Source organism: Gymnoscopelus braueri (genome assembly GCF_963280865.1).
Source record: "Gymnoscopelus braueri genome assembly, chromosome: 17".
Taxonomy (NCBI): Eukaryota; Metazoa; Chordata; class Actinopteri; order Myctophiformes; family Myctophidae; genus Gymnoscopelus; species Gymnoscopelus braueri.
Window position 1 is genome coordinate 30217990 of NC_137617.1, and position 71420 is coordinate 30289409.

The following is a 71420-nucleotide window of genomic DNA, read 5'->3' on the forward strand; positions in this document are numbered from 1 at the left end:
TTTTTTGACTATTTTTTAAAGTATAAAATTAAGTTGTTAAAATCAGGAAAAGACACTTTTGCCATATCACTATAATACGATATGCAAAATCCCAGACAATCATCTCGTATCATGGTATTGATATAATATTTATATATTGCTCAACACTACCTAGACTGCCGTATTTTCAGTATCATGCTGGGTGAAATCATGCACCCAGTGCATGCAGTGCAAACATTTCAGCTGAAAATACATTCTTTACATGACCGTAATTATCATGGATGACTGAGTGACCTCTTTCAAAATAACACATTTGTAAATTAACGCAGCTCATTAAAGGACGACAATTTTGGTGCTTTAATAATAATTAATAATAATAAATAATGCCGTGTTGGATAAGGGCATCAGGAAAAAATACAGTGACACCACAACAACACAAATGTGCCCTCTTTCTTTCTCTCTTCACACATTCATTTAGTGGAGTCCTGCTGCTTCCAGAGGTAAAAAATCCTACCGATTGTGGACCACTCTGAAGTTCTTCAACAAGACGTCCCGTGTCTCTCTGGCATATTCACTGAGGTTCTCAATCTCATCCTGCAGGATGTCTGTTACAAACAGCTCACAGTCTGAGGGAGATGAGAAGAGGACACAGTCAGCATGGCAGTACTCAAAGAGACTCAGGGAGACCAGTCTCGCAAAACCCTCTCAGAGTTAAATTAACACTCGGGCATTTGCAGTGTAGTGCGGTGGGGTCTTGATCATCGTGGGTTTTGGAAGTGATTTCAAGGTGTAGTGAAATGATTTAAAGTGTATTGAGGTGGTAAGTTTCTGATGTACACAGATATATTATCATGGTTGCAATCTTTGTGAAATAGTGAAGATTTTAAGCCTCAATATACACTCTTTATTAAGCACTTGAACCCATAGCATCCCGTTTCTGGGCATGTCATAATAGGCAAACATTTGGTGAAAATAGCAGATCTACAAGCTTCAACGCATCGCAATGTGACACGTTGTTAGTGTGTACATTTTCAGTGAAGAGTTTTGGTGTAGAGGGAAAAAAAGAAAGCGGGCCAAGTATATACCCGGTTTATAGGGTTTAAGTGGTAAAACAAAACAATATGTCAACGATTGTGTTGTGGAGTGTGTGTGTGCTCACCCACATATGAGCATGCCTAACAGAATATGTTTTTGTTTATAGGGACCCCAGGTAAAAAGATTGAGGCAACACATACTGTAGGTCAACACTATACATATTATTATTGTCATGTCAACACTCCCACCCGATATAAGACCTTTTTCTATGTGACAACCTGGCAAAACATGTTGGACCTGTTCCACAAATCCCTTATCTGGTTACATCTCTTTATTACATGTACAGTAGGTATGGGGTGCCAGTGTTCTTACAAAGGCCACATTTTGCCAACCTGGCAATACATGCAAATATAGTAGATGCTAGGCAGCCATTGTGATGGCGACTGAGTGAATGAGATGACTATCTATGGAAATCTGGTTTTCCATTGTATTTAAAGGCAACCAGGCACATTAGATTGTGACAACATTTTGCAGAGCTAAAGGCAACTCCGCACCAAACAGACTCGTCCAGACTATTGCAGACTACTCCAGACTGCAACAGACTGGTATTCGGTTGGCAAAAGTTACCATTTAAGTCTGTCAGCCGACTGGCCATTCATGTGCTAATTTGACTTTTAGCGTGCCAGCGTTGCCAGGTCTGCTTATTATAAGCGACTTTGGGCTTGTTTCCCTGCAAAGCCACTTAGGGATGTTCCCAGCGTTTTTTCTTCACTGACGTGCAGTGGTGTAAAGTAACTAGTACATTTACTCAAGTACTGTACTTAAGTACAATTTTGAGGTACTTTTACTTTACTGGAGTATTTCCAATTGTCTATACTTGTACTCCACAACAATTATTTGAAATGTTTAGTTACTAGTTACTTTGCAGATATAAATCATTATGAAACATACATTAACCACTTTAGCCCTATTTTGTACCTATAAGCTATTTGAAAATAGCAGATCTACAAGCTCACAACGTGTTGCGATGCACGCGTTCTGAGCTTGTAGATCTGCTATTTTCAAACATTTTTGTACTTTTACTTTTGGTACTTTAAGTACATTTTTATACCAATACTTTAGTACTTTTACTCAAGTAAATGTTGAATTCCGGACTTTTACTTGTAACAGACTCAGAGTACATCTATTGCATTCAAGCCTGGAATTTCGTCATTTTAGGGGCAAGGCCACTTGGCCTTTGGTGTTGTAATTTTTTGGAGGGCACAAAGGCCCTGCCCGGCCTTCCTGCCAGGGCAGGAAGGCCATCCAAAAAATAATAACGATTTTTAAGTCCAAAAATGATTTTTAAGTCCACGGAAATAATGCATTTAACTTGAAGGTTAAGGATGATTGTATTTTAATATATTATAAGAATAGTATAACTATCTGTGAAATATTACCCATTTATTTCACAAAATAATGTGTTGGCAAATGACCAATATTTAGTTATATAGGTCTCAATATGTCACATTCAGCCCTGGACTTCACTGACTGAAGTAGGGGTCACATTAATCACATTAGATTCACAGAATGTATTTTACCCACAAGTTATTTTCATTCAAATGAAATGTGAATGAACTTGCACTAATAATGACTTTAGTTGATTTTTCACTCTTTAAAATATAGTATTTCTTAATTATTAATAATTACTGCTTGTAGATTGGCTATTTTCACGATTTTAAATTGTTTTTAAATAATAATAAAAAAGGAACATACAAGATTTCCACCCGACAGCCATAATATATAGCCAATATATGGTTCTGTATCAGTATATGAGTCCGTTTTTGAAGATTTCATTCTAATTGGCTACTATGCCTGAATATGAATTTCATGAGCCTGGGTAGGTCACCCTGGCTTGGCGGAGATATGCCCTGTAGCACACTCCGCACAGCAGCAGCAGCAGCAGGTGAAAGCAATTCACTTAATTGCTCGTTCTCTCTCCCTCTTTCCGTCTCCTCAATCTCTCGCTCGCTCTTTCTCTCTCCCTCTCTCTGCCGCTTTTTACCTCTCTCCCTCTCTCTGCCGCTTTTTACCTCTCTCCCTCTCTCTGCCGCTTTTTACCTCTCTCCCTCTCTCTGCCGCTTTTTACCTCTCTCCCTCTCTCTGCCGCTTTCTCTCTCTCTCCCTCTCTCTGCCGCTTTCTCTCTCTCTCGCTCTCTCTCTCTCTCTCTCTCTCCCTCCCTCTCCCTCCCTCTCCCTCCCTCTCCCTCTCCCTCTCCCTCTCTCTCTCTCTCTCTCTCTCTCTCTCTCTCTCTCTCTCTCTCTCTCTCTCTCTCTCTCTCCCCTTTACGAGCCTATTCATGCAATGCTTGAACTCCCACTCAGAAAGACATGTTTACATACTTGCGCATTACATATTTATACATAAACACGGATGCATGTGACTCCGTCACTGGACAAATTTACACACCTGCTCCCAATCACCACAGCGCAAAAGTAGGGCAAATCAATCAATCTCTCTCTCTCTGGGAGCAACAACAAGAAACAGTGAATGTAGGTTTTCATTAGCCTGGTAAACCCTCCCTCCGGAAATCTCTATTCTATTTGATTCCAGGAGTGAGTCTGGGCTGATCGCCCATTCTGCAATATTGGCTGCAGGCTGAGTTGGGCGGAAGTAATACCGTTGACTGACAACCCCTTCAGCCAATGATATTTTTTCCCCTTCAGCCAATCAGCAGTTCACCAGTCTAATGTGACGTCAACGGGACTTTTGAGACAGCCAAGCCCAAAATGGGTTGCCTTATTCGGGTACATGGGTGTCACTGCCCACCCCTACCGGTTCTCTAAATTTTTATTTTTAAATAGGCTTTGTCATGATTAATTGACCACATATATGAAGTTAAACAACTAAATTCTATCCAAACGATATCTTATAAGTAAATTCCGTGCCTCAAAATAGAAGTTAGAGAGCTTTTTGAAGTCAAAAAATCGCGGAGATTATAGCGGACAGAAAAAGATGGCTGCCGTTCGTGTTTTGGGCTCACTCGAACTCGCCACCTGATTGGCCAACTGTCGCTGTCAATCACAGAACGATGTGCGACGACGCTGATAGGCTCGGTTAGCTGGTAATTCCACTAGAAACCCCCACAATGGGCTATCAGGCCAGACTCACTCCTGGAATCAAATAGAATAGAGATTTCCGGAGGGAGGGTTTACCAGGCTAGGTTTTCATAGACATGGTCGCTTGTTTCTCTCACATAATCTGGCAACACCGACAGCCCTCTGTTGTCACTGCCACTGCGCTACCAGTCGGCTAAAAAGCTGAACATGTTCGGTCGGCTCTGGGTCGGCCGAAAAGGTCCCGACGGACCCCTAACCGACTGGCCGACGCTTCCCGAAGCCAATTCGGCCCAAAATCGGGCCGACTCAGATTGGTCTGGAGAGGGCTTAAAAGAAAACCTATCCTCTCTGACTACTCTAGTCTTACCTGAACAAACAAAAATGTAAATGTGAAAACGCTTACATGTTATGTGTGTGTGTGTGTGTGTGTGTGTGTGTACACACCATACGACACACACACACACACACACACACACACACACACACACACACACACACACACACACACACACACACACACACACACACACACACACACACACACACACACACACACACACACACACACACACACGTATGTGGGGCTTAGTTGTTCTGTAGTTACGGCAATAACTATAGCACATTTCAAACATCCTACAACATTGTAGCATTGTAGCATTACAGAGAATTAATTAGAGAAGCAGTTGACGTTACCCTTCAAAAGCCTCCAGATGTCCTCTGAGATTGCCCCCATCCTTAACTGAGCCCCGTACAAAATTAAGAATACTTTTGACTGTCAGACTTGCCAGGCTTTCAAGAACGTCAGTCTCTTCAGCAGTTCTGTGGTAGCCTACTAAACCGCAAAGCTCACCTCACAGGCCTATGGTAAAGATAGCAACGACCTGGAACACATTCTTGCAGATAAACGTACACAGCCCCTGTGCATCTGTGACCTACTGTTCTGAAACAAAAGTGCCAGCGTGCGTGTCTGTAGATTTGCACAAATTGGGGTGGAGCAGGTGCAGACGGTGATGACAACTTCCTCTGTGCTTTGGTCTCAAATGTCAGACAGGCATTTTGATTGACAGAGTTGTCATACTGAAACACCCCTATATCCTTACAACAGCCAGTGCCTGCAGTAGGAATAAGGACATAAGGACATTTTCTGTAAATGGTTGTTACATTTAGATATTTATACATCTTTATTTATTATTATTATTATTATTATTATTATTATGTTGCAATTTTGAACAATAGCCAGGTCTAGGCATATGGTTCTTGAAGAGCTTGAAGAGTACTGTCTGTAATGGATCCAATACCACAGCTAGTTGTTATATAGTTAACATTAATAACATACTCTCCTCAGTGCTCCCAGTGTCAGGTGTTTTGACCATGACAGCTTGTGGTCTATTGTGACTCCCAGGATTTCAAACGTTTGTCGTGGCTTGCTGGCGACCATCAAAGTTACAAGTCCAGCTTTGATGAGATCATCTTTCTTGAGAGTATCATTGTACTTTGATGGTTCAAATGTGGACTTCCATTGGTGTCACCGGTTGGTGTTTATATCGTCTCTGTCGGGTGGAAACCTCATATGTCCAAAACAGTTACTTTTCAGGATAAAAAAGAAATAAAAGAAATAAAGATAGCAGATCGACAAGCTCAAAACACGTTGCTTCGCAGCAAGTTTCAAGCTTGTAGATCTGCTACTTTTAGGGCGTTAATTTACGAGAAAAAAACACAAAAAGTTAAAATATGTAGATAAGAGGTTTCTGCCCGACAGCAACGATATGATCTGTGCCACATTCCCAAACACTACAAACTAGGATGAACAAATATCAAGTATATCAAGAGTCAAATATAGTGTTTTTTTTCCTGTAGGCTAGGTCTACAAATAAACATGACATAGACTTATAATACAATATAAAACAAATCTGTCAGGCAGCAATGGCTGGAGTTCAGTTTCTCAGCCTTGTGGTTAAGAGTCCTTCAAGAGGCCTCCTCCTGAGTCCTGACATGTAAAATGGTGTCCATGGATAACTCATACTGTAATATGATGACATTTCTTTTCATTTTGAAGAGAAAAAGTACTGTCAGCAGTTGTTTGTGTGGTAGAATAGCTACTAATCACAGAGGTAACAGGACAGGTGGGCACCAAGGAAGGAAGAGTAAAACAATAAAATACTTAAAATGTTAGTAAAGTAAAAGTAAACTATACATGATTAGAACATGCTTAAACATTCGACAATGAAGGTCTAATATTTCTACAATTGCTACAAAACCTGTATATCCAGTCATTTTGTGGCATAAACAAGTTGAAGGATAAAATTAAGTCGGATAATGATGTACCGTGCATGTTCACATCATGTATACTTTACTTTAAAACATTTTCCAAGTTTTCTATTTTTAAACATTTTGGAAAAAATTGCCAATTCAACACCGATGTGCCCAACTATCCTCTGTGATTAGTAGCTATTCTACGTAGTATTTTTCAAATATTAACATTTTTTTCAAATTTGTACAAAATAGCCAATTTTACATCGAGGTGCCCAGATGTCCCTAGTGCCCACCCGCCCTCCTGTATCCATCACAGAAGCAACTGGATTTTGTTCTGTTCCAAGTCGATTGCTAGGCTAGACCAGCATACCATGTAAACAATAGCCTAAAACTACCTTGTTCACGGCAGCCACATTGACATTAAATAGCAGGGTAATAATGTTACATCCATAGAGTTGGTTACATCCTTCACAGGTGTGTTATAGTAAAATGATACTAATTAAGGCTCTGTTCCATTTAATGTAGCAGAGCCTTTAGCTTCAAGCATGCATGCAGCAACCTCCCTGTTTGACCTGAATAGAATACTACACATCACTGTTTCCCAAACAGTGGGTCGGGACCCATTTGTGGGTCGCCAACACATTTTTATGGGTCACGAGTAAATTTCAAATCATCAACAAACAAAAATATATATATAATCCCCCAAAAATGAAAATGTTTTCATTAATTAAAACAAATTCAATTATTTTTATAAAAAGAATTATGAATAAATAGAATGTTTAAGAAGTAGTGAAAATAGCCAATCTACAAGCTCACAACCAGCAAGAAGAGTTGTGAGCTTGTAGCTCTGCTTTTTTTTTACTAATTTAGTTTGGGCCCTGGGCAAACGTCTAATTCTGTCTTTTTGGGGCTTGAGCTAAAAGGTTTGGGAACCACTGGACTAACCTCGCGTCACCAGTCTTTCCACCCACTGGACTAGTACACAACCTTAATTAGAATCATTGGTAACACCTGTGTTTACTCCACTTGGCCACCTAGCTGCTAATGGTCTAGATCGGTTACAGGGTCTGGACCACTGTCCCCAACTTCATACTTATTTTCTGTCAAATCTATAACGGCAAGAATTCGGTATGTTTTTTTTATGGTCATTTAAAATATATATCATGATTGTGTAAATAAAGGGCTACAGGTGGTAGCTATGCTTCCAAAACTGTAGGCTAGTAGTAGGCTGGCAATATTAAGCTGTTTAAAATGTCTCATTCTATGTTTCTGTATCTATTTTATAACTATTTTCAGAAAACATACGAACATTAAAGACACCTACCATTCAAATAGGCAAGGATATCCATCCAAAAACTGAATGCGCCTGCGGCCTTCCAGTTGGAGGCAGGTTGCTTAATTGACCACTGCCTTCCTTTAACATTGTTTTCCTTCCCGAAACTCAGTCAAAACAAGTGTCACTTGTATACTAGTAATTTTAGCAAGCAACACGTCGTTCTCTACTTGCAGAGTAAAATCAAGGTTCCATGAATGATAAGCCTGTTGCCAGCAGGGGGCAAACAGCAGTGAGCTGGATTCTGCTTTCTGCCTTCCAACCCTCTACTTCCAACAGTCACACACACAGTAAATGTCTAGTGCAGGGCTGCTGGCCAGCGGTCTTCATAGTTTTTCAGGCCAAGGACCCCTTAGCTGAGAGAAAGATGAAGCAGGGACCCCTACTACATAATGTATAAAATTGTGTTGCAGATTAAACTTTTTCATAGATTTCACAGATAGACTTCTTTGACAGCACAGCTGTAAATTAATGTTTTTGTTTATTTGTTTATACATTATTTTTTCTATTAATATGTTGGATTCATGTTCATGTGTATTTTCAGACATTTAACCACCCTCAATACTTTACCTTTGGCTCTGTCCTTGGTCTGTTTTTTCCCCTCTACACCAAACATCTTTGCTGAAAATAGCAGATCTACAAGCTCACAACACGTCACAGATCTGCCAATCTGGGAACCCATCGTCAAAGAAAAGGGAAAAACAGCGCCTGAGAGATTACAGATCTGCTGTTTTCAGCGAATGTTCCCCTCAGAATAGGGATGCTAGGGTTCAAGTGGTTAACTGTAAAAATTATATAATTTAAAACTTTAAAAATCCCATCACACAGCGATTTGGTCGACTTGAACCACACTACCATTAAAAGACCACATAATGATGTACTGTAGGCTACAGCTCAAAAGCACATGCACAAGACTGTCAAAACCAACCTCATAGAGAAAAATACAGTAAACAATTTTGTTTATTTCTTCACAGGAAGATTTTGACAAAAGAAATGCTATTTTCTGTGCTATATTATTGTCAACCAACAATACAACCAAACAAAAGTTTAGTTCTTACCTTCACTATTACACGTTTACTTATCACTGGTTTTGCAAGTCACATATGACGAGGAGCAACTCTAAAATGCATTGCTGTCATTAAATGTTTATGTTGCTTGGAAACCTACTAATATGTAGTATATGTATTAAAATAGCAAGTGTTTCAAGTAGTTCCACTTGAACACACACACACACACACACACACACACACACACACACACACACACACACACACACACACACACACACACACACACACACACACACACACACACACACACACACAGTTATTAATTGAAAATTTGCAGAACCAAATACCTGGTTATCCTGACAGAAGTGGCTCTTAATTCAACATCTTGTATCTAACCCAGAAGAAAGTGAAAGATTGTTGCAGTAGGCTATGTCATGTCTGTCTTTTGACCCCTGCATTTTCGTCTGCCATTGACCTCACATTATTTGATTAGGACAGGGGTCTGCCGCTTGCTTTTGTGCAGCTAGGCTTACAGGAAATGGGCAATTTGCACTAGTCAGTATAATTGTTGTAATCAGCCAATTCAGAGATTTGTGGAAAAAGTGAAAAACGTCTGCCTGTATGTGTCAGTGATTCACAGAAGATGATTAATATAAATTGGGAACTGCCCATAATGTAAAATATATAGTATATAAGATTTTCATGTTTTTATATTCATGATTTTAAAAAAATCTTGAACAGTGAAGACTAAAGCAGCTCCCAAGAGCGGACTGTAGCGCCACAGTCCATATGATGCACAGTGTTCATTTAATTCATGTCTCATATTTCCTGTATTTCTGTCACTTCCCCATAGGACGCCATGGGGTCAGGCCGAGTTGAATCCCATGTCAGGATTGTCCCCACATTGACCTGCGCCTGACTGCCCTCCCAGCAAAAAGCCCCTGTGAAGGTAAGAGGAACTGGGGTCCCCTCCCCTGGAAAAGAGGGTCCCTCCCTTTGACAGCTTCACAGAGCCCCAGCCACCTGCCTGCTGAGCCCAGTCCCATATGAAAAGGGAAGCCCTTTGTAATCCGGCAGGGATTACACCACCCAACAATACTCTGCTGAAAAAAGCGACAAAAGCCCTGTATCAAACGCCACTCAGGGGGAGCGAGGCTATGATCTCCCACTACTACCAACACTGACTCCTCTGCTAGCCCTCTCATCTCCCCAAGAGGTTTCCCCCCACCTTTTTAGCATTCGTTGCCTCTGTTGTCCTCCTTCTCCCCTCTCATCTCAAGGATCTGGTCTTTTATCAGCACATTCCTTTTCATTTGCATTGCAGTGTGGGGAGGGACGCAAAGGTCTCTGATCTGATAGAGAGAGCACAGAGAGCCTGGAGGAACCTCAGGGCATGGATAGAGTGTGTGTTAAGTCCTGTTCTACACACACACACACACACACACACACACACACACACACACACACACACACACACACACACACACACACACACACACACACACACACACACACACACACACACACACACACACACACACACACACACACACACACACACACACACACACACACACACACATCCACCTTTTGCACCATGCTGCATTCTCAAGATAACCATAGAGACTCTCAGCAGTCCAGAGTGCAGAGTGGTGAAATCAGACGCGTTTTGCCTGTCTTTCAGGCTCTGTAAAACTTGTATTAAGGTGTGGTAATCTATCTGACTAGAAAGTATGGATCTTTATCAAGGTTTGAAAAAGGATGTACGGGAAGGCCTATTAGTTACAGCAACACCCTGTGCTTTTGTTCAAAATGAGGGGTTCCGTTTCTAAATCCCATAAACACATTTTGTAATTATAGCTGCTTTTACCTAACCTCACTCCGTCAAATGGAAGAAGCTTGCGACACACATTTTGTTTCACAGCGTACTTGCATCTGAGACTCCGGGCGTAGAATCGATGACAGACGGAGTTTCATTTTTTCAAGGTACTAGGCAGGTGATTGGATGATCCCGCCCCTAGCAGCCGCTGATTGGTTCGTATGCGCAGCGGTTCGGGCAGCTTTACTCTGTGAGCAATCCCAGACCCTCCTTCCTGAAACCAAATGCAATGCAATGCATGAGATTTCCGGAGGGAGGGGGTGTTTACCAGGCTAGCTTTTACCACTGTCTATGTCTAAAATATCGGCCAAGTCTCAAGTTACCTTCTATCCTTCACTTGTTTTTATTTTGTGCTATCCATCATTTTATAGGAGAATCTCTTTGTTTGTGGATATCTTATTTGGGACCAAAACTCACTGTATTTTTTTAAATACTTTTTACCCTCTTTAAAACCTTGATCAAAAGGTGTTTGACCTGATGCTTAAGAGCCTTGTTGTAAATGTTTGTGTTACTCAAAGAGATACAAAAAAGTGGTAGTTTACCTTTAGGATTTCACCGGAATCATTGTATTCCCTACCCACCCATTGCTCAAACACATGTCAGAATAGGGGTTTGGCCTTGCAAAGGTAAAAAGTGATGATGGATTGAGGACACAAACAACAGGAGAGCAAATGTGTTGCACTAAATCTACAACCTTCAGTCAACCAGACATTGACTTGTATTGGGGGGGGGGGGTACATCAGCTTTGGGCTGTACTCGCATCAATGCGATCCCTGAATGCATAGAATGGAAAATCATTCAAAGCATATTATGTTAGGATGTATGAGCCATTTCAAAATATTAATTCAGCATTATTTGAGGTGTCCGTTAAAGATGACAGTCACAGCTAGAAGGCCGTTGACTCAACTGAGTGATTCCATACCTCTATTACACATGATCTATGAATGTATGAGAGGGACCGATTTTTCATTACCAAGACATTGTCCCTGGAGGCAGTTGTTAAAGAAGAATCTGTGAATTATCCCCCCATGGAACAACTGGCCCTTGTCACGGGCTGAGTAGAGAGGAAAAGAAGAGAAGGGAAGGGAATGCAAGGGAAGAGAAGAGAAGGGAAACATAGCAATGCACCAGAGTATTGATAGTAGTGGTGGGATTGAGAGAGACTGGAAAGACGCCAGAGGAATGTGTCTCCCTGTGCTTGTGATCCTGCCTATTGCCGCCTCTCCCTCTGTCCAGTTAATTGGAATACAAAGCAGAGTGGGGTCGATGAGAGAACGGGTGGAGGAGGGGGTGATGTCTGTCTCCAGCAACACTCAACCTTCACTGCTCGCTGGGAATTGACTGGGGAACCAGCAAGCGAGACCGACACACTGTCACTGGTAAAATGAACTGTCACCTTGCATTTCTCAACCTCCTGGCAGCGTTGAATTGGCCGCTTTGAACCATGTGACGTGACACTGATTGAGTTCTGGCTTGCGCCTCCTGGGTTCTGAGGAACGAGCCCGTTTAATTTTGAGGATACGGCCCCTCCATGCAAAGCACCAAGGCACGGCACAGGAGAGTCGGTGCCGAGGAGCATCTTTAGCCATGTTCTGCACACCAGAAACCACTCATGGCTGCACTTTTCTTACTCACCGCCCTCATTATTTCATTGTGCTGCTTCGTTACTCTGCCTCTCAGCTGCTCTTGTTTTTCTTACGCCATACCGTCATGGCGGTCTGACAGGCACGCGGAGGAGGAAAACTATTAGGGGTAGCCATTTGGATCCTGGAGGCAATCCCAGGGAGTATTAAGACGTTAACCCTGGCCAAGTCACATGTCTCTCTCGGTTACTATGCTGATGGAGTGGGGAACGGATGCAGTTGCAGGAGGACCCAGGAGGCTGGGGCTTCAGGTTGGCCAAGGCTTCCAGATCCAATAGAGCCTGACTTGGAAGGGGGGATGGGTGTCAAGAAACTCTCAGCCTTGGCTAAAAGGAGCCTCACTGCTGTAACAAAGGGAAGGAATAAGGGAGGATGCCATGATCAAGTAGGCAGCATTTGTCAACCAGGCCTCACTGAACAGTGATGGTGGATATGCCATAAACTGGAATTTGCACATGCACATGCATGCACAACTTATACACACACACGCACGCACGAACACCCGCGAGAGCGCGCACACACACACACACACACACACACACACACACACACACACACACACACACACACACACACACACCCTCCCCTCCAAATGATGCTGTTGCCAAATCTTTGTTACAGTATGAGAATGACACACAAGTTTCTCAAGTTACCACGTATGTTTTTTTGTTCTTTTTTTTGTTGTTCTTTATTTACGCCACTTCATAACCTTGAGAGGTGCAGATATAATATTATAGTCATCACAGTATTATTAATATTACTCTACTGTGGAGTAATATTTATTTACTTATTCATTCATGTAATCAGTTGCAACTCTTTGCATCTCATTTTTTAAACATGTTGCACATACAACATTAAAATCCTTGTTAATGTTTAGATGGACCCAAATGGACGCTTACGGGTTAAAACTAAGTATTTCCTTTCCTAGCCACTTGAGCCCTATTTATATTTCATTGTATGACAGTGTATGACAAAATTAGCAAAAATTAGCAGATCTTCAAGCTCACAACGCAACACAACGTGATGTGAATGTGCTGTGAGCTTGAAGATCTGCTATTTTCACAGTTTTTGCCTATGACGTGGCCTAAAAAGGGACAGCAGGTTGAAAGTAGTTAAGCGAATCATAATACCTTTGTTTGATATCTGTCAATAACAGATGAGGCCCTTCTGTGGTATCTCCTAGACTCCCACCGCCCCCTTATCCCATGAATAACATAGCCAGCGCTCCTTTGAAGCCCGGGGACCCTGCAGAGTGACATGCGACAGAGCCACTGGTAGAAAACCGAGGAAGTGAGCCTGGCAATAGACTTGTAAAAGAGCCTGCCACAACTGCAAGCAGCATGGGGTACAAACAGCACTGGTTTGACCTCAAACAAAGTGCAGGAGGAGGAGGAGGAGGAGGACGGCGGTGTGGGGGGGGGGGCGGTTGACTAAAAGATGTATGAAGATATCTGAAGCGAAAGAAGCTGGCTATGCAAAACAATTCTAATCTTAAAAAACAAATGAATTTTAAAACAGCCGATCTGCAAGCTCACAGGGGCGTGTGAGCTTGTACATCATTTCCCTCCCAAAATTCTTTTACGTTTTCGCCTGTCGATGACATGCCCAAAATAGGGACGCCACGCCAGAGTTAAAGTGCTTAATGGCTCCTATTTTTTTTGTTTTATTTGTACCATGGCGTGTTTGATTACCAGGCTCGGCTTGTTTTTCCACCATGCCCGTATATACCGCAGGGTTCATTGCCATCCTCCAGCCCTCTCCTCCTCTCCTTGCCCTACATTCTCCGGCAGAAGGCAGAAGGCTGTGCTGATGTGTGATGGTGAAAAACATCCTCCTCCTCCTCCTCCTGTTCTCTGGCTGAACATCTGTCTCTGAGGTGTTGGTTCTGGTGCCGAGGCTGACACCTCCAGATGGAGAGTCCGCTGGGAGCCCTGAGGTATTACCCACAGAGATGGCAGGGATCGCACCCCCAGAATGAAGTCCCACACTTGCTTTGTGTACGTCCCCAATTATTTTTCTTTTTTGTTGTTGTTGGGTCTGTCAGTATTCACAATATCTATTCTCCCCTCTCCCCAGTTCTTGCCCTTGTGACTCATCCCAAGAAGAAGCATTTGCTTTGAGTAGAAATCCACTGTCTGTGGTAACTAACCGCCTTTGCTAATATACCGTAATGGACATTCTAGTACAGTATTTCATTCTGGAGATGTATTACTATTACTATAGCTGGAGAGAACTTTGAGCTCATGCAAATATTTTTAATGATTGATCTATTTCTTTAACATCATGATTTTTCTGACACCTGGAACCTCTTAATTTTAGGGGATCACAAACGTGAATTAGAACTTAGAAATTACAGAGTAGAATATCCACAGTAGAATATCCTATAGGTCTAAATAAAAATAAGTACAAAACTACCTGCAAAAACTGAGGAGACTGTGCATGGGAGGCCTGGAGTTGACTTCTCTGGGCCATTCTGGTGTCTTGACAGATTGACTCTGAATTCATTTGTGGCTGAACTCTGTGTGAACCTCAGCTTTAGGGAAAGGGCAGGCCAGATCTGTGTGCAAACCTAACACCCAGTGCAAATATTGAAACTGCTGTCCCTATACACCATCCGATGAAACTCGGTGGTCAGGTCTTGCAAACGTTTAGTCGGGGGTGGGACCAAAATCAGGGTATCTTGAACCATCAACTCAGCTCTTCACAATTCACAATTCTGTTCATATAAGTATATATATAATATAAGTTCATATACAGTAAGTACTGTGTGTAAAAAATGTCTTCCATCAATTGTATCCAAATAGAATTTGGGTAACAAATCAAGCGTGAAACCTGGCTCCCTGGAGTTTGTTGTCATGTTTAGAGCCCCCGGAGGTATTTCGAGGTGAAAAGGTCATCAAGAGTCACCCCATGTGTTGTGAAAGATTCCTCTTGTCACATCATGCAAGGATGAGTGAAACTATAACTACAAGCTAATGTGGACATGTTTATGCAATGTGCCAATGTAATGTAATGGAGTCAAAATGTGTTACACATTTTTTTTTTAAACACATACATACAAAAAATAAGCTTTGGTAAGTTTGGTTATGTGGTTAATTGCATCTAACATCACTATTTCCATGTTCGATGAATGCACAACTTCCAAACATTTTGAGACCACAAAGTTTTTCTTAGCTAATATTTATTAAGGTAAATCATCTGGACACATTTTGGAAAATAACCTGCAAATAAATAGTGCAAAACAATAACACTGGTGATAACTCAGCGCTGTAACACAAAAACATAGGTCTATTTATATGGGAAAGGAAATGCAGCAATAGAAAAGTTATCAGAGCATCTCTGCATCCAATTTCAGAAATTAATGCATTAAAGCACAAATATACCCTGTAGTCCACAAGCAATTGCACAGTTCTGTCTCAGTTTTTGTGATTTAACAGTGATGGATGTGGGAAAAGTTCGAATAGGCCCCACAATGTGGAAGTCAATCACATAGTTCAGAATCACTGCGTTTCACCGTCAGATTGCACCTTCGGGGAGGTATCAGGCGCGGGGGCTTTCTCAAAATTTACTGGGACGCTTCCTCCGGTTTTCTCGCGCTTTTTCTGCTTCATCCTGCGGTTCTGGAACCAGATCTTCACTTGCGTTTCGTTGAGCTCCAGGCTAGCGGCGACCTCGACGCGCCGTGCCCGGGTCAGGTACTTGTTGAAGTGGAACTCCTTCTCCAGCTCGGTAAGCTGCTTGGTGGTGAAGTTGGTTCGGATCACGTTGAGTTGGCCCGGGACCCCGTACTCTGACATGATAGCTGTGGGGAAATGGATGAGTGAGTGATGAATGAATGTAGAAAGCATGGATCTAATAAATGGAATTGTGCGTGGTAAATGAAAGTATGGGAATGAAAGTTAATGGGGACAATCATTTTTAATCAGTCAACATTGAGACAATACAAATACAAATACTCTGGGCCTACATGTCAGGACACGGATTAGGCCTACTTGAAGTGGTTTTGATTAATGTTTTACGCACGCCACTCCCAAGATTACGCACAGCTGTACACGTTTGTTAATACACTCAGGATTTTTGCAGTGTACATTCCGGGGTCATGTGGGGTTACTCTATAAATGTTGCCAGTCTGAACAAACCTGTTTTGGGAGGATTCCTCTTCACTTTCATCCAGTCGAAAGTTTGTGATGGTTCGGTGTGATGATTCGAATCGTTTTCGTTATTTTGAGGTGGCAACCTCGAATAAACACTGTCTGAGTATTGTTGCTGCCTCTGTTCTTCGTTGTTGAAATGGAGATAAGGCGCAGCTCCAGGCCCGTAGTTATCCCCGGCGTAAGGAGCCATGTTTGCCCCAGTAGGCGAAACTTGCGAATGAATGAACCCCCGGTCCTGTTCGTGAGCGAGGCCATATTGGTGAAGTCCGTATTCCAAAGTTGAGCCAACTTGCGCTCCATATATCGGGTTCGCTGATGAGGGAAACTGCAGGTCTAAGTTGACGAGAGTCTGGTGTAGAGGGAGGCCCAGAGGCTGGTGTGGAGTAGAAGTTGCACCAACTAAACGCCCGTCGGATCCGTAGCTTTCACTTGTTGCGCACGAACTGGATGATAAAGGCGACATGTATCCGTGGTTCAAATTGTGGTATCCAGCCTTGGCATTTAAGATATTCGCTCCCCTGTTGCACACGGGATAGTCTAAGTAAGAGTTCATTCTGCTGGCCTGTTGTTTAAGCAGAATTGATGAGCACTGAGCAGTCATTAATTGGTGCTCGCCTTGCCCTAACCTCTAGGTAGTATGTCAAAGCTGTAAAAGTGCCTTCCACTCTCATATCACCTTCCTGACAGACCATGTGACTCCCTAAGCGCCAATGGCAAGGGACCTACAGCAGTCTGTCAAGTCTGGAGGATCGTCCATCAAACGGCTCACATTTACATGACAAACGCTTCAATCAAACTCGCCCATCAATCTGATAGGACTACAAACATCAAGCCACATATATAGGCTGCAATGATTCACAGTGGCTTTAAAGCATGGTTTAAAAATAATAATAAAAGTCTGACAAAGACAATCAATTAGGACCAACATTTTGTTGCCTTGTCGTAAATGCTTGTCACGCTGGAGGCCAATTGTTCACATTATTTACTAAAGGTGACAAGTTGCAGCTCATAATAACCCTATCATGGACAAAGTCCTAAATTATTATGACAAATACAAATGCTTATGGGAATGCATTGTTTTAACTTAAACGTTTTGACCCACCTATTGATTTAATAAATTGGCCTCTAGTAATGTGCGGAAAAGTATTATTTTATGTATCTTGCTATATCTTGCTATTAGCCTTTTATTTTTATTTATTTTTATCAAGCATAACTATAGATATCTTCATTGAAATGTGTTGCATGAGAGTTGGACAACGAAAACTAAGATAACTAAGAGATTAAAATATTTTGCCTATAAAAAAAACAGTTTGCTAACTGAAATGGTTTGGCCAGCTAAAAGACAAAAATCTTTGCTCAGCCTTTCACAGAGACTGCTCCCATACATGTCTGAATCAGACAGTATCGCAGAAAAGAGCAGCGCAATTAATTCAGTGATCAATCATGGGCTCTTTTAAAAGATTGACAGCTTCGGTTACCCATTTTGCCAATGAAAGAACAAAGACGCATTTGAGAGCTATACTTCTCAGTCCCCTTTGTGCCTCATGAGTTGGAATACCATAAAAACACAGGGCCTGTTATATCTGGTAAATCACAGTAAATAAACAATCTGAAGTTTATGATATATTACAGGCCCTTATAGTAGCTAATTGGGTTCATGCATGAAACGAGGATTACTCCAATACGTTTAGATAGGCCTAATATCTGAGGGCCAGTTCGAGTGGTAGCCTTAGGTTGAAATTTGAACAAATTGCTTTTATTTATATAAAAGTAGCAGTGGACATTTTCGTTTAAGATGCCAGGCTGCATGATTCCACGTGCTATGTAGTTGAACGAATGTTTTGAGTAGGCCAATTCAACCGACGCACTTTCTATAAGTAAAACATAACAATAAACGTGGTAAACAGTCTATGAACAAATAATTAAATAAATAGGTTACATTTGGAAAGTGGACAATTAAATAAATACACGTTGGAAATAAATAAATATATAAATAATACAAATCAATGAGACGTATGGTATGCCTAATGTGTTTCCCCTCAATGATTTAAACCAAGGCATAATAATGCATGCATTATGCTCAAGCATTAAAGTATTCTCCTTAACACTGGGCTTATAAATCATCGCCTGTAGCCTTGGTAGCCTAATGTAGCCTAACCTGATTTTCAAAGTTTGAAACTGAATTAAAATGTCTGTGCTAAAAAAAAAACGTGTCACCCATGATGAATGTGGCACACAACAAGATATGGAAACATAATGTCCAAGAATTTTCAACTCCAAAAAACGTGGTCTATTAATAGTCTTCTACAATCTACAAATGAGTCAGTTTTGGAGCTCGCATAATTCTCTCCTGAGAGCAGTAGCTCTCTGAGAAATATGACACGTTTTGATCACTTATTCCGTCATCTGGGGTCGATATTTGGGAAATGCTGCATGTGGAATTATTGTAGTTGACGTCGTATTGCGGGCCGTTCGTCAGATGATCCCGGGGGCCAGCTCTGGGTTCACAATGTGAGTATTTCTGTGAGAACGAGTCGTGTGCTTTTAGGACTGGATTCGACGACAGTGACTGATTCTGCTGTTTTGGGGGCTTCAATGGCGGCGGTGAAACGGCCTCGTAGTCGCCGCCCAGATGGACATAACCCAGGCTGGACAGGGTAGGGCTGCCCGGGCTGGAGGAGGGGAACGACGAGGAGGAGATCAGGCCGCTCAATTTGTCATCCTTTTTCTGCTTCATCCTCCTGTTCTGGAACCAGATCTTGATCTGCCTCTCGTGCAGGTTGAGGGAGTTGGCCATCTCCACGCGTCGTGGCCGGCCCAGGTAGCGGTTGAAGTGGAACTCCTTCTCCAGCTCCACCAGCTGCGCGCTCGTGTACGCCGTGCGCGCTCTCTTGGCCGCAGCAGCAGTGGCTGTCTGCGCGTTGGTGGTGGTGCAACACTGGTCTGGCAACACAAAATCAAAACGAGAACCAAATCACTACACAGTGAATTACTGAGATGGTGCTGTCATTCACCATCAGCTGTTGTTGCTTAATTGGTCTGACTTTACTATAGGCCAGTGGTTCTCAAACCTTTAAATGTCCAGGTCTCCCCTTAACTCTGACAGTGTCCATTTGTATACTGTCAGAGTTACAGACTTGTAAGGGTCGATTTAGAACCCCCTAAAGGAACCCAGAGAGTCCCTAGAATCCACTTTGAGAACCACTGCTATAGGTCTATATGTCTCCAGGCCCCTCCTTCATATTTCAGACTATTACTTGAAATATTTCAAGTGAAATAACCAGTATTTATAACAGATTGACATAGACCTATTTTTAAGTTGATTCAGAGTTCAAAGGTGTGACAGTCATCACATCATGTGGCTGAATTGTCATTCAGACCTTGCTCACCACATTAGTGTCAATATTTAACTCTGGTAACATATTATGCAATGAGCTATGCTTCATTTGACCACTGTGGGTAAATTGTTGCACTCTCAGAGTTAAACTAACTGTACACTCCAGATTTTACTATGCATCTTGGTGATGGCCCCCTGCATGAAATCTAAATACCTATTGTCTGATTGTGACTTTTGTGTGTCAGTCAGCCTGATTGGGGCATGCCTGCCTGAGCTTATTCTGTTGTCTGAAACTCTATTTGGGTGATTATTATTCAAGGTCCCTGACAATTACTCTAATTTATTCAGATTCTAGCGCAGTTAAGCATTTGAACTTGAGAGGACCATATAAATAGTAATGTGTTGTTGGGTTAAATATCACAATCACATTATTTATTATAGGGTGGGTTGAAATTTTAAGCTTATATATAGGCTATACGCACCTGGGATTATCTTGCTACATTTCTGATCTGAATGTCTGGACTCTTTCATCCAGGGAAAAATCTTTTTGTTAACGGTTAATTTAGGGCTGTTGTGCTGTTTTGATTTCCTCGACTTGTGGTCAAACGACTGCATTGAGCAGCAGCCAGGTGTCTTTTGCTTGTTGTTGCTCTCCGTTTGTCCCAGTGCTCGGTGCATCGTTGCCTCGCGATTGCACATAAAAGCATCGACATCTCCACAATCGTCCTCAAACTCAGTGGTTATGAAGTTGTGGTGGATGCTGCTGTAGGTGGTGCTGCTCTGCATGTCCGTGGAGGGTCTCTCGGCGCCCTTATAACCTCCTCACAGAACATTGGCAGTTTTCCAAAGACCACTTTGTTGCCGGTCTGAGAGGATATAGAAAAAAATGGGGTAAAAGACAAAATCAGGGAGGAGACCGCATGATCCATCTTATCAATTCAATAGTATGGTGACATGAATAGCGAGCCTCTCTTGTCCACAAAAGCAATGGCAAACTGCTCGTATATTAAAGTCCTAGATGAAAATCTGGGCTCTCTAAAATACAATCTACCAATATCGATCATTGTAAATCTAATTAAAGCTATGTATAGGACTCCATGTTTGGATTGTTTACCATGTTCATAATTGTTTACTTTCATTATAGTGCACGTCCTGGGCCTCCCAGTGCGCATTTTGTTTCATGGATTCAAAATTAACTTTTTTGTTAATTTGTATTAATTCAATCAATAGCACTACGTGACAGATACATAGACATGTCCGTATTATTTAGAAATACCTTTTTATACTTTTTATACTCATCAATGTTTTTGGTTAATTCTGAGAAAGCATAAGAGAACAAAAGACCATAAGCCTAGACCATAATAAACAGCCCAATTAGGCTATATGTGTATGTAACACATCATATATTAACCTTTTGTTAATTTGTTAAAATAAGAACATTATTTTAATAACCTGTTCATTTGTTTATGTACATTTTCTTTTCTATTTTGGCTGGTGGAAATATAAACAAAGAAAATAAACGAAGCAGCTATACACCAGAATACATTTTCCACGGAAAGCAACAAGAATGCAACATCCTGAATACGCAATTTAAAAGTGTTTGCATACAGCTGTGATGCACACTGTATTGTAATAAAACAAAGGGCTCTGCAATATTCTCATTTTCTGCATACAGCCTAACCTCATTTTAATCCCGAGCTTGAACTGTCACATGTACGAAATCACGTTGAACGAAAATGGATGCAATTGATAACGTTCGTTTCTGAGAGCACGAAAGAGAGACAGAGAACGAACGTAGAATAAGTATGGAGGCATGCAGCTTTATGAACTCTGGTTGAACCGTCGCCGGAGTCAGGGTCGTAAATCATAAAGACACATAGCCGAGTCCACAGCACAACCCCGGCTTGCTTACCTTCCGCACGTACAGCAGAGCGTCACATTAATTTCGCATAAAAATCCCCTCTGAAACAAATAACGATCACTCTCACCTTTGGAAAATACCGGGAAATATTCTAATCCAAGTCCTTTGCACTGGCTGGTGGATCATGGATGGGTTGACTGTGCATACCAGTGGTCGAAGAAGCAGAGAGTGGACAGTGTTTCTGCCTGCACAGTAGACCGCCCTACATTCTACCAGACATAGCCTTTCTGCTGATCATGCATGCACAGCCTGCACATCACACCACGGATGATAGGCTTGTGATAACATAATAATAATTTAAGACAGGCTATTGTAATACCTGGCTATTCTGGCTAAAGTATTGCCTTTTCGTCTACATTTTGTTCATGGATTAGGGCAGCAATTTGTCAGTGAGTGGAAATTATGGTAATCTAAGACGCGGAGGAGATGGGTGGACAAGGCTTGTGATTCGTGCCTCAGGGGTTGGTGGGGAAGAAAGGCCAGCCATTGCTCTCATATTTTGGCACTGAATCACAATTTTCCTCTGTCGTTTTAAAAGAAGTTATTTGGTTTTGTCTTTATGGGTCCTATATCTCATATAAGCAGAAACAATGCCGAGTTGAACTAACTTGACTAGTTAATTTATTAGTAGATTTAGATTAATAGTAGCCTATAATATGTTTTATTTTATTTTTTTACTATGTTGCTGATCACGTGGAAGTCAATCTAAATGCATTTCCTCTTCAGCAAATCATGGTTTATAGCCTAGTTTTTGAGAAATTGCAACCCAGTGCTGTGAAATGGAAAACATAAACGGCTACGTCTCTATTTGATTGAAACAGTCCTGATATCTTGCCCATGATAATGAATTCCAACATGGCCGAAGTCCCACTTAGGACTAATGCCAGATATGTCAGAGATAGCTTAGCCAAGGGCTTGAGGTGTTTAGTCTGTAGTTATACAGAATGAGTGAGTCTCATTTTTGTGATACCAACACATTCGTATTCCACAGCATATTCTATACTTGTAATGACATTATATGCTTTCTAATTTCCTTATTACATTTGTCTACCTCGTTCATGATAATCTAGTAGCGCCTGCATTGTCTGTGCAGTCCGAGGCCATTTTCAATTTTGTTGCGACAATTGTTAACATTCATTAAAAGCTGCATGTCTGTCCGCGAAGTTTATAATTAGGCCCATGACAATCAAAATGCCGCTTGATTGGTGCAGCGGGTCGATGCAGCTCATGGCGGTGCTTTGATCTCTCGTGTTCATCTTTCAATTGAGGATACTCAATCACTTTGATTGGTCCGCACAGGGAACGGTGCATAGGTAATATTTAACTAAAGTGACACAGAGTAACACAAGTGAATGTCTTTGATCTTTCAGCCATATGCGACAGACATACGACAGTCATATAGGCTATTTGGTTAGTTGTACAAAAATAAATAAACCAATACTTGTGGTGTGTCCATATGTCCAAAAGCATGCGTGATTAATATGCTTGGTCTAATTAAACTTTTGGGGTGAACCCTGATAGCTCTTTAACTTGATTCAGCCATGAGCGACGATAAGTGCACTTGCTTTACCAGTGCATTATATAGCCTACAATATAAAAAAAACAAAACATAATTGCTTTGCCATAGTTTATATGTATAATGGTATAAGTAAGATCAGATAAAGAAGTAAACATCAAGAGTTCTTCAAATTGCTTTCTTGAGTTGCCAGGCGAAGCCTAAGCTATAGGCATTATACTAGATCTCATAAAAATGCACTCACATCTTATCTAAAACTCCTTCTCAAAACAGGGAGGAATTGGCTTGGGGAAGTGAAAGATCAGTTTATAAACATAATGTACTTATATACGTAATGTCATGTTGTAATGCTTGATCTCTGCAGCCTGTATAGCTGTCACCTAGGTGTCATATGGTTACCAATACCATGCATGCGCTATGACGACATTCCCACTGTGGCCATATACAGCTGCAGTTATGATATAAGTTATATCACATCATCATCACAGTCATACTCCGTCCAGAGCCCGTCCAGGCCCTATACTATTCGGGCCATCCCTGTCTTTATCCTGTGATGGATTCGCTACTTTGTTGGGTTGAGGGATGGTACGTTCTTGACGAATGCACATCACAGTATAGCCTTGCTCACAATTAGCTGCAAGGAATCACTTGTCGACTAGAGCAGTGGTTCTCAAAGTGGGCTCCGGGGACCCCCAGGGGTCCTTGAGGGGGTTCCAGGGGGTCCCCACAATATGAGTTAATATAGCATCAAAATCGTTTTTTACCACTTTAAACCTATATTCATGGGCTATTTGAAAATAGCCAATCGACAAGCTCACTGGGTTGCCATGCAACTACCGTGAGCTTGTAGATCTGCTGTCTGAATGTCTGAAACATTTTAACCTCTGGCACAAAATATTTTCAGATGGGGGTCCGTGGCCAAATAGTATTTTTCAAATACAGATTAATTTGGGTTGGGTAAAAGAACCACTTTGGTTTGAGAACCACTGGAAGGACATACAGTATTATCTTCCATATATGCCAACACATGGCAATTAGTTTAGAAAAAATAACGGGTTAATATGAACAAGTGCAACTCCTATACCTCAACAAACACTGAATGCAGTTTGAAAGTATATAGGCTAATGTCCCCATGCAGAGGGTCAGAGGCCTTTAACCACATGAACCACAATATATTGCCTTGTGAGCTTGATCGGCTTTGGTGTAGAGGGAAAAAAGTGGTCCAAGTACAGTTGCAACTCAGGTCCGTTTTTACTGAGAAAATGGTTTAAGTGCAAGAAGATCAAAGTTATTTTGTTGGCTATAATGTTCAGGCGACATTTGCTGGAAGCTGACATGAAATCTTATAGGCTTTTTGTAAGGATACTATTAATCACAAATGTGATGGGTTTATCTCTCTAGAATAGGCCTGCACACTCATACATAGTTTATTCCCTCAGTAAATCATCACTGTAAATTACCGACGTGCTTTGCCTGTATGCTACTTAGCCGTATCACCACAAAACTGATAAAGAAAAGTCTATAATAAGACAACTTACTTCTTTCGGTCTCATCTTCCTTTTTATATCTGTTTCACAAGACAGTTTTGCCGTCCTCTCAGCGACTCTTGGAAAAGTGTCCCTGCCCTTACCCCTAAACTCCTCCTTGATGATCTTGCATGGCAACGGACAGTGGACTGAGGAGAGGAGTTGATAAATGATTACCCGAACAATGCCCACATTGTAGGCCTCCCTGAAACCCTCCACCAACACGGACGGATGTCATATTCTCAAAGAATGTTAGCAGACGTCAGGATGTGCTCTATAATACACAATCCACTTATTCTGCGGCGGAGGCCCATCTATCTGACTATATAATCAAAAGAAATTCATACATCCCAAAACGTACGTGTGTGTGTGTGTGTGTGTGTGTGTGTGTGTGTGTGTGTGTGTGTGTGTGTGTGTGTGTGTGTGTGTGTGTGTGTGTGTGTGTGTGTGTGTGTGTGTGTGTGTGTGTGTGTGTGTGTGTGTGTGTGTGTGTGTGTGTGTGTGTGTGTGTGTGTGTGTGTGTGTGTGTGTGTGTGTGTGTAATCGTCCAGTGGTGAGGTCGTGACCATCTTCAAGCGGTTTCTTTCATCCTGGCGAAGTGTCATCAACTACATACTCCCTAAGACGCGAATTTGTGGCTGCTTGTTGTTAACACAAATTCGGATCTACAGGGTAAATATAGATGACAGGTGGTCAGCGTCGACTGGCGAGGAAGTCTTGTATGTTCCCCTTGAAATTTGTGAACATTTTACAGCAATCTTTGAATTATGTAAATAATAATTAGTATTATTTAGTCCCCTTTATATGCTCACAGCTCACATGGCTACGGTATACATATGTAATAAGTGGGACCCATGCACACAATTTGTTGTTATTCTTTCTTTTTTAATTGTTGCTCAATGTTGAACGTCCCTGTCTAGTGTACTTGTAGCCTATAAAATAAGGAATAAAATATTGAATCTTGAATGATACACTCTCATGCAGAATGTAGCCCGATCAACCTTCCGTAGCCTAGCACATTTATAATAATCTAATTCAATTAAAAAACTTTCATCCAACTTTATTATGAGCTCTCTTTAAGGGGAGCATCTATCAAAAATGAAATACATATTGTCCTGTATTTCATTGGGAAATTATGCATGTTACACACAGATGGAGCCTAGTCTACACACTGTAATTTCTAATCTCTGATCGATCGCTGAACGGAACCTAATGGCTTTTGATGAACAATCTGACACGTCACGGCTTTGACGTCTCAATATGTGTTGACACTGTGACCCGTGTTTCACCCCCCTGTAGGATCTGCACGTGAACAATTTCTTACGGACTTGTATTGTATTAATAGCAACCTGCTTTCTGAATCAAGTATAGTCTCGGTTCGCAGCATTTGGTTGCCAGGGTCAGGGGAGAGCAGGACCAGGGCAGTGAAAATATTTCCGTCTCAATAAGTGTCTGGTAGGATTAGACAAATGTCCACCACTTCGACCGGAGGAAAAAAAAGGCAGAAGATAAAAATAACAAACATGTTGGAGCAGACATGGGCTTTCTATGTTCTGCCTTAACCTACATGGCCCCTAATGATAACAGCCGTGGTTGAGGAACCATCCATCAAACGCCAAGCCGGTCTGAGGCGCTCTCTGCTGGCGTAGAAGACGCGTTACATCATCTCGCATAACACTGGACTCTGGCGACAAGATGGGCTTATAAACTAAATATATTCTAATAGTCTAATAAACTAAATATAGGATACATGTTAATCCGTTTGTCAAAACGTTCCGGGTGACAACTGGCATTTATTATTAATTAAGAAGGCCTATAAAATGCAATCACCAAATAATTCTACATATAGCCTATTCTACACGTCTATAAATAAGCACAGTAACATCAAATACCAAATTATTTTTGATATATTTACACAAACTTTGTAATGTGTAAATAATGTGGATCTAGGCCTATAAAAAAACATAAAACTAATAGATAATGTTCAAGATATAGCCCCCACAGCCGCTATGTTGGTATAGGGTGGCTATGATTTGAAATCAATATGCATTTATCCTTATAGGCTATTATTTGCCCAGGCCTCCGTTCCAAAGCTTCATATCAGAAGTTAAAGTAAAAATAAATACAGTTTATACATTTATTTTATTTTATCAATTATGTAGCTATTACGTTGTTATGTAGGCCCGAGTGTTGAGCGTGACAGTGCAATGTCTGAGCGAACAGGGTCTTGCTTTCAGATGCAGCTGTGGTAGTAGTCTATCGTCTACTGACCTAGCGATGATCCCGGCCCATGAATTATGCATGAGATCCGGGTACAGATTACCCCTATCAATATGCAATACTCATTACGCTGGTTAAATTGCCACTTAATAGTTATGAATATGTGAAAATGTCTGGACCTTATATAGCCCAGCATTTGGTTTTACTTGAAAGCGAAATGAGTTGTCAGGGTTTTCGAAAATAATTGCAAAAGTCTCGTTGCAGGTGAAGAGTCGCAATGACTTTAGTTTTTCACTCTAATATACAATTCTCCTTTTATTGGTTACAGATAGACTATATAGCTTTAAGTCTGTGATGTATATATTAAAACAACTGAAGCTGCTCTCCAACCCAAAGTTGTCCGATAGTTCACCTCTGGCCGCTCTGTGACTTGATAGATCAGGATAAATCACTGGAGGACCTCGCTCAAGTTCGTTTCATGGCAGCTCCATAAAAGCTCTTCATTGGACTAAAGGTCCAGTGTTGTTGTTTTTTCTCTTGTCAATATAACATATTTCAGAAATAGAAACCCGTTGAATTTCGATTTCAACGACAATAGGATCATAATGCTCAAAAGATGCATATTTCTTCAAGATCTAAACATCAACTGCAAATGTATTTTCGTATATGGCTAGTTTTATACTTTTAATTAAAAAAAAATCAAAAACTGTAAAATAATTTATTGTTGTCCTTTGAATCAAATTTGAAGAGAAAATCTTTGTGTTCCACCATCATAACTAACTACGCTACTCACGGAACTAAAAGGCACATTAACTGTAGGCCCTATTTTTTTTTAAAGGGGAATAAGTGTATACTTTTTAGTTGCAGTTTTGCAATGCGCTGTCTACTATTTTTGTCCACTTTCCCATATGATGTGGACATTTCGAGCACCCTAACTGGACACTACTCCAGGCCACCCTTTCGAATCCCATCGATGCAGTTAAGCCGTCACTTTCATTCAAGGTTGTGAATTATATAGTACATTGTCTACTCCCCAAAACCATAAAACCAACTTTATGGACCTCACGTGACTTTTCAGAGTCTGTAAGTAATATAGGCCTATACAATCTTTGGTAAGGGGGATTTTTACGAAGTTGGTGCTCTGTTCATATACCTGTAAAGACCCATTTTGGATTTTATCAACACAATTATTCTATACACGTCTAGCACCAGAGGTCGAGAGGTAAGTTTGAAATGCTACATCTTACTCATTTTCCCTGTGTGGATATGTGTGTGTGCGTGTGTGTGTGGGTGTGTGTGTGTGCGTGTGTGTTAAAAGTGGCCTAAAAGTAATCATTACCCATTTTGTTTAGGCTAGTAAGTCATATCTGTACCACATGCGAACGTTATTGAAGTTATTGCCATAAGGTTCCCGTGGTGGGTGGAAGTTGTTTCTATGCCCGACATAACTTACTTAACTACTGTATATGGGGCAACAACTTTGTTTTAATATTAGGGTAATTGTCAATATAATATTGGAACACATCGAAAGCAATTGAGAGAAACTTTATTTCAAGCGCTATGAGTTCACTTACAAATACAAAAAGCTTATTGGCGAAAATGCTTACATCACTGTTGCCTATATATCCACATAATAACCCTTTGCACTAAAAAATTATCACATTGACAGGTTGAATACATTTACATTGCTCATAATTAGTTCTAAACAATAGATGCACAAAATGTTCTAGCTACACATTGGCTTGTTTATGAAAATCATGATCTGGCCACAAGATAACCATCAAAATAGCATTGAAACTTACACTAAAGCGCGTTGAATGGCCCCATCATACATTAGGTTTACATTCAATGAAGAGCAGCATATGGTTTGGAAACGTTTAAACTGTACACTGAATTTTTACTCCTGTTAGACCGTCAAGAAGTTACACAATAAACAGCTCAAATGAATCATGGCAACCTTCAAGAGAGCAAAAAGCATGGACATCAATACCCCAATAATATTTACACATCTCTTATTATTTTCAAATGACAACTAAGCTATCATAGTACAACAGTCAACTAAAATAGTGTTTTAAGACCACAGAATACTTCTTTGTCTATCACAATAACATGCTGAAAGGTGCTGCGCTTTCAATAGCATTACAGTACTCATGGATGTCCCCCACCCCCCCCCTCATAGCCATCATCTCTGGCAAGTTATTCAAAACTCAATTGTGGAAGGCGCTCCCTCCTGTCACAAGGCTCATGCTTTTCAGTTTATTGTCCTTCTTCCATTTCATCCTGCGATTCTGGAACCAGATTTTGATCTGTCGTTCCGAGAGACACAGCGTGTGGGCTATCTCTATCCTCCGCCGTCTGGTAAGGTACCTATTGAAGTGAAACTCTTTCTCCAGTTCTAGCGTCTGGTAGCGGGTGTATGCAGTTCGGGCCCTTTTCCCATCAGGTCCAGTCATATCTAAATTTCATAAAAAAGCCAAACATTAGCAACGGCCATCACTTAACAACACATGGGGAAATTGCTGCAATTTTTTGGGGGCTGCACAAGGATGTTAACTAATACTATATTGGGCAAGTGGTCAGCGTCAAATGAGCTTAGGAAACATGCATCCAATATATTCGCACTCATATTCAATTGCTTACTGACTTAGCCTATTATTAAACCCACAGCCAACATGAGCCCTGTCGGCTGTCGATTTCCAGCATTTTTATACAAAATTCCATCAAACATATGTTTCTCAAATTCACCCTCGTAGATCGTTATGGCTAAATTATATTCTACATGAAGGTAAACTCTAACTGACCTGTATACCCTCATCAAAATCCCTATCACACAAAGACTATACAAACATCATCCTCACTGACCTAGGCTTACTCATGCAACACTTGACAGATTTATGACACTTCGCCAATCGACAGCATGACCCTCTAAAACACAATAGTGTAATTATAGCTACCGTGGCTTATGTGCAGTTTCCTCATCCAGGGGAATATCTGTGGCGTTTGGCAATCATTCGATGTTGGAGTTGAGGAGGTGGCGTTGGGTTCCTGGTGCTGCTGCTGCTGCTGCTGCTGCTGCGCTCGAGGTGCCGTGCCGGAGCCGCTGGTATGTGCACCTTCCTCGGTCTCGGAGGCAACGGTGGTATCCTCTATCTCCGTGAAATGAGCGCTGTTGCTTTTGTTGAGATTGTTGCCGGTCGAGGTCGTGCTCCGGTCAGACGGAGGAGAGGGGCTTTTTAGTTCCAGAGACTCGCGGTTGGCCGTGGCGCACGGCACAGACTCTGGAGACGAGAGCGAGCAGTTGGGTTGTCTGTACCGGGCGTCCGGCCCGAAACCGCGGGCATCGTCTCCCACAGCCCCGAAGTGGCTGCTAGTGTTGGTGCGGTTTACGGTTAGGTCCATGCCATTGTAGTTGTAGCCGAAAGACCCGGAGTGCATGGTGCCAGGGTCTCTGAACGAACCGTTCACGGCGCCGTTAGTCCCATAATTTAGTAACTGATAGTCGGAGCCATTTGGATAGCGCCCTGAGAACGAGTTTACAAAGTAAGAGCTCATTTGCTTGGTTTTAAAGCCTCGATTTGTAGATCTTTGTCGCTATAATCCTGTGCTTGCACGATTTATGATGCAATCATGAATTATAGCAATGAAGCCCTACTGTACTTTGCCAGGTATGCGGCCAAATATGGGAGAGCGTTCAGGAATCACGTGCCTTTGTTGACCAGTCGTAAATTCTCACTGATGACTTCAAGAGGTAATTCATGCTCTATGGTTACAAATGATGACGAAATGATGGTCGTTAGACCCCAGTCAATGGTGCCTCCCCATTGCGCGCTGTGCGTCCGTATAGGTAGAGAGCGCCATCTTTTGGCGAAATGGGGTATCGTCTCACGGGGACGGTATCGGGCCCTATAACCATTTATCATTTATGTAACGTAGTGATTATATAGGCCACAAAAGGCTCAGGTAACTCATACAGAGACTTGCAAACTATAGTGTTGGCAACTGGAGACTCGCAAACTAAACTGTTGGCAACTGTAGAGACTTATAAAACTAAATTATTGACAATTGTGTGTTCATTAGCTAGATTTATGAAATTGTAATATTATTTATCGTATCAAACTCCAGATTTCAGAAAAGAAGGAACTTTAAAAGTGCTTTGCAATTTTAGGCTTTAATAATATTGATGATAATACTAATAATAATTAATTATATAGTAACATGCTAATAATAATAGAAATAATGGTAATATAATGAGAATAGTAATAATGATTGTAATAATATAGTGAGAATAGTAATAATGGTATTAATAATATAGTTATAACAAGAATAAAGCACATAAAGCAGCATTTTGTTGTGCATACACGCCAATAACCACCAGATTTCCAGTATATTTACACAAAAGCTTTTATTTCTATGTACAATTACCTAAACAAAAATATTGCACATGAAATCCAGGTGTGCATTAGACACAGGTGAACAGCAATAAATAACATGGATTTGTCATCTGTACAAAACTTGAAACGGGTTTATGGCACAGCTGTAAACAACAAGCCTACAGTAGAACAACTAGCCTACACCACACAATGTACAGGCCAAAGCCTCGGTGGATGCCATGGGGGGGGGAAAACATATAGGAGGCCTACGATAATGAGGTAACAACAACATTGTCAGAAACTAAAAACACCAAAAATGTATTTACATTTGGCAAATTGGCACATTTGCATATAGTCCCCCTAAACGCACTAGCACGAGAACAAACAGAAGAGCACCAGATTTGAACATAACACATACATTAGCGTGCAGATATTCAAATGAAATCTACAACTCTACAAGTCTACAACATGTTTCTCCACTGAGTACGCAATTATCTACAAAGAAATTATACATGATCTTCACATTTCTGAACGTGTACACAACAAGGTCCCGGCTGTTCATTTGACTCCGAGAGTGTAGTGAAAGGGTATACCTATAGACATGTAATGGGCCTTGGGACCCATTGGGACGCAGTGTTTAGGCCTATAGAAATAATCAGTGTACATTTATCCATTTGTAACTCCCAGAGGGTATAAATGCAACCAAATGGACCCGCACGGGCCCAATTGCTTCCATTGGCACACCTGTGTATAGGTCCATTTTCACACACTCAAGAGTTAAATCAACACTCGGGATTTTGCTGTGATAGGCTATAATACTTTGAGTGCACACATGAAGGCCAGTGTCTTTTCAGTTGGTCTTTTTCTCTGTCTCCTCCTCTTCTTCGGACGGTTTTGAAGGATTGAGGAGTTTGTTTTCCTTCTTCCATTTCATTCGACGGTTCTGAAACCAGATCTTGATCTGACGTTCCGTGAGGCACAAGGCATGAGAGATCTCGATCCGCCGACGCCTCGTCAGATACCTATTGAAGTGGAATTCTTTCTCCAGCTCAAGAGTCTGGTAGCGGGTGTAGGTCTGTCGGCCCCTGCGTCCAGTGCTGCCAAAAGTTCCTGCACGGGGCAAAGGCAAGAAAAGCGTTAATATACATGCTTCATTACAGTACGTGGTTCTCAAAGTGGGGTCCGGGGACCCCAAGGGGTCCTTGGGGGAGTTCCAGGGGGTCCCCAGCTAAATTAGTTAGCATCAACATCTGTTTGACCTGTTTAATCAAAAAAATAGCCGATCTACAAGCTCACACGCTTCACATCGCAATGCATTGTGAGCTTGTTGATCTGCTATTTAAAAATAAATCTTGAAAATGTTTGAAAGATTTGGAATATTTTTGAAACATTTTAGAGCACACATGACAAAGACACACAACATGTTTTCAGATGGGGGTCCGTGGCCAAATAATATTAATTTAGGGGTCCTTGACATGAAAATGTTTGAGAACCACTGCGTTAAAAGGCAGTCAAAGCGATATTCTTAACATTGCCTGAAAAATATATTCCATTAATGTATCATTATTGCATTATAAATACAATAAAATAAAATAATAATTTAATGATTAACAACCATAGCCAATTGTGTATTTCTATTTGCCGATTTCAAAGATACAATAATATGACTTTGGCTTATGTCGAGGCCCATGGGTTGCGTGTCTAATGGTGATATTATAGCCAAAGTCCCGGGGCATATGACGATAGCCTATATATATACTATTCGTGGCGAGATGGCCTCATCAGTATAGCCATCAATAATCTTAAACGCCACAAACGGTTCGTGTCAAGACTATAATCGCTTCTTTTGTCATGTTTTATTTCTTTTGTGATGCTAAATAAAGTTGTTTAAATGTCATGGCGAGGTATTATTAGGCTATAAGCTTTTTTTGTTGTTGTTTTTGTATGCCATGCGATGATGCGAAGCAACGCATGCAGCTGAGGCTGCGGGGAGGATAGCCTACTGTACTCTATAGACAGCGTGACACAGCCTACAGTATAGCCTTTTCTCTACGACAGTGGCTCTCAAAGTGGATTCTAGGGACTCTCTGGGTTCCTTTAGGGGGTTCTAAACTGACCCTTACAAGTCTGTAACTCTGACAGTGTACAAATGTCCCCTAACGGGTCCATTTGGTTCCATTTATACACTGTCAGAGTTAAGGGGAGACCATGAAATGTAAAGGTTTGAAGAACCACTGCTCTACGATACACCCACACACACACTGAAACAACAGAGAAATCACAAGCCTATAGCGATGCAATTCCGTGAGCTTTCACTCACCGGCGGAACAAGCGTTCATCCTCTGCATCCAGGGATAAATCAGAGACGAGGACTTGTCGTCGATAATGCTACTGCTCATGTTTACATTGTGCTCCGGGCAGTCCGACGACTTGCCTCGCTGCTGCGGGTCCTGGGTCACAAACAGCGGCTGCTCCGAGTCTCGACTGGCGGCGAAGGCGCAGGATCCCTCACTGTCCTTGTAAAAAGTCCCGACCGTCGCGTTGTAGTCGCAGCCGGGCGCTCCGCCGTTCGCTCGGCCGTAGAGAGCGGCGGCGGCGGCCGTCTGCTGGTAATAGGACGCCGGGTAAACCTTCTCCTGCATGCTGGCCGCGCCATACGTGGCGGCCGCATTGGAATAGTGTCTTAAAGGGTCAGTATATCCCGAGGAATACAGCGGTATCTGACCCAGGAGAGAGTCCTGTCCTCCCGGTAGAGACACGGGAAAAGTTGAGTTAACAAAATAGGAACTCATTGGATGGACAACTTGGTATACTCCGGAGGAATATGATTTGTTGTCTTTTATAGTCCAAGTGGTTTTGCCATTACTTTATCGGAGATTTGGTTTTTGCTCGAAGGGGGTTGCGAGGTACCACTGAATACAGAGGGGAACTGTACCATCTGATCAGCGTCTGGCCAATCACATGGCGTCTGTGGTTGCACTATTGCACCCATGGGGGGCTCTTGTTGCGTGCAGGGGTCCCCGGTGAATCGAAATGAAGCGCAAGAGCTTGTCGGGCTTTCAGCACACAATGAGATGCCCGGATTCATACAAAATGACCACGCTGCTTATGAAAATATCATATGAAATCACACATCATTTCGTTCAGTGCAAGTATCGCACAATAAGACTGGCTGAAGTAGCCAATACCCGCCCCCCCCCCCCCCCATCGCAAGCAAGTGCACGCAAACCTTATCTCTCTCACACACACACACACACACACACACACACACACACACACACACACACACACACACACACACACACACACACACACACACACACACACAGTTTTTTTAAATCCACAACAGCAAAAAATAGAACTAATCGCATCGCAAAACACTTTTGCGCATGCAGTGTTTCCTTTTACGCACAAATTACGCACGGCCAACAGTCTCTCTCTCTCTCTCTCTCTCTCTCTCTCTCTCTCTCTCTCTCTCTCTCTCTCTCTCTCTCTCTCTCTCTCCCTCTCTCTCTCTCCCTCTCTCCCCTCTCTCCCCTCTCTCCCCTCTATCTCTCTTTCTCTCTCTCGTTCTTGTATGAAATGTGCATCCTTGATTTCCCTTTTTCAGTTTTGCCAAAGCAAGTCCAATAACTACACCTGCCTACTGTAACTGTAGCCTATACTTAGACCGATTGTTATGCACAAAATGTTTACTTAATCAATCAAAAAGTAGCTGTAATTTGCCTATACTGTATGCCATGTACACGCTTAAGACCAAAACCACACAAAAACATTGAATAACCTGTCCTCGTTGCTTTCTGATTCCCAATAGCATACGAGCAAGACAGAAGAATGAGACGACTGTCCACCGACGTGGACAGAGCACGGACACATCAACCATGTTTACCAGTCGTGACGACGTGGACATTTCTTTCACACATAAAAAAATATTAGACAGCCTAGCCTGTAAGTAAAACAACACATTTGTTATTCGAATATAGTGCTTCAAAAAATATATGCATTATTATTTATATCATTATTATAACATTATTATTAGTATTGTTATTAAGCCTATAATAACTATAATAACACAATTGTAAATTTGCGTTATTTCAGTGGCTATTAATAGCGCCTCATCAATGTAGGCCTTTGCATTCTGCAGTTATAGGCCCTACACAAGATTTCAGTCTTTGCTCCTGCGAACATTAGCTATTGGGTTGTATTGTATTTAACATCATGGGTAATATTTTCATTATGTCTCTCTACTTATATAAATCCACTTGTGCCCTGAAAAAAAGATAAACCCAGCCCCGAGCTCAATGTATACCCTACCATTGTTTAAAACTCATTTAAAAAGTAAAGAAAAACGGGGGAAAGTATCTGCATAAATGGTCTCATATTTATTACACTGTTGTGAACGACTGAATAAAATGTTCACATAAGTTATTTAGGTATATCATGTTTTTCCTCATCACTTTTCCATTGCTCGGTCCTTTTGCATCCAGAAATGGCATCCAGCTACAATGCATTTGGCTTGTGAAAAATATAAATATTGTTGTAGTTATTAGCTATTAGACTTTCTTTCTTTCTGGTTGAACGGTTCCATGTTTTATTCCACATGTAAGAAAATCTAACGGGGAAATAATACAACTTATAAACCTTAAATATCACATCTGCTGAAAGTAACGAAACGACTACATAATTTGTAAATGGGCCACAGAAAACGAATGTTGGGTTAATTGTAAGTCATAAAATCATAAACAGGCCACAGTCAAACAAAGAGCAACATAGGCGCTTTATCAACAAGCGAAACTGATGCTAACGGATGCTGGGCGAGGTGTTCCATGTGTGGAATGCCGTTATTTTGTTATTACATTAAATATTCTCTTCAGAAAACATTATTTCTGTGGACTCAGAACTTGTCTGATTTGTTAACTCGTTTTAAAGTGTTAATCCAGGTCTCACCAGTAGAGCAGGCCCTCGTCATTAACATCATTACCACCACCACCATCATCATCATCATAGTCCAGCTTGCATGGCCTACAGTTAAGCCAACGCAGTCTTATGACACAATACATGAATTCAGCCTTCTACACCTCAACTTTGGAATAACTATATTTTTCTATTTTATTATTTCAACATATCTATTTTGGCTTTCACTCAGGGCAGCTCGTGACGATGCTGCGGCATATAGTGCTCCTTACGTACAAAGGTAAGCAACCTTTTTGTGAATAGCATTGATAACGCTTGAATCCACATATAGCAAACACTGTAACGAATTCGAATGAATGTTTATAGGAAGAAGAAAAAAAGAATAATCTTATATCCATATCACTCAGAAGGTAAACAAAGCTCTGACAATGTCTCGTGAAACCAGATCACAGCGCATGGTGTTGTGAACATGGTTGCCCTTACCTTTGTTGATAATCCATCATTTGGAGTGTGAGTGACAGTCTGGAGGAGCTCCTCTTTCCTCGGTCCATTTTTTGCTAAGTCCCCAACACTGATATGCATGTTTAGTGCATTAAGTGATTTCAGTAAGGTCATTCCACCATCCATGTGCACTGATTTCCCATTTTCACCAACATAGCTGGAAGTATAGCCACATTATGGCGTCTGATGAAAGGTTGCGCAGTGGCTCCATCGCTCAGGTCTGATAATCAACGGACGTTCAACTGACCCACCTTTTCATTAGACAGAAATGGGACGCGTATTGCATAAACAAAGAGCCAAGAAAAACGTTGTTAGTAGTGTTAACTGAATGAGCGGTGGAAAGCAGCTGCAATATAACCTCATGGGAAATAAGTTCCCATTCCTGCTGTTCACATGACCGTCCTCAGCCAATCCCAGAGCCCGCTGAGTCGTAAAGTTCCATCGCAAAGTTGTAAATTTTCATAAACAGCACCCCGTTTTTGTGCTTTCAGGGATTCTCTGCTATTGTAGACATGTTTAGCCCCGCCGCCATCTTGATTTTTCTTTAAAAAAGGTTGATATCTTTTTTAAATACCTAGCCAAAGGCGCAAACACGATCAAGGTGTGCAATAATGTTAGATAATAAGGTGTTTGTGGTTGTTAATTTGGTAAGCATGAGGAGATTGACTTAAAAAGGTCTATTGATTGTTTGACATTTCACGAGATTCTTTCTAGTATTAGCTGCTATTCCGATCATGTAGACTATTTAAGTGTGTCGTGCATATAGGCGTCATGGATAGGCGTCATGGTAAACATTTAGCTATACACTGAAAACAAATTAAATAATTGTCCAAATCAGAATTATATTTAAGTTGATTATTCACAGTCTAGATGCTGTTTTTTTCTGTTTTAAAAAAAATCTTTTTAATGTAGACGTCTGATTGATCTATATACACTTCAATATCCTATAAGTGTTGTAGTCTGTTGCATATAAGTGAGTGTGATATTTTCACTAAAAACTCTGTACTCGTAAATACTTTTAGAAATAGCATTTTAGACAATTAGTACCCCCCATGGAAGACTACACTAAGCGGCTAAAGTAGCCTATATAGGAGAGGTCTTTCAATCAATGCAGATCAGGTTGGCATTGACCGTTCGTACCAGGCCTTGGTGAAAGATGGAAATTGTGTTAGGTTGATTGTGTTACTTGGGATCGGCCAATTTAAGGTTCAAATTCAATGTCCATGAAGCAGGATTTGTTTTGCACATGGGCCTACTTTTTTTAAATAACAATTATTAATGGTCGGTCATAAAACCTTGTAGCCAAGTGACGCTACAATTCTGATTATATGAAAATATATTCTAATTTACTCCTCCTTTTGGTTAGAAACAAGCTGTTCCTTTTAGGTTGGCCTGGACTGGGCATCTTCCGTTTAATTCACACTAACAACGAGGATTCCTGACATTTATGGACGCAATAAAACCATAAATTCTTTAAATAAAGCTCACACCACCCACCTATACTGAGAGTCTTTAGATTTCCCTACGAAGCATTGCGGTGTTGAATTGACAAAGTGAATATGTTTTCATTTAGGCCTAAATCTCGTTATTGTTTTCCCCCGAACGAGAAAAAAAGTTGCAACATTAAGCTGTAATAAACTTCATTATACAATCAGGCTTTTTAAAATATTTATTTAATTTAACTCTTTTTGGGGGGGGGGTGTCATATACAGTAGGTGAAGAAAAAAGATAACGAAACAATTAATTAAATTTGATCTTATTCTTAAATGTATATTTGATGTCCTTAACATATAGAATAATGTATAAAATGAATATATAGGCCAGCTTGGCACGCAGGTCTACCGGTAGGCATACAGTAGGCTATGTGTATTTTTTCCAAAAGACTAAGTGTTTTTCTTGGGCCAAGCATGATTGTTTTCAGAATATTTCAAGTTCGTTCATTAATTGTTTATTGTTTCCAATGCGCTTGCAGGGCCTTTTGAGTTTACTGAACTGAATTTGAACCCGTTATTAGCCTAGTCTCGATTTATTTTGAGACATATAACTTAACCTTGTATCACAAATACTGGCAAAATGTCTTATCCTGGCAATGTCAGGTGGAGTCGACCTGCGTGGCTGTTTTGTCGGCAAATGATTTGGCAAAATATTTCGTTGGCATGATTTGTTGTCCAAATGTGTTTGTTTGGGAATTAATGAACATACAAGTCTTTTTTGGAATAGTCTATATTTCGTTTTTCTCGTGGTCAGTTAAAAAAAATCTTCTTGAATGTTGGTTCAAGCTTATAGGCTAATGAGGTTTTGCTTCAGTGTCCAAAACAATGGATGCAGGCCAAGATGTTGTAAAAAAAAAAGTATGCTGCAATTCTTTCCATTCTTTTGCAGATTTGGCCTTTACTCTTGCACGCGCGAACACACACACACACACACACACACACACACACACACACACACACACACACACACACACACACACACACACACACACACACACACACACACACACACACACACACACACACACACACGCGCACACACACGCACACACGCGTTTTGATGTGGCGCTGGCAAATCAATGATTACACCTGTTCTAATTTTAAAATAAATAAATGTCAATGAAATACATTAATATAGGCCTATACAAAATACAATTAAAAAAGGATTCAAATTTGAAATGTGAAATGCAAGAACCTATTTTATTGACCATTAGAGAAAACATAAAACTATTTTGTGATATATCTTTTAATTTAATTTCCCAAAACAAATGCCCTCTGCAATACAAGATGTATAAAACAGTCCCTCTACGCATGTTTAATTGTGATATTTGTGTTAATAATTCATGTGATTCACATCAAATTTGCATTCATTGAGTCAATTTAAACCTGAAGCAAAATGCCACAATCACAGGCAGCTTAGCAAGTTCAGAAGAATTTAAAGAGAATGTACACAATTTGGACACATGCCATAACATCATCAGCCCTTCCTGCCTTTCTTCCAACATTTGGCACACAGTGAAGGTTCTCAAAGCTTTGCACTTAACAAGATATTATCCTGTCTGGATGGAAAGCGTCAAAATGTCATAATAATTTTGTTCGTACACAGTAAAATCTGCAGTGTTGATTAAAGTCATAGTGTAAAAATGGACCCTTACGGCTCCACATATTTTGTCAGGGACAACAGTGGCGTAAAAAAAATATCTTACAAGCACCAAGCAACACTTATTAGGCACAATTGTTTCTATATTTTCATAATATGATAAGGCCTTGCTATTATGTCCACTTCCTTGCCTTTATATAGTTCCGTCTGTTTAAGAACGAGGTTCACTCTTTTCAGAGTTTCATTCTTTTTAAGAGTAACAGATTGACTGGACTGTATCATAAAACTTGTGGTGCAGTTTGTGACAGTGTCATTATTTATAGGAGCTGGCTTGCTTAGACTCCACAAGTGACATCATATCACGAGTGTTCATTAAACCACTGTCAACCTTGGTGTCTCCATTTTGGGCATGTCCTAGAGGAAAATGGTCAAACATTGTCCAAAAATTGCGAAAATAGCCCCATGGTGAGCTTGTCGACGGGATATTTTCGCTATTCATCGTATACGACAAAGTATATCGGGCTTTTAACACTCATGGCTTTACTGTGAGGCAGCTGTACAGCCCCAGTGTTTCAGGAGGTGGTGGCGGTGGCGGTGGTGTCACTGTTCCCCGTACAGGACCCTGCTTCGGGCCGGCGGGGGGGCAGCTTTGCGGGAGAGTTTGCTGTGGCCGGCGTGAGAGAAGCCAGGCCTCCTGACCAGGGGGGCCGGAGTGGAGATGACAAACAGGCTCTGCAGGGCCTTGGGGTCGTGGGACGTGCCAGCAGCAGCGGCTGCGGCATGCGGCCGGCCCCCCTGCTGCGGGAGCGCGTTGACCCGCGCCCGTGTCTCCGTGTAGGAGCTGCTAAGACAGCCCTGCCGCACGGCCACATAGCTGCTCACTGAAACACACACAACGTAAAAGTCCTCAGGGTTTCGTTTAACTCCCCGAGTGTCAAAAATGGAAATATAATCATTGGGAATAATCCATGAAGGACTGCGTGTGTAACGTTGGTCTCTGGTGGGAACACACCAGTGCTTTCAAATATCAAATATATATTCAATCAATCTCATATATGAGTGAACTGACACAATAATTGGTCCATGGCTGCGTCTATAGTTTTCATTCTGTGATTTAAGATGTGTGGAACCATCAAACCATTTTTTAAATTTGCCTTTTATATTTTTCGTTGAATTAGTGCCTGCATTCAAGGTGGAGGTTATTTGACGAAGGGGGGGAAATGAAGGGCTATTTCTTTACACAATTTCTACATTAAAGTCTGTGCAACAAATCTGCTAATCCCCTGTCATCGAGGGCAATACATTAACATTGGCATTCACCAGAAACAATGCTGTATAGCTGCAGAAAGTTCAGCTTCTTTTTGTAGCCAGTCAAATGCATTTGTACAATATAGTTAAAAAAAAATGGTAGTTATTCTGCCAAAATGACTGATAGGGCACAGTAAAATCCTGAGTGTTAATTTAACTCGGAGTGACTGGGGAAACAAACCTCACCTAATGGTTGGTAATTAACAACAGCCAATATCCTGAGTGTTCATTTAATTACGACAGTTTAGCAATGTAGCCTACCCATATGGGTATGAAAAATAACAATTATTGTCCCATATTAATTGAGTTAACATACAGAATATACTTCAGTTACTCCACAGTTAAATGAATACTCTGTATTTTACTGTGTAGTGGCCAGCCTCCTAACCAGGCTTCATCCATGCTCAAAGGAACCTCCCACCCTCCCGTATGACAGTGTTAATTTATCTGTTTTTAACTATGAGAGACTATAAATGTAACCAAATGGACCCATAAGTGTCTGTAACTCTGAGAGAGTACAAATCGTTCCTGCCGGGCAGAAACCTTGTATCTCCATATTTTAACTTTTTATGTTTAGTTTATTTGTAAATGAATGCCCTCCTAATCATACCACATGTGTCACACAAAAGTAGCAAAAATAGACGATCTACAAGCTTGCCTTATAGATCTGCTATTTTTTGCTGAAAGTGGTAAGTCTGTGTGGGGTTTTATGAATATTGAACCAGAAAAGTATTAACAAGAGCTTTGCGAAGTAGCCGTTCTTGGACATAGGAGATTTCCACGCCGACAGACAGCGACGGCTTGTTTTGTCGAATTATAAGCGGAGGATTTTACTGTGCAGTTGAGGGGGTGTTGCTAACCTGGCCAGGGGGGCACTCGCTGAGCGCTGCTGATCCTCCTGAGGTGTGGTGGTCTGCCGCGGCCGGGGGGCTCTGCCAGACGCTGGTCAGGGAGGTACTGCAGGCTGGCACATTCTGTCAGGTTTCTCTGGTTCACACTGGAGGAAGGTCTTATGACACTTATGTGGGAGTGGATGTACTGCAGGCATGGCTTGGCCCCCGGGGGAACCTATAGAGTTCACAGATTGAGACACTTCAAATGACATAATACTGTAGGTACCAAGCTGGCATTTAAGTCAAAGGAGGTGTTCATATGAAAGTTGATATAGTCCCTAATTGTGACAAATCTAGTAATAACCTAATGCAGAATAGCAGCATGACAAAAACTAAACAAAAAAAAGCTCATAAGAGACAAATAAACCAGGAAGAATTCAGTTCAGTGCAGATAAATAAAGAGCTTTCTTATAGGGCAACAAAATATGAGTTAACATTTTCTTCTTCTTCTAAGCAATCCATACCTTTTGGTTAAATGCATCTGAAAGGGCTAAAATTGCTTTTTATTCAGCAACAAAATCATTTTTTTTTTTTTTTTACAGCAATACATATTCTTTTTTTTAAATGCATCTGACTGGTCTAAAGAAGGCTAGTTTTTCTTCATGGCCTGTGGTGAGATACCTGCTGCTGGATAATGCAGTGCTGTTGTTTGGGCCTCCGGGAAAAGTCTATCAGTGATTCTAACTGAAATGACAGCACAGTAAAACACACAGATGGCATTCCATCAGTATAGCTGTCTCTCTGAGTGTGGCGTCAATGATGGCTCATTCCAAAGAGATAGCAACCTCATGAAAAATGATTAACGCTGGCAAGACAAAGGTATGATTGGACATTATTGAAGTTCTCAGCTTTTTGGAGTCTAGTCTAGTCTTTGACAAAAAGAAAAGAAAAGAAAATAATGTACTCATCTACATTAATAATAATAAAAACACTGGATAGTGATTTTTTTTGTTCTGACAACTGTAAAGCGGCTCCATGTAGCACAACTGAAACGTTACATTAGCTCGTCTGTGTACAGTGTCCTACCTTGGCCCGTTGGGGTCTATGTTGGCTCTGCTGGTAGTGCTGGTGGGACGAGGTGGCCTCGGTGTCGCCCGTACCTCCCTCTCTTCCACCTCCACCCTGAAGCAGATGGTAGACCTGCTCCACCACCCCCAGCTCTCTGAGCAGCCTCTCCCTCTGCAGCAGCCCGCTCACCCTCTCCCTCTCCTCCTCCTCCTCCTCCTCAGCCCTCTCCTTCTCTGCCTGCTCTTGCCGCTCCTCCAGGTTCCGTTCCTCCTCCGAGTCATCTACGGCTGTGGGAGTCACTGTCACACTGGACACCGTGGGGAGCTGAATGCGAGGAGAGAGAGAGGAAGAGAGAGAGAGAGAGAGAGGGAGAAATATTGACATGCAGACAAACAAAAGAGGTACCAGGGGAGAGACTTCACTTAACCCTTTAAGACCTGAGGCGATTCTTAAAAATGTTTTCTAAATCCTAACAGTTTTTTGAAAAAAATCTGGAAAATATTTTTTCAAGATTTTTCAAAAATAGCAGATCTACAAGCTCATAGCGCGGCACTCGGTGCCGCGCTATGAGCTTGTATATCTGCTATTTTTGAATAGCCAAAGAAATCTAAAGTGACACAGATGCGTTTCAGGTCTCAATGGGTTAAGTCCTTTAATAGATTTACTTATCGCTGTCGGGTGGAAACCTTGTATGTCCAAAACTGTTCCTTTTTTTATTAGAATTTGTTTTAATGTAATAATGAAAATAGCATATCTACAACCTTGTAGATCTGCTATTTTCACTACTTTTGATAGACACTCTTGTATGATGAAATAGGGCATTCATTTCCCAAAAAAAAGCATAAAAAGTGAAAGATGGAGATGCAAGGATTCTGCCCGACAGCAACGTACTGCTGTTGACATATCACAGTAAATAAAATGTACCTTAATTTAACACTGGATTTACTGGATTACTGTATAGGTAGCTCCGGAATTCATGTTAACTCCAATGGTTAACCCCATTTATTAAAATGCCGTCATTGAAAAACAGCCCAACTATGAATTAATAGTTGTGAATTTCTATTTGAGAGATACAAGGTCTTGAGAAGTATTTTATAAAAAAGTAATAGTTAAAAAGTTAGTTTTTTAATTATATTATAGGCTTTCAAACTTTTTCAATTATAGAGTAGAAACTAGCAGAATTTTTCATTGTATTTCTTATTTTTCTTTTTTTAATATTACAAAATGAATGCTTTATTTAATCATGTATTAATAGTGGTATTACCTACAGAAATGAAAATTATAAAGTGCATTTAAGGAGCTTTGGAAATGAACCTTGCAAAAACGGATTAACCAAGATGAGTTCGAATGGAACATCAGCTGAATCATGGGAACATTATTCTGGTCACGGTCTATGGATTGTAATGGGAAAGATGTTTGGTTCCCTCTTGTGGTCTTACCCTGACACTGCAATACAAAAATCATTGACGGCAGCTCGACTTATTTGCTTAAAATTATCAGCAGACATGGAAATCTGAGGAAAGAAATAGCCTACACTTACTAACAAATATAACCATTTTACTTTTGTTATATTTCAGTAATACCCTCCTTGGTTATCGTATAAAAGGCCAAATCTTTGTGTTTGCCTTTGGTAACAATGTTTAGCTTCTTATAGTTTTTATAGTTTTTTACTCCTGTCACTGTAATTTAAAATACATAAATGTGTGTAGACTGTCAGTTACTGTAACTGTAATGCTGTGACTGTTTTGTATTTTTCTTAGAGGACCACAATTGAAATAAGCCTTAGGGCGTTATTGTGTTTTTATCCTCTGTGATATTTTGTCTGCTGTGTGTTGTAGAAGTGCTGATGTGCTCTTTCCTTTTATCACCAAATTAATTAATTAATTCAAAGGTGATAAACAGTATCAATTATTTAACACACACACACACACACACACACACACACACACACACACACACACACACACACACACACACACACACACACACACACACACACACACACACACACACACACACACACACACACAATAATGATGTTCCTTTAATTAAACATGAAATGAAATAAAATGTTGAAATAAAAGAAAGAAAATAGTAATTTTCACTTACTTTGATAGCCAAATCATAGATTTTTAAGTGTCATTAAGTGGTTATGTTACAAACAATGTGCTTAGAACTTAACAGATCTAGCTCCAAAAATGTCAAATTGGCAAGTTTGTTAGTGTGACAGTATTACTTAACCCCAGTAGCAATACGTTCAGTAACTTTTACTAACAGGCCAAACAGACAAAGGCATCATTTTCATTATTAGCTCAAGTTACTATATTGCATATGACGTCACCTAGCAATGCTACTACTTAAAGCAGCTACAAGCTCCATGCTTTAGACTCCCTGTTAATTTAACTTTGAGAGTGTAAAAATTGATTCTATAATGTGCGTTCTGCATATTACCGCCTAGTTTTTTTCAGACAAGGAAGCTGGTGTTTTGCAGGGCCAACAACACCAACGTGACAGAACTCACCGTGAAAGGCTGGCTTTCAGAGTGGGAGTTGTCGGGCTCTGCTGATGGTGATTTGTGTGGTTTAACCCTCTCTCCTGCAGATTCTCCCTGCAGGTCTCTCCTCCGACTCCCCGTCGGGTCCTTCTCCTTCTCCTGCTTTAGACGCAACTCCTGCAGCTGCTGTCTGCACACAGACACCAGTTTAACCCATTATATTAAGACCTGAGGCTAATTCTACAAATGTCTTCTAAATCAGTTTTCTGAAGAAAAAAAAACGTGTGTTGCTATATCAGTGGTTCTCAAACTTTTTCATGTCAAGGACGCCCAAAATGATGTGTATTTGGTCGCCGACCCCCATCTCAAAAATATTTTGTTCCAGGGACCCCCAGAATAAAAGGTTTTAGTTCAAAATGTTCGCTTTAAAAAAATATATATATATATATTCAAAGATTTGCACAAAATGTCATGATAAAAAAATAAATAGCAGATCTACAAGCTCATAGCACGGAAGTGACTCGCTATGAGCTTGTATATCTGCTATCTTTTAATAGCCAAAACATAAAACATGGTTAAAAGTGGTTCAAATCTAAAATGACACAGATGCATTCCCGGTTTCAATGGGTTAAACTGTAGCTTCTCTGTCTGTCCGTCTATCGGTCTGTCTCTGGTGTGAAGTTAGGATTTATATACATACATACTTCAGTAATTTGTTGCTGTTGGGCGGAAATGTTAACGTCTAATACTGTTCCTTTTCAGGAAATGGAAGAAAAAAAAATCTGTGTTTCAATGGATCTAATGTAGTTACCATTTAGTGGCAAGATCTAGTTAATACTTTTCATTGGTTCAATATTTATAAAACCCACAGACACACATAACCACATTTACTTTCATTTTCAATTTAGCAAAATTAGCCGATATACAGGCTCAAATCTGCTATTTTTGCTACTTTTTGTGAGAAACTTGTGCAACAATTCACAAAGTATGGCATTAATTCTTAAAATGTTTAAATATTGAGATACAAGGTTTCTTTCCAACAGTTGCGTGTTGTTATGTATTTGGCTATTGTCCAGTGCTTTACATTTTTAACACAATTATGTTAACACAGTTGTAATTGAAGCAGAGTTTTCCTTTCGACATCGGTATGTGATAATGGCTAATTCATATTTCATCATGTGAATTTGCAGGGACATTTGCTCCTTGTACCTGGCACACTCCTCCCTGGCCTTGGAGGCTGCGGTCTCCTGGAAGAGGGAGCTGCTGTGTTTGAAGTACTTCTCGTACTTCTCACCTCCCTCCCTGGGATAAATCCTCTTGAATCCTCCCAGATGTTTGGCCTCGTACTTCTCCATCTGTTCCACGCTGGCTGCCTGTGACTGGCGCAGCTCCAAGCATCTGGGAGGTAATAAAAAAAAAAAATCAAATCAAATCAATGATGAATGGCATGTCAGGATTACACCACTAGGGGGAGTAGCGATTCATTGTATGCATCATACATGTCATCCTTGCTTTACAAACTTTAGTGACATTGACATTAATTCCATATCCCCTTACTCTGAACTTAACAATAATTAAACTAAGCTTAATAATAACCTTAACCTTATGATACTGCAGCCATGTTTGTATAGTATTCTTGCTTCCAGCATGGCTGTACCTACTTTAAAAAGAAAATGTCTAATTTCTGTAAAGTGGTAGATAAGGTAAAACCAAAGGGCTAGCATCCGGCTTGTAAATTGAGGCTATATACGAAGTGACAGTTCATATGAATGGCCTGTAGTCTCGCCGTTTCGGCCCTGCTGGTGTCAGAAGCAAATATGCTCTATTCAAGCGGATGGGTTTTTGCCGAACTTTGCACTGGATTTTATTACCTTAATAAACATTGTCATAAATACTATATGCTTCCAGTCGCTAGTTTAAAGTCTTCTTTCAATCACTAAGATATGCGTTTTGGTAAATAATGGTCCCATTTATTAAAACAATTATGATAAAGTAGGGTATGCTGTAGGAGGGGCGTGGCTACCTTGTGATGATTTTGATTGAGAAGCTACACAACTAATAGCATTAGTTGTGTGTATTATATTTATGTTCATCTCTTATATCAACACATAGCAACTTTAGTATTGCACATAGCAACCATTGTTTCTCCAAACATGGAGGATAATTGGGCATTCTAAACATTCTGTGAAAGGCCCATATTTGGCTTCATTTCCCCTGCCACCCCCAATCAACTACTAGTGTAATCACTTGAAACCCTAGCATCCCTATTCTGGGCATGTCATAATAGGTGAACATTCGGCAAAAGCAAGCGGGAATTTGGCCAAAATAGCTGCTCTACAAGCTCTCAACACAACGTGTTGTTAAGTGGTGTTATAGGAAATATGTATTTTTTTGTTAAGCAACATGTTTTACAAGGACTCTTACAGATCTCAACAGGACTTCCTGGTTAAATAAAGGAAAAATTAAAATGTGTCGCTGAGGCATTAGTCAGTCAGTACTATAGGTAAGCTTTACCTGGCCTCTCTGGAGCGGTTCTGCTGCAACCTCTCCTTCACCCTGCGTCTCTCCTCCTCTGTGATCTTGCGGCGGTCGCAGGCGCCCAGGTTGATGAGCACCAGCGTGTCGTACAGCAGGCCATCCTTCACCTCCCGGTCCAGCTTAGAGTCGGTGGTGAAACTTGGGGAGTGGTTCACCTAAAGGCATATTCACCCATAAATATTAATACATAATATAATAATAAACAGTATACAGCACGCACGCACGCACGCAAGAGATTATTGGAGTTCTAACACAGTGGAACCCCCAGAGGTCCACTGCACGCACGTGCACGCACTATAATGACTCGATATATCCATAAGAGGGTCATTGTGAATGTGTACTCACTCAGCCAGTCTTTGCACGTACCACACAGGCACAAAGCCACAAGTGACATCATGGGTTCACGTCTAGCTTAGTTCTCATCTCTACTATCCATTAACCACTTTCAAGGTGGTGTGCATATTTTGGCAATACATTCAAACATTTTCTAAACTTTTCAAGAATATTTCACAACACAAGAATTTTAGTCATGCGACGAAGTACAGGGCTTCAAATGGTTACAACTGGGCCATTGAAAGGAATGGAAAGTCCTTTCACCTCCAGCACCCAGGGTCTGAGTCTGTGGTCCAATAGCACGTCAAAGCCCAGGATCTCAAAGCAGGCGCTGCCAGCAGCGTGGTTGGGGAAGCAGGTCTGATAGTTGTGTTTGAGGATGGGGTGAGCAGAGATCAGGGTTTTGATGATAACATCCTCGATGTCGTTCCACATTCTCTCTGTATTGTAGTGCATGGACTCCAGTTGCTTGTTAAGTGAGGACAGCTTGCTGGGAAGAAGAAGAAGAAAAAAACGAGAAAGGCTGAGTTGCATGTCAGGAAATGGGTCTCTAGTCTGTACGTTAGAATAGTGGTGTCAAGGACCCCCAAATGTATATGTGTTTTGCGCCAAGGATCCCCAGAAGAGAAGATTTGTATAAAAGTTTTTCTAAATTGTTCAAATTTTTTTCACATTTTTTAAAGATTTCTTTTAGCTTGTAGATTGGCTATTTTTGAATAGCCAAAATATAAAATAGGGTTAAAGTGGTTAAACTGATTGTGATGCTATATTAACAGATTTTTCTGGGAGTGGACCCCCTGGTACCCCTTCAAGGACCCCTGGGGGTTCCACTGTGTTAGAGCTCTAATAATCTCAGAAACTGAACCAGGAGGAGCACTCCTTGGTCGGTCCTACCGCTTGCTGCCGCTGTCGTCATCACGGACAAAGTTTTCGCTGTGCTTGTTGATGGCATAGTTGGTCAGATGCATGCACACGTCTTCCTAAAGTGGATACAAGTTGAGAAGGAATTAACCATAAATATGAAGTGTGTTCTGTACATCACGCAGCTCAATATAACTGTAGCAATCACAGTTTGCATCACTAAGAGTCTTTAATTTTAGTCATTTCGATATTGGTCAGTCAACAAGCATTTGTGTATTTTGCAGTACTCTTTCTTACCACATTGCCACTTGCAGGTTCACTGTAATGAGTGGTGCAGAAGCGAGCAAGTCCCTCCTTGTACATGAATATACTGAAGGGGTCACATGATGTCACCAACACATAAATGCGCAGGTCAAACTTGTATCCATCAATCACTAATGGCTGCGGGGTATAGAACGAAGAGCATGGTTAAACCTCAACTTGTGCATGCGTGTGTGTGTGTGCGTGTGTGCGTGTGCGCGTGCGTTAAGACCCTCACCCGGGGAATGTAAACCTGACAGATCATGTGTTCTCCAGGACGAATGTCTTTGGTGGATTTGGTGATGAAGATGCCTCTGCCTTGGCAGCCTGAGTCTGGCTTACAGATGAATGTCTTGTATTTTTTGGCCCTGATGTAAGCCTGAAAGTCACTGTAACTGCAAAGAAAGAAACACTGTGATGCTGAGGTTCTACTGACCATATTGACACGCCAGCCATTTTGCTCTTACATCATTCCTACCCCAAGTATGTCATAAGGGCAAAATGTCCGCTGTGGTCACTGGATATCTGAACAAGGCATAGAAATAAATGTAAAAGTGAAAACCCACTCTGCGGGGAGGCACCATGTCCTGGGGAAGATGTTGTAGTCTTTGGGAAAGAGCTTCAGCATGCGGTTCATGTTTCGAGCCAGCAGATCCTTGCGGCAGATCTCACTCATACCCGGAAAGTGATTGATTTTCTACAACAGTAGAAAAGCAAAAGACAGACATTCATGTTCGTGGTGGATGTAGAATGTTGTCCCACTGACCATAGGAGGGTCTTAGGCACAGGTAATAGACATTTTACATGTAAGATGTAGTACCTGACTGCAGCAATATGAAATAGAGCCAAATAGGGGCCTTTCACAGAATGTTTAGAATGCAGGTTGCTTCGGTGTGACAGACATGCACCTGTGTCACTTTGGTTCCTACTGTACAAGGTGGCCTAATGAAATATATCTGTATTGTGTACAAGTAAAGGAGTGAACCTGATAGCGCTTCATGTCTTTCACGCGGTCCATTGACACCGAGCAGTCTGTCCAGAACAGAGTCCAGTCCTCGCCCTCCATCGACTCCCTGAGGCCATATCTGCGGGCAACACGTCGCACTGGGAAAAACAAACATGTGGAAGAGCGTTTTTACTGCCCTGTGTGTAAAGTGTTCAATACTGTAGAAACAAAAAGGTGTGTGTAATGTCCAAGAGAGAAATAAATTGCTGTAAATACCAAATCACATTGTACTCAATATTGTTCGGTCAAAAAAAAGGGAGACATTACCCTTTCACTGAAACTTAAACTTACCACTCTCATATTTACAGTAGTCGAGGTTGATCCACAGTCATCTGGAAGAGAAGAAACAGAGAGAGGGACAGACATGTGCTACGCAGCCCTCCCTGATCCTGTTCTCCTTTCCCGTCACAAGAGGAAGAGTGAGGCAGGTAGACAACAACAAAAACCTCCAGTGCAAGCATCAGCATCACAAATGTGACTATCAGGGTCCCCACACATTTTTAGCAATGAATTTCCAAAACTTTTCCAAAACTTTTCCAGAATATTTAGCCCAATTTCCAGGCCTATATAACAATCATTCAGCGCAATAATGTGTCTCTTACTCCTATGTAGAATGCCCAAAGATAGGCAGTGTAGCAAAAATAAAGCATCGAATATAGAATAGTACAATTTCATTCAAAATTTCGTGCAAAATTAGGGCATAGCTCACTGGAAGACTCATTATGGCATCCGTATGACTTATTTTATTTAAATAATATATGCCATCACACAGCCCGTTCGGCGAAAAACTACTTATGTTACATATTTCGTGTAATGTTATACATGTTTATGAAAATGTTTTGTATTAACAAAATCAATAGCCAAAAACAATGCATAGCCAAATATTTTTCCAGGACCCTTGATCAATTCCAGGACCTTTGATCAATTCCCAAACCTTTCCAGTACTGGATTTTTTTTTTTTCAATTTCAAAATATTTCCAGGAATTTCATGACCGTGGGGACCCTGGACTATTACAATCACAGTAAAATCCTCAATGTTGAAATATAATTAAAATGGGAGCATTCACCGTGGGAAAGTACCTCTTCCTCCTCTTTTTCTTCCTCTTGCTTGTGGTCGGTGGAGTGTGGGCGCAGGTTTCCGGTTGGCTATCGCTCCCCTCTCCCTCTCCCTCCTGTTCACACTTGTACGTATCATCTTCGGGGTCTCTTTCAGGGCTCTCCACAGAAAGACCCATGCTGGAGATGCAATATTGTGAATATTTGTGTTGCTCAAGAATTGATTTTGATGCTTTGATTGCTATGGATACAGGGACCTGCACGGCATGCAGAGCAATATCTTGTGATAGATGCTAGTTTATGCAGAGGTATGTTGGTTAATTCAGGTTTGTTTATTTAGAGAGACATATACTGTTTGCTTGACCACAAATACTAAGTATATTATTTAGAAAGCATGTTGGACAGTTACTTTGTAGCACTTAATTGTTTTAATTTGCGCAATTTACTTGTCCAGGCATTTACCCTGTCATTTATTGACTAGGGTTCATGCCATTTACTCTGATCTTGCACTTTGTAAGTCACTCTGGTCTGTGTGTGAGTGTCTGCTAAATGCCTAAATTGTCAAATGTAAATTGTAATGGGAGTGCTTTCCATCGTCCTGAAATTCAATCTTAGAGCGCAGAGGACATGTTGCTGCACACATGGAATCATGTTTCTGTTTCCATTTCTCTCTTCAGGTGAGTGCTCTGGCTGTCAGCGTGCCGTCACTTGGTGTCATTCAAGGGTTATTGTGGCAGGACGGCCACTAATGCTCAACACGCATAGTGGTGAGATAATGGTGAAGAACACCAGCCTGAGCACAGCTGCCACCTGATATGAATCCTGGATCCACCAGGTGTGACACGCTCTCTTTTTTGGTGGGTTTCTTTCCATTTTTCCCCACTTTTCTTTTTAATTCAGTTCCAATTAAATAATGTTCTGCCCTTGTCTTTTAATTTGGGAAATCACAAACTCGATGCTTTGCAGGAAATTAGGGGAAGGGGGGGGCAAAATGTGTTTTTAATGTAAAGTGTTGCATGTCTGGCCATTAACAAGGCCATGGCCATGCCCTGTCCTGGAGCTCCAGTAAAAATGGCAACCAAATAACAAACCAAATATATTATGTAGGGTGCAAAGCTGTAAGGTTTTGATATTTTGACTGATGACATTTATCTAAATGCCTTCAAAAAGCCATCTCAATAAAGATAGTCAACACCTTTCATCCTAAGCCTTCTTGGACTGTCTGTCAATACTCTAGGTTGATGAGTCAGAGGTCCGCTCGCCCCTATCCCGTGTCTTGTAGGGTGAAGGTCAGGCCACCACTAATTGCTGATAATGATGGCAGAAGATTGCTGGGGGAGGGGATACAGAGGGACATCCCAGGCTGTGGGAGGCTTGGGTGCCAGGTAACGGTATTCTGATCCAGTGATCTGGATAATCCTGGCCCTGAACTTAGCTTTGCATTGGGCTGCGAGACCCGCGATGCCTCGTTGACCTCAACATGGATAGAGTTACAAGAGTTCTCTGAGGACCTTCCTCATTACACAACCACAACTGCTGCTTGAATAGCAATTCTGTATTTTCTGACACTGATAACAACAAATGGCTGCCATAGTAAAAGTAAATAAAGATATTATATAATATTTATATTGTATCGCTAGTGTTAAGCAGAGATGATAAACTTTTATTTTAGAGGCCACAGTGGCAGATGGATTCCAAAATTCAACAGACACACATATGTTTCCTTTTAGGAAATACTCATTATTGTCAATTGATGAGGGGAATGTTTTTCAAACATGCTTATTTATGTTCAAAATTGTAAGCAAGACCTTACAGAATATTTTCTCTTTTTTCTTTATCTGACATTCACTCTTATCAACTAGTAGAAAAAACAATTAGCACTTTTCTGTTATACATCAAGACATACATTTTCCATCAAATGTAGAGGTCCTCAGTTGGTCACCTTCCTTCAGGAAACAATTAAGCATTTTACTAACAGTTTTGTACCCTTTTCTGTTTATTTTCGCTGTTCTTTGCCTGTTTCATGTTTTTAGATATATACTATATGTGGTGCTTGTGTTTTTTTGCAAGCTTATGTTTTGTTTTGTAGATGAGAAAATAAGACCAGCTTTTTATTGTACTTTTCTTTTTTTAACAAAGAAAGGACAGACTTCAGTCTTCCTTCCTGTCCTGCACTGTAACTTCTATCTATCTGTCTGTCTGTCTATCTATCTATCTGTCTGTCTGTCTGTCTGTCTGTCTAGTGCAAATAAACTAAACTGAACTAAAAAGCCTAGGATTATTATTATTTGTTTTCAATAAAATGGTGCTTCTGCATGATCGCTGGTAACCTGCTAAAGTAAATTTGAAGTTACATGGCAACAGTCAAAATGTACCAGCATTTGGCTAGTGGCTAGTGTTAATTTCACACCCTGGCGTTACGTAATGTGGCTGTGTCATACAAAAGGTACCTCCAGAATCCCAACAGAAATGATTAGTTAATTTTTTCATCAGTATAAAAGTATTGAAGAATCCTTGTGTTCTACACAAGGCTGTTTAAAATCTGCAAGTAATTACAGCTCATCCTATTTATACTTTTCCATGTTTTGATGATGCAACATTGCCTTGTTTTGAATAACTCTGATGCCTGTCTCCTAGGCCTGGTAAACTTCAAATTCTACTTGTTTTTTCTTTTTTTGCTGAAGTGTCTGTTCACTATCATCGCATGGGAAGAATGGCTTACTGTACTCACTTGTGTTGTTAAGCCTTCATATGGAAGCTGCTGACCCCTCGCCCCTTGCAACTCCTCCGGCGCCAGTGGGGTTCACAGCAGCAACCGCAGTTTGCAGAGCTCGTGGTGGAAGCTGTAGCGATTGCCGTAGCACTTCTCAGAAGGACAGCCGACAAGCCACATATCTGTCCTCCTGGTCTTTAACAAAAGAGTACATTTGTATCATCACTGAGGGTGGCCTGGTTCAGATTGACTTACACTCTCTCATAGCAGACCCAGCAGTGGCTCAGGTGACAAATCAACACCTGATCCCCTTTGACATGATGGGAGTGAAAATGAACAGCAGAACTCAGCAGGGAGTGAGTGAAGAGTGATAATCCCTGATATTTGTTCACTGAAATGAGAGAAGTGGTTTTCAGCACCCGTAGCTGGTAAACTAAAATCTGTGCTGAAACCCACAACACAGTATCGTGTCTTACACGTGAACAGGCTGTAGGTTTATCCTCCGTGCCAAGTTGAAACTGAATAGGTTAATTTGAACTGGAGGCTTAATAGAACTTAATTTGAAGGCACAGAGTTTGGGTCTAACAATAAATAAGTATAAGAGTAAAAAAAAGAAAAGAAAATGTAATTCATTAATATGTTAATCCTTGTGTTATAACGCCCACCTCAACACAATTTTGTATGTTTTTTTTTATTTGCCCTTAGTTTATTTATTTTCAGTTTACTTTTCTGTGTATGTGTCTATCTCGTATTTGTACTTTTGTTTGTTGAATTTTCTACCTGGGAAAAAATGTAATGTTTTGAGCTTCACTTGCACCCAGCCAAGTAGGTCTGGGGTGTGTGTCTTTCAGCTGTTTACCAGCTTCTCTCTCTCATCTAAATATAAATAAATCACGTTGATAGAGGAATAGGGGAATTAAAAAGAAGCTCAAGCTCACAAGCTGATACCCTACCCTGTTTTCTTGTTGGCATAGCAGCTATACTATCAATCAGATAAAGCTAACAGGGATAGCCAGGGATGATGATCAATTGAATGTCACACTGACACACATTCACAATGATCTATCTCTCTTATATTACAGAAAAGGATAGCCTGCTTCATTTATCCCGTTACATTGAAACACAACATTTATAATTATACAGATTAATTCAATTAATTGAATACACAGGACCCCAATGGAAATAAGCCATAGTGCTTTCTTGGTTTAATCCTTTTAGCATCCTTGTGTATAGAACTGTACTTTCTGTGCTTTTTTTGCAAAGTGTTAAAGTATTCAATCAATCAATCAAAACCGTGTAAATATTTTTGGAAAATGACACGCTTGCATTGCAGCTAAAGCATGACCCTGTTATGGCTGTTTGTTGCTATGGTGACAGAACGCCAACTCCTACTACTGTACCTAGCGAAAGCGATTTAGACCATTTAGAATCGTTTTGTCGTTACAAAAATCGTCAACCATACATTACCGGAAGGAGTTTGTAGATTGTGTCCGCCTGCTTCCAGTACAGTAACGTTGATCAATGCGGGCTGTTGATTGTTGTGTGGGCTGAAACAGAAGACTCCCCACGTTGTAACTTATAGTATAAACAAGACCTCACGCATCCCTCAGGTTCACGTCTAGTTGGATCCTCCCCATTCAACCTCTTCAGCCAATCACAATCTTAGAGATTGCGATCTCTCTGCTCTGATTGGCTGTTGAGTCAGCCAGTGTAAAGTTATGTCTCCCTCTCTTCCATTACGGTGGATGAGCATTTACACCTGCTGCGCCACATAAGTACCCGTAGGTACATGGCGAGCAATGAATAAGGGAGTGATAAATGCCATGTCACTGTCAGTCAGTGGTGGAAAATAACTAAGTACATTTACTCAAGTACTGTACTTAAGTACAATTTTGAGGTATTTTTTTTACTTTACTGGAGTATTTCCAATTTTCAATACTTTTACTTCTAGCCTACTCCACTACATCTCAGAGGCCAATATTGTACTTTTACTCCACTACAATTATTTGAAAACTTTAGTTAGTTACTTTGAAGATATAAATCATTATTATTATAAAACATACATTAACCACTTTAGCCCTATTTTATGCATAGGCTATTTGAAAATAACGATGTGACGCGTTGTAAGCTTGTAGATCTGCTATTTTCAAACATTTTTGTACTTTTACTTTTGGTACTTTAAATATATTTTGATGCCAATACTTTTGTACTTTTACTCAAGTAACATGTTGAACATAGGCTTTTTACTGGTAATAACAGAGTATTTATATATTGTGGTACTGCTACTTTTATTAAAGTAAAATATCATAATATATATATCCCTAATCCAAAAGAAACCTGACAATACAGAGAAGGTGATAAAGAGATGCGATTCGGTGTGTTTGGCTTTTGAAGAGGCCACAGGTGAGGCTATAATATAAGGGACTCATGGAACAGTGCAGTCAGAATACAGAAGATGTAAGAAAGAAAGAAAAAACAACTGCAATGTGAAGGAGCACAAAGCCGAGAAAGAGCAAGCAAAGTGCCTGCACACATGAGGGAAACCACTATGCAGCACACTGCACACACAGTAAAAAAAAAAATCAGGAAGTTCAAGTTAGTATGATCAGAACAGGGGATTGTTTTACGATATGCGCTAAAGAGAATGGAGAGAACAGAGAAGCTACTAAAGGTGGCACTTACTGGTGGCAGTGCAAAAGGAACCGAAGGAGAAAGAACTATGATGTCACATTCATTGCATGGTGGTGGTGATAAATAATTCCCTATTATTAATAATGACACTATTATCAAGGCTATCTGAACGCAACTAAGTAGGCCATACAGATGTTACAAATGAGGGGAGGATTTGCACCAACCTTAGCTCTGGTCCATAGCGTTGGACCAGAGCTACACCAACCTAGACAACTGGGTCTGGGTTATAGAATGGACAATGTCTAGCCTTGGATCAAGAGTCAAGACTATCATAGGCTACATACACAATTTTATAGATTTTGACATTTGCATATCTGTGAAGTAAAAGTCAGACTCGATCAAATACATCTATGATAGTCTTGATCCAAGGCTAGACAATGTCATGAATGGGGTCACTTTGGCTCTTTGGGTTGACAGTTAGTTGACACTGTAAATATTTTTGCACTGTGAAGGTATATTAACTACCTTCCAGCAGATGGCGGTAATGCGACACTTGGTGACCAACTGCCATAACGCTCAAGCAGCAAACTTGAGTAAAACTACATTTCCCAGATTGGTTCATCATGTAGTCCTACAACACACTACGCAATGAAAAATAAATACGAGTTCGTCACACTGTGTGGGAGCTCAGTCTGTCTATCTGTCGACTGAAGAGTTGAGACAGCGAGAAGTGACCGTAAACTTGTAAGTGTAACTTTTAATGTCAACATCTGGTAATGTTTTGGTTATGGAAGTTTGCAGTGAATATATTCGGCTATTAGAATTATAAACATTAGTCTGTATGACAGTTTACAGTTTACTTTCGGTTTCTGATTTTATGAACGTTATAACTTTTATAGAAGTCCCTCACAGACGACTCGATGACATATAATCTTATAACTGGGAACGAAATCAACGAATCTATAATATGTAAATTAAAGTGTACCACCACATAACTGAGTAATCTCCGTGACTTGCATGTCGTTTACTTTTTTTTTTTAATATCTCCGTGACTTCACAGTTTTCAGAGAAAGTGAAAGCTAAGTGATCAAAGATCAACATCGGTCTGGCTTCCTGTTGTTGCAGTTGTTTATCGTCAGTCAGACACATGACATGTTGTCGCATATCAATCAGCGGAGGAGGCGTCTTCTTCCAGTGTTTTGATTCTTCATATCTTTTATTCTAGCTCAGGCATGGAGAGCTGCAGTGACATTGCAGTGGTGGAAGCGTCGGCGACCTACTCTCTGGTCCTCTTCCATGACATCCCTCACTCATACCCACCGTCCACCCGGGTGACATGTCAGTACACCCTGACCGCTGGCTTCCAGCCCAGCTCAAGAGACTGGGTGGGGGTTTTTAAGGTGAGGAAAAAACGTATGAGGATACATAGAGTTAAATCCTCAGTGTTCAAGGTGCATTACCTACCTTTTTGTCATGACCTAGGCTGGGATTCGAACCGTGGTCTCCCTTATGAGAGACCCCCGCCCAAAAAAAAGTCAATCCCCGCTTGGGTAGGGGAGATATTGTGCTTATGAGCTTCAGGCAGTACTACTTGTCAATAAAAAGGTGTCCTTACCTAAAGAACACCTTTAACCACTGGCACTGCTCAGATGTGCTATTTAATATTCTACCATACAGATTGCCTTGCCGTTTTATTCATTAAAACAAGTTCTGGATTGCAGCTTTAATTAAAAAATTGATAAATGAACACTGAGGATTTTACTGTGTATACTAGTCCCTCTATACTGTGTACTATACAAGAATGAATTATTTGTCAGACTCCAGTTTAAAGGCCTTTTTCCACTGTACAGAAGAACGGTTCTGAGCACGGTTGATAACCGCTCCAGTTGTCTTTCCGTTTGTGGACAGTCTGGCCCGGCACAGATTAAACGGGGGCAGACCAGGCCCGGTGTGCCGGTAGTGCCAACCGTGATGACGCATACAAGTGTGCTCAGCGACCATTAAACTAATTAAATGTTGTCTTGCAGGTAGGGTGGAGCGCCACCAAAGAATATCATACATTCGTGTGGGTAGAACCGTTCTCGGATGTGGTGAGAGAAGATCCAGTGAAAAAACAAGTGGTGTTTAATGGTACGATTTTTGGTACGATTTCTTTTACCTGGGATTGTTTCCAGTTCTGTGTTACTTAATGGTACTGTAGGCCTACATTTCTTTATTTTTATTTTTTATGTGATAATGGAGTGAGGTTCTGTTTTGTTATTATGGCGTGGCTCTGCAAGAGTCTGTATGTCTGAGGCTAATCTCTCAAACCGCTGGACAACAAAATGTCTTGTACCTCCACTAAGTTTTGTAGTTTTTTAACCATTTATTTCTGTTAGAGTACTATTTGCCAAAGGATGAGGCTGAGTTCTACCAGTTCTGCTATGTGGACAGCAGTGGTCAAGTGAGAGGAGCCAGCACCCCATTCTGTTTCAAAAGTCCAGAGGAGCCAAGCGTGGACTGTAGCCTGGAAACTGACCTGCTGGTGATCACAACACAGGTTGGTATCAAGTGCAATCAAAAAGTCTGATTTTAGAAACAGTGCATGGTTCAACAGGGTTTATAAGTCATTGGAAGCCTTGGCAAGTTGGCAGTGATCTAAATAAAGACTGATCATTGTGTGCTCATGATATCAGTGACAGTGATTGATAAAGACGTTGTACTGGTGTATCGATTCCCAGAGGGATGTGCAAAAGATGAGTCTGTGATGAAACGCACATTTGGATCTCAGCTCATGGGCAAATAAAGTGCTGTACTGACATGTTGTTTTGTTTAATCCAGGAGCAAGTTGAGCAGAGTGCACAGGAGAGGGATGAACTGCAGAAAGAGGTGGATCAGATGAGAATGCAAAATGAGAGCATAAAGAGCACTCTGATGGAGAAACAGCGAGAGGTCGACCACCTGAAGGTCTGCTTGTGGTTTGTTACTACTCTTACTCAGCAAAGTCCTGAGTGTTAATTTAACTTTTAGAGATCCTTACCGGGCCACTGAATTAAGTTATCACTTAGGATTTTGCTGTATACACCTTGTTTCACTGTACATTTGAGAAATTATAATTAGAGATGACACCCACTCGTATTTAAGCAAGAGCACAGTTTCCATCACCTTTATCAATACAAGATAATTACTTTGTTCAGGAGCAGCAGGAGGGGAGTGAACAGGAAAGAAAGGAACTTGCCAAAGAGTTGAGTCAAACGAAGCAACAAAACGAGAGCTTAAGAAGTAGTCTGAGGGAACAACAGCAAGAACTCGACTGCGTCAAGGTATGTCTTCGATCAGTAACAAACCTCTAGTCTGAGCATCTAGAACAGCGGTGGGCAGCATTTATTTCCTGAGGGCCATACTGACTTCGTTAAAGTGAGTGAGGGGCCACACATTGTACAATTTAATTGAAACTTGAATCACATACTGTAGTGCTAAATTATGTTAAAACTGCATGAATTTGGTAGACATGCCAGACTATCTTTACAATAAGGTCCTTGCTTTCACAACAGAATTTTCAGTTACAAAATGATGTATCACTCTGGTGTACTCTGTGTGAGGTTACAATGAAAAGATTACTTGCATACATTATCTTAACTGATATGCACCACTCCAAAGGTCACTGATAAAACACATTGCATTATGTTATGAATATGGACTCAAGGCAGACTGTTTCACTGTTACATTATAAACATAAAACATTTGAGTACATATGGATGGAAGAATGCAGGTATCTACTCAAATGGTAAATATTAATTACTATTAATTTGAGTCGAGTTTAATTAATTTGTCCAAACCATTAATATATGGCAGCCTTTTAGAATGTAGATTTTTTGGGGGGGGTCGTTTTGTTTTTCTTTGAGGACTTGGCGGGCCGGATTGAGATGGTCAAAAGGCCGGGTCCGCCCCCCGGGCCGTATATTGCCCATGTGTGATCTAATAGTGATGTTACGTTTCAGGAGGACCTGATCCAAAAGGCCCATCAGCTGGAGCAACAGAATAGCAGAGAGGAGGAAAAACTGAGTCAAAGCTTGAAGTCAGTGGATGAGTCACAGGGGGAACAGGAGGTAATGCCAAGGGAGTTTTATCTCTCCGCATTATATTTGTACAGTATGTCACCTTTCATGCATAGAATGTAGCTGAAAGTGCTCCGCGATATGGAGAAAGATAAAACGTTTTATTGTATCTTATGAAAGCTAACATATTGACATGAGTAGCCACTTTACCACAGTTGAGGAGCCAGAGAGAGTGAATGAATGAGTGAGTGAGTGTGCGTGCGTGCTGTGTGCGCGAGCATGCTTGTGAGAGGGAAAGGGAATAAGGATGGGACACAAACCTCAAACTGTTTTGTTTTGATACTTAATTTACTTGTCAAATAGGGAAGGTAAAATAAGCCTTGGCTTCAGCCTACATCATTTTCAACTTAGTAGCCTCAGCTGTATCATCCATGTTTTGTTAAAAGGACCGAAATAAACTACTACTACTAACCCTAGCTCAGGGTAAGAGGCAAAGGGCGAGGTTTGAATATTTTTTTTAATTCAATAGCAGTCACACTTAGCAGAAGTTGTGTTTCCAGCTCTTACGCTACTGAAAGTGAGTACTGTTCACTACTTCACTACTCACTCTTGTCTGTGACCGTCTGTACCATTGGCCGCATTCATACGGCAGCTGTTTTGCTCGTTACACTCACAGTGTGAATATGGAACACAACTCATATGTAACTATGTATGCACAGGTTAAGCAGAAATACGATCGAGCTGTGGTGAAGATCAATCAACTGAAACAGGAGCGAGAGGAGCTCTATGGGAAGCACGACATCCAAAGTGTGGAGATTGCTGAGTGAGTTACAACTGAACAGATAGTCCAGCCTCTGCCTATGTACCTCCTATTAAAGATGTATCTCTGAAACACAAACTGTATAATGACAAGAGAAGAGAGGGTGACAACATTGATATGCCCCTGTACTGTACACTGAAAGTATGGTCTCTATTACTCTTTAATGCTCATTTCTGTGTTTTCAGGCTAAAACCCAAACTCAGAGAGCAAGAACAAGAACTGCTCAAACTGAGAGATGATACTCAGCTCCTACAGGTATCTAAGAGCTGTTTTAATTTGACAGTATAATTAACAATGGAGGAATAATTACAACTCATAGACCTTGGTAGGGCTTGGTGTAATTACATCTGTTTAAATGCTTCACAATTAAACATACATGAAATCATAATCGGGGTCCCTATGGTAAAATAATAGGACTGCTGAATGGATATGGTATTATGATGAATGGTCATTTGTTAGAGGAGAGGGGTCTGTGGCAGATCATAACATTCTCTTCTGTTCCCTTCACAGGTGGACCTCCAGAGCAGTGAGAAAGAGAAGGAGAGACTCCATGTTGAGCTTCGTAGACTACCTGAACTAACGCACAACCTGGCCGAACTGAAAAGTGTAATCGAGGAACTACGCAGGAGTCAGCAGGAGACATTGCAGAACATTCCAGACGAAGACATGAAGGTTGGAACAAATTCACACAAGGCCAACATGGCCCATTTTCTTTTGCAACAGTGTTGATGAGTTACCTTGTCCTGATGTCTGCATCTAGGTGCAATGTCAGACCCTACTCCAACAGCTACAGGACACTCGTGTCCAACTGTCCAACGAGAGGCACGTGTCCAAGAGCACACAGGGACGTTTGGAGCAACTGGAGAGAGAGCTGTTTGACACCAAGGAACAACTAGAGGGCCTTGCATTATCATCTGACCAGACGAAACGCTGCAACAGCAAACTAGAGGTGAACTTTAAAGTTTCCGACAATATGAAGGCCTCAGTTCAGATTTCTGAATATAGATTCTTCTTAACGTGTAACAGCAAACTGTTGAAACAGATCTACTTATCTTTACCTTTCTTGATTGATATTATCTCAGGTCTTCATGTGTTATTGTTGTTTTTAAGCTGCAACTCAGAGAAGCGCACAGCATCATTGCAGAGAAGAGTGAAGAAGTCACTGAGATGGACAACAGGATCACGATTGAGCAACAGGAGAAAGAAGCGCTAGAAAAACAAAATCAGGTAGATTTCCAATTAGGTTTCTTTTGTTGATTTAGCAAGGGTTGTATTTAGTCAAAGGGTCACTTCCTGATGTTTGGCTCATCTTTGTTTGTCTGTGTGTTTACCATGTCAGATTCTCAAAAGAGATATTGAGCGCCTTCGCAGAGAGTTTGCTGAACAAATGGCCTCTGCCGCTGACTCATTATACATGCAACCTTCAAGCCCTCATGGCTTCTCACCTGAAACAATCACAACTTCCAGCCAGGGGCAACAGCAGGACACACTTTCAGAGTCTCTCCAATATGATGAGACCCTATTTGAAACAATGGGTAAGGTTGACGAACCTGTTACTGAAGACAAGGAAACTTTTCTTTTCAAAGCAGTAGTTAACAAACATTTATACATTTGTTTGTGAGGGGGAATTTTCTGTGAAAGTTAATTGAAAAATCAGTCAATATTATGTTGTGATATCAAGTTCCTTTTTCTTTATTTGCTCCATTGACCAAATTACAACTTATTTTCTTCCAGGAACCAGTGCAGATACAGAGGAAGAGGTACGTCCAGACATTCATGTCTTAAATTCAACCAAGTTGGGTTTTTGATACACATACAGTAGGGTGCATCCAATGGTGTTATATGTTTTTTTTTTCTGAGGTATACGATAATCACGGCACTCATGTGGCACTCTTGTGGCACTCTTGTGGAAAATATTCAAAAACCTTTATTGTAAATAAGCTACTGCATGGCAAAACTTTAAAACACTAACGTGTTGCCGCAGATAGCCTTCATCAGGGTGACTCATCATCAGTCATATTTTCCACAAGAGTGCCCTGGTCACTTTTTAGTTTTTTTGCTTGTCACCCTTCCACCAAAGAGTACCTTGTTTGGATTCTCTCTCATCTGCCAGAAAGATGCAGTCCTCTCTGTTTTCTTATAATATTAAATGTTCTTGTCTGTCTATTTTATTCCTACAAGCACAGACAGACACACTACACTCACAAATGAAGCACTGTTTCTTATCATTTTTAGAGAATTGGACTGGCTCTTATCATGGCTGCCACTTGTAGACACAGTAGATACTTCTGGATCATTTCACTGTTTGGAAACTTGTTGATAATGAAAGTCTATTTGGCTGCACCCTTAGTCTGAGCAGGAAAAGAACTGTACAGAGTCACCATGTATTTTAAGCTGTTATGTAAACTAAGTAGTGGTCCCCAACTTGGGGTTCCGCAGACTCGCAGAGCATTCGCTGGGAGTCGGCACTCGGCAACATGCCTCATGAAAATGATATGATTACTTTGTTTACGTGCCCCTCAAGCCGATCTCCTGCTGCAGTGGCTCAATGGGTAGTTGAAAACAAACATCATAACGGACAGTTTATCTTTTTAAATTTCTAACTAACCTGTCATGATGTCGGCTAAGCTGGATATAACCCTTCCAGCCACTATCAATAAAATGTATAGTGGCACAGAAAAGACAAATTCATAATGTTAAAATGGTAGAATATGGCTCATTAGCTAACATGAACATTCCTGAACAAAAATGTACCATTTAAACCTCACATTTATTTGACGAGATTCCCAAGGGCTCTGAACTAGGCCCCTCCTGTTTTTGCTGTCCGAAAAAAGCCGACCTACAATGTCACAAACACATTGTTCGTGTTGCGACACGTTGTGAGCTTGTACAGTATACATATATTTTTGACAAATCTTAGCCCCAGAATAGGGATGCTAGAGTTCAAATGGTTAAAGTTAAAAACAATAATTCTAATGGACCCCCCCCCTCCCCCCCATGTGCATAGCCATTAGATATTCATGAATACCAAACAGTGTCTGCTGTTCACAACTTATGTGTTTACTCAAACGTAATCCAACGGACTCCTCTTACAGTATGTTACCACATATGACCGGCCATCTCTATTTCAATCCCAGGAATCGTTTGTGTGCGGGCACTGCCAGGAGACTTTCCCTGGCCTTACCCGGGAGGAGAAGGTGCAGCATGAGCAAAGCCACCAAGTGTGTCCTTTCTGCACACTCATCTGTGACGGCATGGAGCAGTCTGTGTTTGAGGATCACGTGTACAGCCACGAGTTGTAGGAATCAGGCTTGGGCGTAAGGCCTAGAATGTCTTGTGTGTTCACTTCCAAGTAGGTTTCAATGACGGTCGTGATTAAGCAAGACTCTAAACTCTCAACCTGACTCATAGCAATTATTGTACTGAAAGTTCAACTGTTTAAGGTGAAAGTAAAGTAAATATTATGGGGAGAGCTTCAAACATGCATCATGCACATATTCAATATGGCTTATTCTACAATAAATCACTTATTGCCTTATGCACAGAATACAATATCTTAACCAGAGCTCAGACCATGTTTTGATGGAAGAGACCACTACTGACAATTAACAGTGAATTTGTGTTTCAAATGCTGCTTTATCTAGAAAAAAAAGTGCAATCCATTGGGTGGGTAGTTGTTTTAAAATGAAAAATAATTTTAATGATGCAACATGAAGTTGGTATTCATTATGAGACGGTAAACCCATGTATTAAACCCCACCATTTATTTTGTCTATTATACTGTATACTTACACCATATAGCATATATACTATACTTTGTGCTGACAACAAAAAGAAAAACTCATCTCACCAACCATTGCAGGTGATGTAATTTTGAAAATAACAAAACTGCAATAAAAGATAATGGCATGTTCTGACTGTTGAATGTTACTTAAAGGTTCACTTGCTGCTTAGCAGAAATATTTGAAAGATATTGATAATATAATATGATAAGACGACAGCTTCCATTCTTGGCTTCCAGGAGGTGTAGTTACAGCCTCTGTGTAGCATTCAGGGATTGTGAAATAGTTATAGTCTGTAGTGAATAGTCTGGCTTCAGAGACTAAAGAACATGAGCCAATTCATATCCTGTTTTCCCTGAACCCCTTATAATATATGTGCGCTTGCTGCATCCACTTTGTGGCCTTAAGGGAGCTGATATAGCAGGATATCTTTGGGTCCACACATACTATGGGGGATTTACCCATACGAACCTCCTCAGGTCCATAAAATCGGACTCATTCTGCCAGGCACATTATGATCCCTCCAGCTAATCTTTAAGTACAGTCCATAGAATCTGATCTCAAGGTGTCATCTGATTGGCCTCTTCTGGTGTGACATCGCGGGAAGTCAGTTCAGAGAAGAGAGCAGGCAGCCAGTACTGTGGTTCCCCGGCAGCTTGAGAATCCAGCCAAGCCAACCCCTCTTTCAGCAGGTGACTCTGCAGGGAGACAATGGCCAATAAGGTCCTAAACTGAAACCAACTATTATAATTATGGCACCTCAATTACCTTTTCACACTTACCACGACTTGAGAAGCCCGTTCTCTCTCCCATTTTAGATTGTCTGTGATCTCACCCACTGTAACGTAGCCCTTCTTCTACAGAGGGACAAAAAAACAACAATGTAGGTGTTTACTCTGTGTGAATATGGACATAGTATTTCACCAAGATAACATATACTGTATATGGCAGGTCCCCCAAATTGATATGTATATGGCCGCAGACCACCAACTGAAAGGATTTGTGCCAGGGACCCCCATACGGGACTTAAGTGTTTAAAGTGTTAATTTAGCTGGGGACTCCACCCCTCATATCAAGGTTGTATGGACATATAGTCTATTACCAAATAGAAGATCGACTTTTGAATATACTGCCAAACAGAAGATATAATTTATATAAAGGCACACAACAGAAAAGGGGATGTAGGGAGGTTCAAATTCAAGACTTGTTTGTTCCAAATGAAATGTGGATGCTCAGGATGTAATATTCTCGTTGTTTTTTTTTTGGCCATACTTTTGCTTTAAATCTATGGTTAACTACTGGTGCCAGGTCCTTTCAAATACACCTTTTGGAGCAGAGTGTTACCTCAGCCAGCTGTAGAACTACAGTGTGATCCATGTTGAGCTCTGCTGGGACAGACTGCACCAGGTACGAGTCTCCCACGGGTATCATCCCAAAGCCGTTGCCCATGGCTTTCAGCTTCTTTATGGCTCTCACCAAGTCGTCCCTGGAAAAGCACAAGTCATTACACAGACCTGGTGTTTGGGTATTTACTGAGACTAGCACAACCCAACTGGTATAAATATTGAAAATATCTGTTTAAATTAATATTATTAAATGCAAAACATGGATTTTTAAAACTTCGATATTTATAGAGACCGCTCTCATGTAAGAATGCTTTCTCACAATGGCAATGACACTCACTGGCTGACATCCTGAGCATATTTCCCCCTTCCCTTCAGCACTCTGTGATGGAGTTCATCCAGTGTAATGAGCCCTGAAAGGACACATATACACACACCTTTTATTTTATAGTCATTCATTTACAGTAATTGACAATACAATTCCACATGTACCACATATTTGTTATGCCGTTACATGGGTTAGTCTAGATTTGTGCATGAAAAAATAAATCTCTCAACGTTAATTATAAAAATGTACTGTTTTACATTAAGTACAGTAAGTCATTTACTGTTCTAGATGTAGCATAATGCTTATCTCGAAACGTGGTAGGCCTATATTACATGATGATACAGGGTTCACTTGAATAATTTGTTTTCCAAGAAACCAGATATTAACTTATCTTACAGGCCACAGTACCTGCTTCTTTTTCAATATGAAGGATTAACCACACAATGTCTTTTTACTTTTGCATGAAACCATGACAAATTACCTCTGAATCATGGTGCCTTCTTGTTTTACTTATATAGTATACAGAGGAAGAGAGATATTGTCTGTTTTGTGAACTTGTGGAAATTGAAAATGAGATACACTTTTTGTTTTATTGCTCAAAGTATGATGATATAAGAGAGGTATTTGTGAATAAGATGTCTTCTATTTGTGGAAATTTCCTTGAGTTGGATGATTATGAAAAATTTGAGTTATGTTTTGTTAAAGGAGCTTTTGCTGTGGCAGATTTTATTTGTCAAGCTTGGGAGAGAAGACAGAACAGTCTGTATAATTCTGAGGTATAATTCTGAGATGTAATTGAATGTACTACGTGAATACATTGTAAAACATGTTATAAACGTAAAATGGTGTCTTATAAACCCATGAGGGTTGGGCACTTTGTGTGCAGGACACAGAAATAAAATTATCTATCTATCTATCTATCTATAGTGTTGTGATAAACTGCTCCATATCACAATGATGCAAAAGACAGAAGAAACTAACCGCCATTTCTGTGTTTCAGGGCAAGGCACACTTCAATGATTTGTACACCCAGCTCATAGTAGAAGTCTCCCACACCAAGCATCTCTGACCAAAAGCCTTTGCCAGCTGGGGAAAACAGAGGAAAAACAAACATTTGTGTAACCTATTAAAACCAGGAAGGCATCTGTGTGTCATTAGCTAATAGCTATATATAACTGGTTCTTTATACTTTGGCTATTCAAAATAGCAGATATACAAGCTCACAGCGCGCTGTAAATCTGTTTTTTTTTTTTAATCTAAATTGTAATTCAAATCTTTGCTTCTGGTGGTCCCTGGAACAAAATATTTTGAGATGGGGGTCCGCGGCCAAATACTTATAATTTTGGGGTCCTTGACATGGAAAGGTTTGAGAACCGCTGATATAGAAACATACGTTTTTCAGGATTAGGATTCAGAAGACATTTGTAGAATCGGCCTCAGGTCTTAATGGGTTAAAAGTAGTAATAGTGTGCAAAGATTATTGATATTATAATAACACTTTGTGAGAAAAGCAAACTTTCCACGCTCTCTCTATATACATAATGTTAAACATAACTAAACGTAATTCTCACAGGCAAGTGGATCGACCCCAATGGTGGCACACATTTCCTGAAACTGGACCCGAAACTGTGAGCTCTTGCGGATCTCTTGTTTATGCTTGCTGGCAAATTCCTCCAGGTTAGACTTGAAGGTTTCCAGCTGTTTAGACATCTGAGAAAAAAATGCCATGTATTCGATATTGTCAGCTGAAATATTTCCACATACATACAGGACACGCCTCTAGTGAATATCCAAGTAGAAAGAGTAGGCATACCTGAACAATTTGATCTTCGGCAAGAACATTTCCTCTTTCCTTATACTTGGCCTCAATTAAATAAAACAAGAAATGTTAGAAATTAAGTTAACAGTATTCCTGAAAATGAATACTGTATTAACATTGCATGTTATAGCCTACCTCTGCAAGCTTCTTTTTGGCAATAGCTCCTGCACCAACCCCTCTCCGATGCATATTGTTACTGTAGTCTGATTACACACAATATATTAATATACAAGATAATAACTACAGCATAACCAATTTCCAGCTTTTTTTTTATCTAAACCTTTTTGATTATTGTTTTTACTGAATGCCTCTTGTTTAAATGTTTCATGACAAAAAGGTGATTTTATTTTATTATGTTTATTTTTTTCTTAGAGGTCTTCGTCCAATTGGCTTCTGCACATTTCTGTTACTCCCTTAGTTTGATCTGCATACAGTACCTGTGTCATTGTGCGCAAATAATACTTTTTACTGTAGTCTGGTTACACACAATACATGAATATAAAAGTAAATGTTACTAGTCTACGCACAATGTGAATACACAAGATAATAGCCAACTAATGTTACTGTCAGGTTGCACACAATAATATGTGAATGAATACACAAGATAATATCAACCAAATTAACCTGCTAATGTTAGTGTAGTCCACAAGCTCTGGGTTTTCACAAGTATACAGACACTCGACACTACGACGTGACCACCCGAATGTTATAGTCAAAGTATTAAAGTCGGAAACATTCACATTTACAGTAAAGTAAATGATTTACACGGTGCTATTTCAATTTTGTGGCAGTTTCCTGTTATTAAGGAACCCGGAAGTAAAGTATATCGTTGCCGTATATGGGAACAACAACAACAACACTGCCATCTGCTGCCTGGGCGATTGTAGCAAGTCAGAAAATAGTACTGGAGTATTTAGACGTGAATGCTTGCTACCACATAATAACTAAGTGCAAACACATTGCCATGACATGTACACAATCAGAAAAATGTATTACAAGAAAACATTTGAATTGAAAGTCATCAAATGTGACGAATAAAGGGGTTCCACGGTGGAACTTCCAGCGTGCCTCAACTCAAGCCAAATTCAGGCTGGTCTGGTGCATCTCAGGAGCAGGACTGGAATATAGATGGAAGGCACTGGAGCAAACTCTGACAATTAAATTGATTAAATAATCAAATGTGACATTGATACTTCTCTGTGCCTAACATATAGGCACATAACATGTGCCTATTTGTATTGTCTTGCTTGCAGTATAGCTAGCTACCCATTCAACTGTTACAAAATCTCAGGAAGTTTATTACAAAAGGATGGCTGATTCATGTTGATGAATACATGCAACCTATTCATTACTTATATGTATTATATATTTTTATATTATATATTTTTATATATTTTACAAAAACCTGAAGATCTGTTATCTGTTTGAGAATATATATGTCGCCTCACAGCTAGAAGGTCCTGGGTTCGATTCCCGCCGGGGACGCTGTGGGTGTGTCTTCTCCTCCGCGTCATCAGCGCCCATACCCTAGGTGGGGTTGGCGAAAGGGCCTACTCTGTGTGGAGTTTGCATGTTCTCCCCGTGTCTCCTAGGGTTAATACCCTCACAAAAACATGTAGTAATCCTGGTCACTATACTGCCTCCCCCTGGTCAGCCGGGGCGCCTGATGGAGGGGAAGGGAACTGGTTGGAATAACGTGTTCCTTCCACTCGCTACGTCCAACCAGGGAAACTCCCCCCTGTCAGGTGACAAGAAGGTCAGTTGGCTCTCATGCATTGAAGGAGGCATGAGCTCGGCCCTGGCCTCCCTAGGCTGGTGGGGGGAGTGTAGTGCCCAGGATCACTTAGCAAATTGGCACCGGGTGAAAAAAAGGGTTACAAAATCGAGGGATAAAAATTATAGAGAATATATATTTTCTTTCAACTGTCCTTTTTTCAGACTCCAGAAGCAAAGTGGCTACAGAGTGTGGTGGTGAGTTGTTATTATTATATATTGATATTTTTGGGTTTAAGAGATTTTCACTTAGTTGCACTTTCCTGGAATGCCTTGCATGGGATGAGGAGAGTGTGGAAATCTGACATGGGAGATTACCTCAAAAGCGCCCGTTTGTAACTACAGTGGAGTCAGTAGGCTACTGTATGGGGCTGAGACGTGGACTCACAGTACAGCAGGAAAAAGCCCTGGACGTCATCTACACAAAAATGGCACTTGGTATATATGATATGGTCGGACCACATCGGTAACTTGGACCTGTATGGGAGCCTCCCACGGGTCAGAGACAAGGTCAGTGAGAGAAGGATGAGGCTGGCTGGGCACTGTGTCAGGCACCCAGAACTGTTTGCAACTTCAAGCAAACTGACACTGTGG

At 40.8% G+C, this 71420-nt stretch overlaps 7 protein-coding genes across 10 annotated transcripts in view; 1 reads left to right on the top strand and 6 right to left on the bottom strand.

Annotated features, from left to right (window-relative positions):
- The window catches only part of skap1 (src kinase associated phosphoprotein 1), a 49923-nt gene extending 44884 nt beyond the window's left edge, over nt 1–5039 (bottom strand). For both annotated transcript variants that reach the window (XM_080455473.1, XM_080455472.1), the window contains exons 1-2: nt 4807–5039; nt 494–605 (exon numbers count right to left, since the gene is read on the bottom strand). In XM_080455473.1, the coding sequence (XP_080311599.1) occupies nt 494–605; nt 4807–4846 (152 nt within the window). In that variant the 5' untranslated portion in view covers nt 4847–5039. The remainder of the gene's footprint in view (nt 1–493; nt 606–4806) is intronic.
- Nucleotides 5040–13967: 8928 nt separating this feature from the next.
- hoxb1b (homeobox B1b) lies at nt 13968–16938 on the bottom strand (the record flags this gene model as incomplete). Its single annotated transcript, XM_080455710.1, has 3 exons — nt 13968–14162; nt 15759–16033; nt 16371–16938. The coding sequence occupies 3 exons, from the start codon at nt 16936–16938 to the stop codon at nt 13968–13970; spliced, it is 1038 nt and encodes a 345-aa protein (XP_080311836.1).
- Nucleotides 16939–29102: 12164 nt separating this feature from the next.
- On the bottom strand, nt 29103–30472 carry hoxb5b (homeobox B5b). Its single transcript, XM_080454914.1, has 2 exons — nt 29860–30472; nt 29103–29360 (listed from the first exon to the last, which is right to left on the bottom strand). The coding sequence occupies exons 1-2, from the start codon at nt 30455–30457 to the stop codon at nt 29113–29115; spliced, it is 846 nt and encodes a 281-aa protein (XP_080311040.1). The 5' UTR covers nt 30458–30472; the 3' UTR covers nt 29103–29112.
- A 1653-nt stretch (nt 30473–32125) lies between these two features.
- Nucleotides 32126–34067, bottom strand: hoxb6b (homeobox B6b; the record flags this gene model as incomplete). Its single annotated transcript, XM_080455711.1, has 2 exons — nt 32126–32385; nt 33596–34067. 2 exons carry the CDS (start codon nt 34065–34067, stop codon nt 32126–32128), a joined length of 732 nt encoding a protein of 243 aa, XP_080311837.1.
- A 5435-nt stretch (nt 34068–39502) lies between these two features.
- ttll6 (tubulin tyrosine ligase-like family, member 6) lies at nt 39503–50914 on the bottom strand. The gene is made up of 14 exons (XM_080455462.1): nt 50816–50914; nt 50504–50622; nt 50085–50215; nt 49757–49913; nt 49516–49659; nt 49252–49337; nt 48622–48847; nt 48001–48179; nt 46696–46884; nt 45514–45676; nt 43011–43316; nt 42606–42668; nt 41952–42159; nt 39503–40664 (listed from the first exon to the last, which is right to left on the bottom strand). The coding sequence occupies exons 2-14, from the start codon at nt 50582–50584 to the stop codon at nt 40384–40386; spliced, it is 2214 nt and encodes a 737-aa protein (XP_080311588.1). The 5' UTR covers nt 50585–50622; nt 50816–50914; the 3' UTR covers nt 39503–40383.
- A 6660-nt stretch (nt 50915–57574) lies between these two features.
- Nucleotides 57575–65695, top strand: calcoco2 (calcium binding and coiled-coil domain 2). 3 transcript variants are annotated; one of them, XM_080455465.1, is made up of 15 exons: nt 57575–57672; nt 58155–58324; nt 58952–59066; nt 59303–59463; nt 59745–59870; nt 60101–60226; nt 60905–61012; nt 61681–61784; nt 61967–62036; nt 62292–62453; nt 62542–62730; nt 62892–63008; nt 63121–63316; nt 63516–63541; nt 64919–65695. In XM_080455465.1, the coding sequence occupies exons 2-15, from the start codon at nt 58157–58159 to the stop codon at nt 65081–65083; spliced, it is 1833 nt and encodes a 610-aa protein (XP_080311591.1). In that variant the 5' UTR covers nt 57575–57672; nt 58155–58156; the 3' UTR covers nt 65084–65695. The 3 variants fall into 3 exon arrangements, with proteins under 3 accessions (XP_080311591.1, XP_080311593.1, XP_080311592.1); XM_080455467.1 differs by having other exon boundaries at nt 58952–59054; XM_080455466.1 differs by having other exon boundaries at nt 57585–57668; nt 58150–58324.
- On the bottom strand, nt 65453–69850 carry snf8 (SNF8 subunit of ESCRT-II). The gene is made up of 9 exons (XM_080455476.1): nt 69678–69850; nt 69189–69256; nt 69048–69098; nt 68806–68944; nt 68216–68320; nt 67247–67319; nt 66908–67049; nt 66346–66420; nt 65453–66261 (listed from the first exon to the last, which is right to left on the bottom strand). The coding sequence occupies exons 2-9, from the start codon at nt 69240–69242 to the stop codon at nt 66124–66126; spliced, it is 777 nt and encodes a 258-aa protein (XP_080311602.1). The 5' UTR covers nt 69243–69256; nt 69678–69850; the 3' UTR covers nt 65453–66123.
- Nucleotides 69851–71420: the final 1570 nt, after the last annotated feature.

Bases quoted from the DNA above. Each gene is read 5' to 3' on its own strand.
- hoxb5b (XM_080454914.1), bottom strand. From the start codon at position 30,457: ATGAGCTCTTACTTTGTAAACTCGTTCTCAGGGCGCTATCCAAATGGC. The intron at 29,361-29,859 runs GTAGCTATAATT...TATGAAATTTAG, and splicing joins GAAACTGCACATAAGCCACG to ATATGACTGGACCTGATGGG.
- ttll6 (XM_080455462.1), bottom strand. From the start codon at position 50,584: ATGGAGGGCGAGGACTGGACTCTGTTCTGGACAGACTGCTCGGTGTCA. The intron at 48,180-48,621 runs GTGAAAGGACTT...ATATGCCTTTAG, and splicing joins TCAGACCCTGGGTGCTGGAG to GTGAACCACTCCCCAAGTTT. The intron at 40,665-41,951 runs GTTAGCAACACC...TGTGTGTTTCAG, and splicing joins GCGAGTGCCCCCCTGGCCAG to TGAGCAGCTATGTGGCCGTG.
- calcoco2 (XM_080455465.1), top strand. From the start codon at position 58,157: ATGGAGAGCTGCAGTGACATTGCAGTGGTGGAAGCGTCGGCGACCTAC. The intron at 60,227-60,904 runs GTATGTCTTCGA...GTTACGTTTCAG, and splicing joins AAGAACTCGACTGCGTCAAG to GAGGACCTGATCCAAAAGGC. The intron at 63,317-63,515 runs GTAAGGTTGACG...ATTTTCTTCCAG, and splicing joins GACCCTATTTGAAACAATGG to GAACCAGTGCAGATACAGAG.
- snf8 (XM_080455476.1), bottom strand. From the start codon at position 69,242: ATGCATCGGAGAGGGGTTGGTGCAGGAGCTATTGCCAAAAAGAAGCTT. The intron at 67,050-67,246 runs GTGAGTGTCATT...GTGCTTTTCCAG, and splicing joins TATGCTCAGGATGTCAGCCA to GGACGACTTGGTGAGAGCCA. The intron at 66,262-66,345 runs GTAAGTGTGAAA...GTCTCCCTGCAG, and splicing joins AACGGGCTTCTCAAGTCGTG to AGTCACCTGCTGAAAGAGGG.